Below are 64,108 nucleotides of genomic sequence, written 5' to 3'. Positions count from 1 at the left end.
TAGTTCAACATGTGAGACAGATGTCCTACCAAGGCAAGATCAGATCTCCAGATGTATTGTGCAGGTAACTGGAGACCTTTTTTCTACTTCACCAGTGCTCGTGTTGCCGTTCAGCTGTGGTGCAGGCTCTTGCTCTCTCTCCCAAGTGTACACACCCTTCCTGACCAGTGACACAGACCTCTTGAGACACGTGTATGACATTGCACTGTCCGTACAGACAAGGCTGTTTTGCAGACAGCCTGCAGTGAGTGCATGCATGTTTTCAATCAAATCTGTATTAAAGTTATATACCACCAATTCACTTTGCAGGCAGGAAAGCCCCCCACCACCCACTTAAGAGAGTTTAAGTCTAAACGCAAATCACAGTATTAACCAACACGTTCACAGCATCTCAAACTTGAGTGGTCATTTACAGAAACCTTCAATAATTGACAGTCCGACCTCATAAGTCATTCACACTGCAAACCTATTTGCAAACGGCTATCTGGTAACAACTATTACCAACAGAATTTATTGGCAAAATCTAGCATTAAATAATCTATGACAGACAACCAGTGCTCCTAACTAGCGTGGACTTCCTGGCAGGACAAGAAGACCAGCAGAATCCCTCCCTCCTACTGATGCTGGCAGAGCACATGCATTCCTATTAAATCTGGAGCACACTTATCTCTGGCCTGTTTTCATTTTTTCATTTTCTAAGAACAAATCTTTCCTCACTTCTCCCAATCAGCAAACAAGGAAAAAGAAGGTGCCTTCTGAAAAGTCCTACTTTTAAAAAAGCCATTTAATGACTCCCACAAAGACGCCAATACTACTGTGCTTTACTCGTAGCTGTGGTAGTGGCAAGAGCAGCAGCAATGTTTCATCATACTTAACATATGGTAGAAAGAATGTATTGAAAAAAAGACATATAATTCACCCAGCACTGAATCAAACAATATCTGAGTCTACAGATAAGACATAAGAGTGGCAGACACTGTGACGGCTGACAAATTTGCAATCAGCAACTCAAATTACTGATACTTGAAAGTCTACCAAAAGCCACAAACAGCAGGGCACAAACCAATGCTGCAATCGTAATCCAGTATTTTCCATTAATAAACTCATTTAGCTTAGAATAATTAAATGTATGAGTATTATTTCCCACTGCCTAAGGTCTACCTTCTGCTAAAATACCACAGGGAATCCCCTGAAATGTTTTTAAGTTCTAAGTTTTTAAGTTCTTAATTTCTAAAAAATTTATTTTTTACTTTACTGTTAGCTTTACAAGAAGGTATACATGCATTAATGAGATGAACAGTAGGTGCACTGACACACATCTCTACAAAATGAAGAAGAGAGGCCATTCCAGGCACTTTTGATATTTCTTGGTACTGCTACTGACACCACCACTTTTAAAAGCCCATCATCTTTATTTCCCAATCCAGCAGCAGTAGTTTCAACTTTCGGCAAAGTTTTACCAAACAAAACCATTCTCTTTCTTTCTGAAAGCTAGCCAAATAAACACCTTCTTTTTACAGATACTAGTCTATAAGATCTTCAGTACATGTATTTTCCTCAAGGGAAAGGCACAGGCCACACCTGGAACACGAGTGATTTTTGAGATCTGGGCTATGTAGAACTATTTTCAAGGGAGAATTCAAAATCCTGATTTCAAAGTTTATTGTATGTGATACATAATGCAGCAAAATTGGAAAAGTCACGAACTCTTTAGAGCACACATACCCCCCCTTTGCTCCCCCCTCAAAACAAAAAAGGAGAAAAAAAAAAGATAAACCAAGAAAAACTTAAGAGTATTTTCTCCAGCTCACCGTCGCAGCCAAACCCACAAACAAATCCCATGCTCGTATCACAAAAAAATCTAGAAAACGTAAAACAGCCCTCAGTACTCTGCCCACACCACGCTGCCACCTCCACGAACCGCCAAGCCAGGAAACGGCCATTGCGAAGCAACTGAGAGGTGCAGCCGCTGGTGCCACGGACACCCGGGTCCGGCACTTAAAAACCGCCCCAAAAGGACACATTTCCTCAAGTTTCGTGCCCAAGTTTGCTGGTGGGCCGGTCGGGCTCCCGTGCATGACTCCGGCAGAGAGGGGCCGAGCAGCGGCCTCCACTTCTCCTCCGGAGCGGGAATTTAAGCTTCAGGCTCCCCGCTCTGAGGCCGAGGACGCCCGCCTGATGGGTGACCGTCCCCGCCCGAGGAGGGCCCCTCAGTCCCCGTCACCCGCAGGGTCACCAGCAGGGCAGCGCCGAGCCGGCCCCAGCCGCCCTTCCTCCCGGGCGCCGAGGCGCCGTCCGCAGCGTTCTCGGTCCGCCGGGTTCAGGCGCAAGGCCCGGGGACCACTTCCAGCGGCGGAAGCGGGCCTCCTCGCCCCGCACTCCGGCCGCCTTCCCACCCGAGCAGGGCGCTGCCCAGCAGTACCACGGGTCCGGCCACCTGTAAAGGGCAGGGCCGTGCGCATGTGAGAGCCAAGACAGCGAGAGGAGGCGGCGGCGCCGCTCACAGCCTACTCCCCTCCCGCGGGGCACCCGGCACGGGGAGAAACGCGACAAGCGCCCCCCACCGCGGTTCCCCTCACAACACGCCCGTCCCAACATGGCACCACTGCCGCTTCACAACCGGCCTGGAAGCGGGCATCGTGGCGGTCTCCTACCTCGCCCTGCCTCGCTCCGTTGGCGTGCTGGTCGGCGGGTCTCCCGCTTCAGAGGCAGTCGGCGGCGGCGCCGCGGAGCTCCAGAGCCAGGGGTACACTAGTCGGACAACATGCTTTATTAGTCATTCATAATGGAGGGCGGGCCCCGCGCCGCTGGGCAGTTTGGGCCTTGTAGTCCTCCACTGCACCAGGCCCCGCGGTGGCGAGGGGCAGCTAACGGCAGCGGACTACAGTTCCCAAGGCACATGGCAAGGCGCATGAGCCGTGGGGCTCCGCAAGCCGCTCATCGCCTGCCTGTCTCCTTCGCCGTCTCGGCTGCTTTCCGCAGGTTGCTGCTCCGGGCCGGGAAATGGATAGCCCGGTGTCTGTGCCTGTTTGTAAAGGCTGCTTGGGACTGTGCCAGTAAAGGCGCCTCCCGGGGTATAGTGATGTCTCTGTAGGAGCCCCGGTGCGGGGAAAGGCGTGGCAAAGCGGGGAGCGTGTAGGGATGCCGGCAGCGAGTCCCTTCATGTGCCCTTGGGGCAGGGACCATTCTGGCAGGGAATTGAGCTTCGTCCTCTTTGAGGCTAGTTCTCCCAGGTCAACTGAAGCGGCAGTTTGGGACCGCTGTAACCTCTCCCTCCTGAACCAGGCCCGCCGAGGTCGGCGCAGGAGGTTCTAGTTTGGTACTGATCTTCCAGTCCTGGGCCTTAACTGTCAGTGCTTTCCAGATGTCTGTTGTGACCGCTAACGAAAAGGCTCCTGCCTTGGCGTGCTGGCAGTCGCATGGCTGCTGTTGCAAGGGGTTTGGAAGCGCGTAGAGGTGTAAGGAGTCCGTCACGGGTGGGACTGCACAGGACGTCCATGCGAAAACGCGCCTTCGTGGTTGGTCTCATGGAGACGGAAGACACGCAGAAACTACGTCATCTCCGAACCTGCCCCCGACTTCCTCGCCCTGCAGTCCTGCTGCTTACCGCTGGTTTTCTGTCTTGGGTTTTTCTCGCAGTGGACCTTTCCTCTGCTCTTGGAGAATGGTTAATGTTTCACCCACGAAACCTGAAAAATCCGTTTTACACCACCTGTCCAAGCACAACCGGCATGTGATGATGATGCTTCCAGTTATTAGGCTGACACAAGTATTGTATTGGTCAAGAACACTTAATTTTTTTTTCCCCAAGAAAGATCTTATCAAGAGTTGGTTATAGCTGCTGATTATTTTCTAAAATGGTCTCCAGCCCTTTTGCACCATCTCTGCTCTGCTTGAACTGTGATGGGTCACAGTTCAATGGCAGTGTGGCTAGTACACCTGTTTGAACACATGCTTATTATCTAAATGCACTTTAATTAGAACTGAGTTGAAGGTACAATTTATGATATAGTCTTAACTTTTATTTCTCAGATATAGTCTAGCTAGGGTTAATTTAGGATTGAGCTGAGCTTTGGAAATACGTGATATGTAGAAATCAAGTACAGGCATGTTGAGGTAGTTGGGAATTCTACTTCCTGGTTTGTGCAACAGTAAAAGCACAGAGCAGGCGTTTCATGTGTGAATGTTCAACAAGTAAAGGTGTGAGCTATGCAGACCTTCACTCCTGAGTTAAAAAAAAAAGCTATTCTGTGTCTGACAGATAAGGAAGAAAATTTTCCTCTGGGCATTTTAATCTGCAGTCCACAGATTTCAGATAACTTTTTTGCTTTCACAACTGGTGAGTGAAGGCTACTGAGAAAGTTGGGACACTCTACTGCACAAAACCAAGTAATTTGATGCTTTTGGGGACTGTGCTAGATGGCTTTCTTGGCTTTTGAGGACACCCCTGCCCCAAATACTGCTGTTTCCAGATGCAGCTGCTCCCTGCTGACCACTCTGCGCCCTTCTGATTTGCTTCAAATCCTACTTCATGTAGGCATTGGCCTTGTCCAACCAGAAGCTATTCATGACACTGGATCCACCTGGCACATAGCACTGTAGTTTTGGTTGAGCAGCATATGACAGGAGTCCTGCTGCTCAGCACCTGAATCTTAAGTCACGCTAGTGTCCCTTACACAGCCAATCATATCTTTTATCCTCTCAGATTTACTGAACTATCAGTGCATGCCAAGCACTCATGCCCCAGTTATTTGCAGTGTAATGTGCTTGGTTCAAGCTGTATATCCTGAGTAATAGTTCAGCAGTTTTTAAGCTGCAGTTCCTTCTTCTACACCACCACTAGTGCTTTGTGCAAACTTTGTGAGACCCTTGACAGACTACAGATGTGCTCCCAAGCTTCCCACAGATTCAGCTGCAAAGGTTAAAGGATTTCTGGTCAAAGCTGGACCACTGTCTTAGTCTGCAGGAAGGACCTCACCTGATGTGATCTGATCAGCAAGCCCTCTGGGAATTCTGGGAACCTGAATTTTTGCCTGTTTTTGCTTTAGCTCATGATGCTGCACCCTGATTATGTTGACAGGGCTGGTAGTTTTGTGTTCAATTGCTTCAAGCAGTGTTTCCTTTGCTGGCTCAGGGGAAGCAGTGGTGATTGAGCATGCCTTTACAAGGACCAAGGTAAAATACAGGTCTCTACTGACATGAAGCAGTATGGCTGGAGATTCTGCCTCTGCTTTTTCAGCCTGGTCTGTGGTGCACAATATTTCTAAGAGTGGAAAGGGAGCACTGAAAGAGGAGGAAAAGAAGTGTGACCAACAGGTCAAGGAAGGTGATTCTCTCCCTCTACTCTACCCTTGTGAGACCCCACCAGCCTGGAGCATCCAGCTCTGGAGCCCCCAACGTGAGTCTAGAGGAGGTCCCTGAAGATAATCAAGGGGCTGGAGCATCTCTCCTATGAAGACAGACTGAGAGAGTTAGGGTTGTTCAGCCTGGAGAAGAGAAGGCTGTAGGGAGATCATACAGTAGCTTTCCAGCTCCAAAGCACCCTGTAAGAAAGCTGGAGAGGGACTTTTTACAAAGGTATGTAGTGATAGGATGAGGGTGAGTGGCTTTAAACTGAAATAGGGTAGATTTCGATTAGAAGTAAGGAATGCAAGAATGATGAAGGACTGAAAAAGGTTGCCCAGAGAGGTTGTGGATGCACCATCACTAGAAGAGTTCAAGGTCAGGTTGGATGGAGCTCTGAGCAGCCTGGTCTCATGGAAGGTGTCCCTGCCCACAGCAGGAGCTTGGAACTACCAACCCAAACCATTCTATGATTTCATGCTTTCCGTTTGCATTTATCCCAGGGGTGCAGCACTCTGCACAGCAGCACAGACACTGGTATCACTGGATCACAGGATCACAGGGGTTGGAAGTGACCTCTTGGAGATCACCAGGTCCAACCCTCCTGCCAGAGCAGGACCATAGAATCTAGCACAAGTCACACAGGAACGCATGCAGACAGGTCTTGAAAGGCTCCAGAGAAAGAGATTCCACAACCTCTCTGGGGAGCCTGTTCCAATGCTGTGTGACCCTTACAGTAAAGAAGTTCTTTCTCATGTTGAGGTGGAACTTCCTGTGCTGTAGTTTACATCCATTGTCCCTTGTCCTATCACAGAGCACAAGTGAGAAGAGGCTGTCCCTTCCTTCTTGACACCCAGCCCTCATATATTTATATGTGTTTATTAGATCCCCTCTCTGTCTTCTCCTCTCCAGACTAGAAAGCCCCAGGTCTCTCAGCCTTTCCTCATAAGGCATGTGCTCCAGTCCCTTAATCATCCTTGTAGCCCTCTGTTGGACTCTCAAGTAGATCTCTGTCCTTCTTGAACTGGGGGGCTCAGAACTAGATAAAACATTCCAGGTGGGGCTTCACTAGGGCAGAGTAGAGGGGGAGGAGAACCTCCCTTGATCTGCTGGACACACTCCTCTTAATGCACCCCAGGATACCCACAAGGGCACATTGCTCTCCTATGGATAACTTCTTGTCCACCAGGACTCCCAGGTCCTTCTCCATGGGGCTGCTCTCTAGCAGATCACCTCCTAACCTGACACAGCTGGAGAATGGGCCAACTAGGGAAAGCTCCCTGTCAGACCTGTTGTTCACAGAGAAGGACCTCTGGGTGGCATGAAGGTTGGAGGCTGTCTTGGGCACAGCAGTCTTGAAATGGTAGTTTTCATTTCTTGGGGAAGAAAGGAGGGCAATCAGTAGAACTGCCACTTTGGACTTCTAGACAGCAGACTTTGACTTGTTTGGGAGACTGTTTGCAAAGTCCTTTGGGAGGCAGTCCTAACGACCAGAGGAGACCAGGAAGGTTGGACATTCTTCAAGAAGGAAATCTTTAAAGTGTGGGGGCAGGTGTGCCATGAGACAAGTTAGTGAGAAAGAAGACTGGCCTGGCTGAATAGAGAGCTGAGAGCTTTGGCTGAACTGAGGAAGAAAAAGAAAGTTTCTGCACTATGGAAGAAAGGGCAGACAACTCAGAAAGAATACAAAGGTATCATGAGGTTATGCAGGGAGAAAAGCCCAACTAGAACTTAATCTGGCTACTGCCATTTAAAAAAAAAAGTTTTTATAATGCATTAATAACAAAAGGAGGGCTGAGGAGAATCTCTGTCCTTTATTAGATACAAGGGAAACATAGTGACCAAGGATGAGGAGAAGTCTGAGATATGGAATGCCTTCTTTGCCTCAGCCTTTGATGGTAAGACCAGTTGTTCTCCAAGAGGCCAGCCCCCTGAGCTGAATGACAGGGGTGAGGAGTAGAATGAAGCCCCCATAGTCCAGGAGAACATGGTCAGTGACCCACTACACCACATAGATGCACACAAGTCTATGGGGCCAGATGGGATCCACTCAAAGGTACTGAGGCAGCTGGTGGAAGTGCTCACCAAGCCACTTTTCATAATTTTTCATCACTCCTGGCTAACTGTGGAGCACCCAGTTGGCTGGAGGTTAGTAAATGTGATGCCCATCTACAAGAAGGGCTGGAAGCAGGATCCAGGAAAGTGCAGGAAACAAACCTGATGGCCTTAGGTGCCAACAAATCCTGACTCCAGAGAAGGCGTGCTGTATTTGTGTTCCTGTTACCTGGCTCCTTTCAGAGATTCTCTGTGAGTTATAAAGACAGGATCTTTAAAATGTTTATTTGATGACGAAAGCGATTCTGTTCTTTCTTCCACCTCCTGTCACCTGTGGTGATTAAGGAGTTCGGCTGGCAGCCGTTTTGCTGGTCAGCGACTGACAGAGATTTCTGGAGAAAGCGGCCCACAGGCGAAGGCCAGGAGCCACCGGACAGGACGCCTCGTGTGTGAGGCAGGGAACCGCCGGCGGTCCTGCGTGGCCCGGCAAGTCGAGGGGCGGCCACGCAGGCAGGGAGCCCGCCGGTGTGAGGGGTGACAGGAACCGCCCTGGGGCGCCGTCCCGGGAGGGTGCGGTGGCGGCCCACGGCGAGCAGGGGTGCGGAGCTGGGGCGCCCTCTGGCGCCGTCCCGCCGTCAGCACACTTCAAGAGTTCGTGGCGCAGCAGCCGCATATCCCCTCTTCACTTTTCTAACTTAATTTTTCGAAGACACCATCCATTGCAGACAGCGAATGAGTACAAGAAAGGCAGCTAGACTGTCTAGTAGCTCCACAGAGTTTATCTGACCTGGGATAGAGGCAGATTTATGTCATAGAATACCACGTTGGAAGGGGCTTCAAGGATCATCTAGTCCAACCTTTTTTTTTTTTTTTTTTTCCCCCAAAAGCACGGTCTAGACAAGATGGCCCAGCACCTGTACCCATTACCCCTTTCTCTTTTCCAGGTGATTCCTTGTAAAAACAGAGCCTCCATCTTCTTAGCAACCACCCTTTAAATACTAGAACATGGTTATAAGGTCTTCCCATAGCCTTCTCAAGGCTGAACAGCCTTTGTATTATTCATGCAGAGATGGCTAGGGAAGATTCAGAAGATTGCCAGCCAGACCAAATGCCCTAGATGTTTATGAAGGCTGCAGCAGCTCTGGGAAAATATCAGTTATTCCTTCAGTACTGCTTCAATGACTGTGAGCTGCTGTATATGGCTAGAACTGGCTACAGCAAAGCTGATTTGGTAAATCAGAAGAACCAAACCACACAATGGACTGACACAGCTGCCTCTGAATTTCACAATTTACTCTTAAAACCTGCATGATGCAGTTGATCACAAATGATTGCTGCAAAGGGAAGCTCTCTGGAAAGCCAATTGCTTCAAGCAAGGTACCTACCACAGGTCCAGCCTCAGCTGCTGTCCTGGAGACAGTAGCACGGGCACAGGCAAATATGCGGCCGGCAGTGTGTATGTGGAAGCGGGTGGTGCTGATGGCAGAGGACTACAGCCCCCTTGCTCTTTCTGGGCGTTGTCTTCTTCATCTCCTTTCCATTCAATTCCCAACTGACCTGCACAGCACAACTCTATGCAATGTAGAGGTACTCCAAGTAGCTGTGAATAACACAGGCTGGGTAGCAGAAGCTGTGTCAACACAGGGCTGTTTTGGTATGATTTGTGTGAGAGGCATGCAGAGTGAGCAACATGGCATTGCTGTGACAGGGAGATGAATGCGAGAGACACACAATGGATCTTCCTTGTCCAGGGAGAAGGATTTCCCTGGAGGCAAATTAGAGCTTGTGCTTCTTTACAGGAAATGCTAGAAAAGAAGGCATGTCCCTGTGAGGGGCCTAGAATTGCTCAAGTTAATCTTTCTGTTCACCAGAGGAAACCAGAAGTCCTGCAGCAGAGCTAATGCTTGCAGGCTTTGGAAGACAAGGAGAGACAATGGAGCTATTATATATGGTCTTGTTCCTACACAGGAATAATTAAATCACACAGTGGTGTCTTCAACTAATAGCAGGCTGGATTAGAGCTATAGAGCAGAAAATTCTGGGCTAAAGCCAGTTTGCAGTCCTTAATGCACACTAGCCTGCCTCAGATTTGAGGTGTATGGCCTGACCTTTACAGCAGGTAAGAGTGACACACGCTTGAGGACAGCATACTCCATGTGAGCAATTCATGGAAGCTGTAAAACTACATGGATCTGGACCCCCAAGGCTTGGAAAATCCTCTGATGCATTTCTAAAAATGCCCATTCACCTCAGCAAGGACATGGTTTACAGTGACCCAAGATAACAGTCTGTGCCCCATGGCATTCTTTAATCAGTCCACAGAGAGTATGTGGTCACCTTGTCCTCTACCTGTGATGACATTTTGTACCAAAAACTGGAAACATGGCAGACATAAACAAGGTATATGTGTAGAGGTGAATCAGCAGGTGCATGTGGAATATCTACCCTTTTACTAGACTTCAGTTTTCTGCTAGATGCCTCAGCTGTGGCAGTTATCCACGGGATTTCCGTGTTCCCAACCCAGGGACCCAGAAAGAATGAAGCCATCTCGTAACCAGATATTCCTTCTCACCACTAACCTTGTACCAAACAACAGTAGGAAGCAAGGGACTACTGCTAGATATTTGTAGATATATATATATATGTTACAAGCAACATATTGATCACCTCTATATTTCAGGCTGTGTACCTAATAATTTTAATACAATCAGCAATGACAGATGTTCACTCTATAAATAGTCTATGAAGATTCATTCTATAAATATTCATTCTACACTTACAATATTACTAAAAAGTCTACTGTCTACTCATTAAGTAATATTACATGGTGTATTGTGGTCTATTGTATGCATCCACAGAGTAATAGTCTTCTCCCATGCACCAGTATCTTACATTTGTGAACTGGAAGCCTCCAGTGTTGTGATCAATTTAGACAGAGAGGTGTTTATGCTGTGTTACATGGCCTTCCAATTTACTCTAATTTATTTTGTTTTGGATTGACTAGTCCACAACTAGTATGATGGCATTTTAAGAAGATAGGGAGAGAAAAATGGATTTTAAAGAAGTAAGGTGTTTAGTCTTCAAAACTAACAAAGATACAAAATTATACCAACCATAGATTTTTGCTACTGCAGATCCTGGAAATCTCCCTCATGTGGAAATCTGTATTGATAACTGCAGGTAAGTGTTACATGAGTGACAACTTGTTAAGTGCACTTAACTGTTGTCACTATGCACATTACATAGATCCCAATACTTAATACCCTGAGCTCCTAATACAGCAAGTGAAATTGAGAATAAGTAGTAAGATTGAAGGTAAAACTTGTCAATGTTTAACCTTACCTTGTTTTCCCATTGCTCCCTGAAATGAAAAGCCTAAAGACCTACTTCTTTTTTAATTCCTCTGACATGGTGTTTTGGCAATCTTTCCTGATTATCTAGCCTGCATGTTATTTGGATATACTAGTGCTGAAACATATCTGGTGTTCAGCACATGGTAATTTTCTGTGGGGTAACGGGAAAGTGCATAGTCCTTGAGAGATTTGCTCAAGGCATGGATCATGTTACCCTCTGTACCTATGGGGAAGATACACCTAAAATTAAAATGTTGTGCTTTATTTTAAGGTTAAAAACCACATTAGAAGTAAATTATTAATCCAAACGAGCTCTCATCATTTCTATTAATAGTAAAGTAACTGATCTATAACAGAGATTGTATGCTGAGTTCCTAAAATAAACTCATTGTGAAAAAAATAGTATTCATGCTACTACTGTTGGGGAAGTACATTCCAAGAAACAGCAGGCTGAGTTTTGCCTTAGGGTCATACTTGCTGCAGAAGAGGATATCTCCTGCTCAACTATGCAAGCCGGTGGGATTTCCATCCAAATGCCACTCTAGTCTGCTCACTCAGGCTGCATCTCTCAGTCTCACTGATAAGGCAGAAGCAGTTTATCCAATATTCCTCCTGGACCATGAGTTTGTAAAGGGGCCAAGAGCAGATGGTATTTCCTAAACTATCAATTTTCCCTGAAGGAAACTGCAGATGGAAGTGAGTTGTGTTTTGAAATGTTAACACATTCTCTTCCCAGAGTTAATGGGAAGATTACAACACCAAAAGTACACTGGTATAACATCAGCAGGACTCTCTAGTGGCATCACAGGTCTTCAAGTTTTCACCAAGGTAATTAAATGAAGATACTTGGGTAGCTCTAGTACCTCTCTGTGAGTCATGACATGAAAATCTCTTTCAGGTGTCTAAGGAAAGCATACTTGTGAACGCTACTGACACTGCTTTTTTGAAGATACTCTTGCTACCCATATTTTATGGTAAAGCCCTTACCTGATTTTGCTCTCTGTGCCAGTGCTGCCACTTGTTCTTACAGCTGGGGCTACCTTAAATAGCCAAGAACTGGGTACAACAGAAGGACTCTGGTTCCTTGAGAAACCATGAAGAATCCCTGCACCTTTTTTTCTCTCTTTAGGGACGGGGTTAGGAATTGGCTGGAGGGCCGAGCCCAGAGAATGGTGGTGAATGGTGCCACATCCAGCTGGCAGCCTGTCACTAGTGGTGTCCCCCAGGGATCAGTGCTGGGCCCCATCCTGTTCAATATCTTTAGCGATGATCTGGATGAGGGGATTGAGTCCATCATCAGTAAATTTGCAGATGACACCAAGCTGGGAGCAGGTGTGGATCTGTTAGAAGGTAGAAGGGCTCTGCAGAGGGACCTTGACAGGCTGGACAGATGGGCAGAGTCCAACAGGATGGCATTCAACAAATCCAAGTGCCGGCTGCTCCACTTTGGCCACAACAACCCCATGCAGAGCTACAGGCTGGGGTCAGAGTGGCTGGAGAGCAGCCAGGTGGAAAGGGACCTGGGGGTACTGGTTGACAGGCGCCTGAACATGAGCCAGCAGTGTGCCCAGGTGGCCAAGAGAGCCAATGGCATCCTGGCCTGCATCAGGCATAGTGTGGCCAGCAGGAGCAGGGAGATCATTGTACCCCTGTACACAGCACTGGTTAGGCCACACCTTGAGTACTGTGTCCAGTTCTGGGCCCCTCAGTTTAGGAAAGATGTTGAATTGCTGGAGCATGTCCAGAGAAGGGCAACGAGGCTGGTGAGAGGCCTTGAGCACAAGCCCTATGAGGAGAGGCTGAGGGAGCTGGGACTGTTTAGCCTGGAGAAGAGGAGGCTCAGGGGAGACCTCATTGCTGTCTACAACTACCTGAAGGGAGGTTGTAGCCAGGAGGGGTTTGGTCTCTTCTCTCAGGTAACCATCACCAGAACAAGAGGACACAGTCTCAAGCTGTGCCAGGGGAGGTTTAGGCTGGAGGTGAGGAGAAAGTTCTTCACAGAGAGAGTGGTTGGCCATTGGAATGTGCTGCCCAGGGAGGTGGTGGAGTCACCATCCCTGGAGGTGTTCAAGGGGGATTGGACGTGGCATTTGGTGCCATGGTTTAGATAGTCATGAGGTGTAGGGTGACAGGTTGGACTCGATGATCTTTGAGGTCTCTTCCAACCTTCTTGATTCTATGATTCTATGATTAGCAACAGTCATTTCAGAACTGCAAGTGCAAACTCAGGCAAAAGCATGACAGAAAGTGGAGATGGAAAACTATATTAAAAATCATTGTGCCTCTGCCAGTGAAGAGAAGCAACACTTAAGGCACAGCCAAACCAAAACCAAAACAGTACGAGAATAGGAAAATTTATGGTTCAAGCAGACTGCTTTTCCTTGGCAAATAGTGCTGCAAAGTGCTGCCTAATTAACTATCTGCTATCACCTACATATCCTTCAGATGCACTGTTTGGCAGGCTCCTTTCTGCCACAAAGCATCAGTTTTCTTTAAGATATATTAGTTTGCATTTTCCACTCAAGGTCAGTCTCACTGTGTTTGTAATCACTCTTTGATATTGCTGCTCTCACTAGCAGGGTAGGCACTTCTGAATCTTCACTTCTTACAGTATTTCTGTGACACTTTGCTTTCCAGAATGACATGTAAAGGAACATCACTTCTCTTTCATCAAATTATCAGTCCAATACATACAGTATCATGAATCATGGCTTTGATTTAATAAGATTCTGTAACAGTTTCCTTACTAAGGTGTAAACATATTTTATGATTCGCATTATTTATGGCTTTGCATACACTCGAGCCCAATTCTGCCTCCTTTACTTACCCAAAAGTGTTCCAACTTACAAGAATGGACAGAATTTAGCCTTGTATACTAACCCTAGTTTAAAAAATCCACAAATATTGATATCATCTGGCATCTTCCAGCAACTGAATGCTTAACATGAGATTTGGAGGAAGTTCAGCACTTAACTGTCAGTGAAACCAACAGTTATTGGGTATCAAATATGTTACAACAGCACTGATGGATAAAGATGTTTTATGAAGGTACTTTTAGGTTTCTGTACCGTTAGCATCATCATTCATCTCTGACACATGCTAGGGGAACCTTGGTGACAACAGATCTGCCCACATGCCCTATATTTTGACTGCTCCTATCTGGCATAATGCATCCCAAGATAACTTTACAAGCTTGTTCTAAAGCTGTTTTGCCTAGCTTCTTTTACTATAAGGAAGGGCCAGGGTAACAAAACCCATCACTTACTGGCATTGTTTTTGTTGTTCTTTATGTGTGTTGAAGCCAAATGTGGCTTCAAATCTGAGCCAGTACCCAGAGAGAGCATTCACAGGTTTGTCCTGTGAAAAGGGACTGTAGCATTTCATTAACACTGCCCAGTGTAACTACAGGTTCCATCTGTTAGCAATCCAAGACCTAGTTCTGATAGCACCAGCTCTGGGAAATTTCTGAAAAAAAGCCCCAACGTGAGAAAGTACAGGGAGTCATGTGAAACAGGAAAGGCAAAAAGGCAGGGGAGTGGTTTTGAGATAAGGATAGTTAGTAGTTCAAGGATTCAAAAGGGGAAAACACTGCTGTGACACGGTGTAAAATCCTAAAGAGAAAAAACAGCTGGTTGGGCAATATGGCAATGATCACCCAATCCAAGGACAGAAAGGATTTTTCCCTGCATGGCTGACAGGTGCCTGGTCAGCAGAGACTTACTGCTGTAGAAGAAACAGCTTCATTAATGTCACCTTCAGAGCCTCTCAACACTGTATTTTCACTTTGGTGTGAAACTGTGAAAACCATCCCCTTTTAGCCATTGTTTATGAAATTTCATCTCTGCAGACCTCTAGGTTGTCTTTGCCATAAGCTTTTACACTTCACTGTGGACATTAGCCTGTGGATTTAGTGCTAAAATGTGTAATAGAATGCAATGTATTGGGGAGTACTTCTAGAGCATGGAAATCATCATTCCTAAATGATCTTCACATGAAGATCTGGGAATCTTCGGAGAAGATCTGAAAATCAAAGGGACTAGCTCAGATGATGTCAAGAAACTGACTAAGTACTTAATTTTGCAAAAAAAGCAAAAGAAGAGAATCTGTAGAATGCAGGAATGGTAACAGTCTCCTGTTAACTAAATTATTAATGGCCTTAATAAAGAATAGATGATGTTGCACTGATGGTTATGCTACATTAATGCTTTGACAACCATGACTATATTAAATGGATATGTTAAAATGTGATACATAAAGCACCTTCTTCCCTTTCATGATTCTGTAACAGGAAGAAACCAACAAAATGTTTATCCCACAATTCTACGCAAACATTGCATTGGAACACAAACCTCAGAATTCAGTCCCAAAGGAGTTTTATAAAAGTGTGAACAGGGTACTCTGACTGATTTTTTGGTGTGATTATTGCATGTAAAAGCTAAAACCTCCAATTTCACTTAAAGTTGTATCTGGAAATTCAAACGAGCAATTATTGTCCCAGGATAAGAAATTACAGAAGAAAGAAAGAAACAAAAAAAACCCTGACAGTTTGAACTCTGCAGTGATCCAGTAAACTGCATAGATCAAAGATCTTTCACCAACTAATGAAACTGTAATAACAACATTTAATTAAAAGTTTTTTAAAACAATATAACCATTTTATAGCTTTGTTAGTATGTTAGCATGTAATAGTATACATTTCTTGAGTACCTGAAGCTGTGTGAAACTCTATGTTACAATGCCTTTGAGTAGTTTCTGTATTCAGTACAAAGATCCACAGTAATGAAGATAGTTACAAGATTTTGAATTGATTTTGAACTGAACAGTTCTACACACCTCTTGTTGTCAAGAAATGCCAAAGGGAAATTGGTCACTTAGTATGGTTGAACCTCACTAAGCAATGAATTACCACCAAGGATGCTAGTTCTACCTCTGCCTGGGATCCTGCCTTATTTATGGTTTCCTTGTCATCTTCTTCTTCTCTGGTTTGTAGGAGTAGCTTATGTTTTGCAATGAGACTGTATGGATGGTGGAATCTTGTGTTGGACCTTCCTGGACCACTTGTTATATAACAATATCAAGTCCAGGACATGTCTGCAATGCCACTTAATGCCTTCTTTGTGGCTCAGTGTTATCATGGGCTAAATCAAGTGAATATTTAACAGAGTCAGGCCACCCAGAAAACAGTTTTCAGCTGGAAAAATCCAGACTGGCTAATTGATTGCATGACTGTGTAGTTAGTTAATATTCAGGTACAGATTTATGCTTGTTTCTACAAAGTGTCCTAATGTCACAGCTTGATGCAGTGTCAAAAAGAAACTCTGTTGTTTAATAGATTTCTTATGGTTCCTGTGGATTATTTGTGGGATTTTAAAGTGCTACTTCTAATGCTTATAAATTTAGTCCGTTGCCTAGTGTGAACCTGGGCTGCAGTAAAAGCTAATCTCGAGCTTTCAGCTTGTAGAACCTCTTCATCTGAGGGTCCGCAGGGCAGCGGCCAGCGGGAACTGCCACAGTCCACATACATCCAGCCTCTGATGACAGTTCCCGACCTCGGACAGGAGCCCTAGAGGGGACGTGTATGTGCTTCTTCCCTAGGGTGTCGCAGTCGGCTGGATAGGTACTAACGTGAGGCGGCAGCTTGTTTAAAAGCAGACGGCACGGGGGAAAGAGGATGGAGCGACCGCCCCGTCCGGCCGCCCGCAGGAGCCGTTTCGCGCCGTTTCGCCCCGTCCCGCCCCTCACAAGCGCCGCCGGTAGCCGCGCCCTCGCGCCGGGCCCTGATAAAGGGGACGTGGCGGAACAACGGCGGGACTCGCACTGACTGCCGCGGGTGGGGGAGTTGCTGCTGGACCTCGCACCGAGGGCTGACCAGAAGAATTCCCGACACGCCGAACACGGCCAGGGCTCCCTCTCCTTCCCGCCGAACGACGCGGCGGCGGACCGGCACCTTCGGGAAGCAGCCGCACCGACAGCTGCGGGATCCTTTCGGCGCCCGGCGGCCGAGAGACCCCTTCATTGTAACCGCCACAGCCCGCCCATCAGCGCCAGGGACTGGGGGCACCATGACCGTGCTCAAGTTGTCCCTCATGGCCTTCAGCTTCATATTCTGGGCAGCGGGGCTGACTATGCTCATCATCGGCCTCTGGGCCAAGGTGGCTTTGGGAAACTACTTGGAGCTGTCGGCAAATGACTACCCCAGCGCCCCTGCCATCCTCTTGACTACCGGTGCCGCTGTCATCATCTGGGGCTTCCTGGGCTGCTTCGGCGCTGCCACGGAGCACCGGGGCCTCCTGCGCGCCTATAGCGCTTTCCTGACAGCTGTGATGGTAGCCGGGCTGACAGCAGGGCTCTCGGCGCTCCTCTACCGCCAGCACGTTGCACAGGGTTTCCAGGGAGGACTGCGCCAGGCCCTGCTCGCCTACGGGGAGGACGAAGGGTTGGCGGACGCCCTGGACGCTTTGCAGCGTGGTTTGTCCTGCTGCGGCATTGAAAGCTACCGCGACTGGCTCACCTCGCCCTGGGGGCTGGAGCAAAACGGCTCGGTGCCCCTCAGCTGCTGCCGGGCCCGCCGGGGTTGCCAGCACAGCCCGCCCAACACACAAGGGCTGCACCGCGACGGTTGCTTCAGCAAGGTGTCGGCCTTCATCAGCAGCAACATGTTTTATGTTGGCACGGCTGCGCTGGGGTTGGCACTGCTGCAGCTCATTGGCATTGTGCTGGCGTGCCTGCTGGCTAACCGCATCCCTGCCCACCTACTGGCCATCGCCACCCCTTGCTGAGATCTCCCTTTATCCCCTTTAGCTACTTTCTTTCTCCCAGACCTGTATGCACCACATTGGGAAAATCCTTTCTTCATATTCTCCACTTCCACCTGAGCTTTCACCCCTAGGCTCCATTCCTCCTCTAAAGCCTGTGTCAGGTGTGTCAAAGCCACAGGCAACTCCACAGTCCCTCAGAGCTAGGAAGGTGCCACCTGGACTGGCTGTGCCATCTGCAGGACAGCAGGTCCCCACTGCCCCCTTTAAACCTCTGGACTGCATCTAGAGAGAGTGATGGCAGCATGGATAGACATTTCCCTCTGGGGCAGTGAAGATCAAAGCTGGCCCATTTCTTGGGTGATGTAAACATTGCAAGGTGCTTAAATGGGGACCAGGAAAAAGGAGAAGTTCAGAAAGAGCAAGAGATTTGTCTCTTAGCATTATACTGAGTGAGTGTTCTTCTGAGACTGGAAGTCATGTTGCTGGAAAACTGCTGGAGTGCATAAGGGGCAGATCTGGTCTGAAGACACCCAGATAGCCATGCCAGCAGCTGCAATCAGAATCTGCTTGAAGAACTGCCCAGCAGCATGCACTCCACTGCACAAAGAGTATGCAAACTCCAGCTGCAGGAGTACTTTTCCCGCTGTGGTGTTTCCATTGCTGATCTCCAACTAAAGGTGGAGCTGCAGCTCTAAGTGCTACTCCCTCCTTCGGGGTGTTGCTATCCTCTTAGCCAGTGCTGCACTGGTTATGTCTTTGAAGGGCTTAGAAGACTGTAAACATGAGTCCCTGTCATACAAGAGGATGGGCAAAAACTGTATGATTGGACCGTACTAGGGGTGGCAAGAGGAAGAAAGGATACATTGCCCTCCAGAAGTTTCTTTTGGACATTTGATATTAACTTCAGGGTGAGCAGAATGGACTCGGTGTAATACACAGTTTTCTGAAAACCAGCCCTTAGACTCTTTGACATCTTTCCTCTTTCAAAGCATCTTTCTCTGAAGTGTGCTCCCACTTGCCAGATTTATACAATCTGAGAGTAAACAGAGGACCCCAGGACTTGCAGCATAGCCTTCGGTGTGTGCAGGATTTAATTTTTCCTGTCAGTTCTGGGCTTGCATTTGGAACTTTAGGAAAAGCAAGCCTTGCACTTTAGAGGGTCCTTTCAGAGCTTCATCCTTGCTAATTCCCACTTCTTTAAAACCTGGGAAGTAGACTTTTAGATGTTTTTCTGCCTCATACCAGAAAGACATACTGAATGCCTCCCTTATCCACCAGACTGGGAAAGGAGGATTCCAAGAAAGAACCAAGATCCACAAAGGAACTCTGGGATGTGACATCTTTTAGGAACATGACTAACAAAGCTGTGAAAAGTGGTCCAATGCCAACAAAGATGAACAGGACAAGAAATTGTGAATTAAGAAGACTAAAAGCTTCTTGGGAGAAGTGGAGTACCCTTGGGGGAAAGGAGATATAGCAGTGAAACTCTGGTGCCTGGGCAATGAATGCATGGAGTGAGGGGTCAGGAAGGCTGGGCTCATTTTCTTCCTTGCTTGTCTTTACTTTTAACTACTTTTCTGGCTTTCTCTTTTCCTCCTATCAAAGAATGACTGCTTGGCTGCAAGGATGAGCCAGGCAGAGTCTCTGTCCCATTGGTGCAGGAGGCAAGAGCCTCTCCTTGGTTGCTTTGGGAGATGGAGCTGGTCCTGCCCTCTGGGCAGCTGTGCCTATTCACCCCGATAAGGCAGGCAAAGGGAGAGCAAACCCATCACTACTTTTCCATGGGGAAAAACAGATCAAATGCAGAGCTAACTCTCTTCCCGCTGTTTAAATCCTCACAGTTTCTGTACTTAAAAGAACCCTGCCTTGATATTTCTGTGTTTTCTCCCTGTGGAAAATTAAACTTCTAGGATTTTGTTTTACTCCTGGAAGTGAAACCAGGCCAAAATGTGTATTCACTTGGAAAGACTCTGATTCCAGGTTTTTAATGTTTTATGCCATTAATGTTTTTAATGGTTTATACCATTTATAAATGGCATAAATGGTTTATATAATTTAAAAATACCTGGATATGCTACCACTTCCCTGTCTTTTCTGATGGTGAAATCCCCCTCCCCTTTTTTTTCCCTACCAGTTTTCATTTTTTGGGAGAAGGATTATCTCAATTCTGTGGTGAATTTGTTCCACCTGCAAGACTGTAACTATTTCTTGCCTGAGCATAGCGCTGCAATTTGGCCTGTTCACAACATCCTGACTTCTTGTACTGCCTTCATAAAGGTGCAGTATACCTGCAGAGCAAAGCAGTCTTGTCCAGAGAACTTAAAGAGAGTTCCCCCAACTTATGTTAACAGTTGCACAAACTTGTGGTTGTTGAGAGTGTAAAACAAACAAACAAACATCCAAAAGACTCTAAGTAGGTGTTTCTGTGGAAAAATGACATTTCACTCTCCAGATATGCAAAACAATCTAAAATTCACATGAACTTTCAGCTGGCAACTGTTGAATCCAGAGTGCTATTGACAAGCAAAACATTTACAAGAACTAGCAGGGAGTATTCAGCACTCGCTGGAGTCCAGGCACATAAACCGATCTTACAAAATTTATAAAAATTATCTTTGTTCATAGAAATAATTCCCTGGGGTCAGTTCTTGCAACCAAACTCACAAGACTGAGAGCCGAGAACTGAGTTTTCCTTTTTAGAGAGTGAGTCTAGTCTACATGAATGAAGGTTAGTATTCTGGAATGAGAGATGTTTGCTGTGGTTTTATCTTAACTGTTCTCCTTTTTTTTTTTTTTTTCCCCCAGCTATCAGGTAGCTGTGTAACTCTGATAGTCATGTTCCAGGTGAAGAGTGCAATGTGAACGGGCTTGCCTCACTGTTTATCTGCATTGGTGAACTCTGGAAATGTGTTGGGAATCTCTCTTTATAGAGAAAACATGGTTTGTTTTTTAGTGCTGATGTTCATTGTTTTACATTCTATCTGTATTTTTACATTTTTTATTTGTAAATGTCACTATATTAGCACTGCTTTTTTTTTGAGTTTGTACTAGTGGAACTCTTGTTATTTTCTGGAGATCAATGTCATGTTGTACAGTTTGAACAGTAGGTGAAAAGTGTCATTTGTATGGAAAATGGTACTTCAGAAATAAAGTTTAGGAAGTTCTGTGAGTAAAAACAGGTCACTGTTTTGAATACAGTATTTGTATTTCTGTATGTCTCCACATTGTTCAACTAAATGCAAGTGAAATGAAGTGTACAGTGAAATGTAAAGACAGAAGCATACTGTGTTTAATTTTTATTCAGAAGGTTCATTAAAGAAGCAATAAAGCAGGTGGTGTGGAATGTGTGGAAAGTTAAATGGAGGTGCACTGGATTAATTATAATGATGTTCTTTACTGACTCAATAAGCTCTGAAACTGACAAGAATATGGCATTGCCTTTTTTTTTTTTTAACTCCCACTGACTACTAAAATTATTTCTGATCTTGACCCTGGTTACTTTATAACAGTCATGATGAAGAATGCTGTTAAAACTCATTCAACCTAAAACTTTGTGTAGATTCACCTCAGTGGATTTATTGTTGCTAGGAATATCCAAATAAGAATGAGAAGATCCAAGTTTTAAGTATACCAGTGCTTTTTTATTATGGTGGTCAGGACTTAATCAGAACATCAACTTAATGTAATGAAGGACACTTAGTTGCTGGAGCAGGTCCAGAGAAGGACAACAAAGCTGGTGAAGGGCCTGGAGAACAAGTCATGTGAGGAATGTTTGAAGGAACTGGGATTATTTAGTCTTGAAGAGAAGTCTGAGCGGAGACCTTATTGCTTTCTACCGCTACCTAAGAGGAGGTTGTAGTGAGGTGAGTGTTGGTCCCTACTCCTCAGTATCAAGTGATAGGATAAGAGGAAATGGCCTTAGGTTGTGCCAGGGAAGGTTTAGATTTGATATTAGGAAAAATTTCTTTCAGTAATACTAAAAGAGTGCTCAGGCATTGGAATAGGCTGCCCAGCTTGGTGGTGGAGTCACTGTCCCTAGAGGTGTTCAAGAACTGCGTAGACATGGCAGTTTGGTTTAATTTCAGCACGAGGGCAGCCGCGGAAAAGCCTCGGTAACCGCCCGCTGAGCTTGCTTTAATTCGAATTGCTTTAGGGCTTTCCTGGGCTTGCTTTGGGCTTTCTGAGGACGGAAGGACCCCACAGGGACAAGCAGGAGCGGTGGGGGCTGTCCTCCCGTGCGCCTGCTCGGGTGGTGACGTTGCCGGGGGGTGTTGCCCGGCAACCGCGCGGAATTTAAACGCCAACTAGCGCGAGCCCACCATGTCAGCGCGAGGGCAGCCGCGGGAACGCCCGTCTGCTCTCGGGAACGCGCGTCTGCTCCCGGGAACGCGGCGAGCGGCGAGGGAGGCGGGGAGGGAAAAAAAATTAATTATGTATTAAAAAAAAAAAAAAAGGCCCGGTTTCCCGAAGGAATTGAGCCATGGTTATGACTCGGTCTCAGGCTGTCTGTAAAACTGTGGGTACCCAAACAGAGCCCACACATAAGCATGCAGGTGTTCAGGCAAGCAGCTGCAATGAGCGTTGGAGCCTGGCACGAGAAGTCGAGGGTGGCAGAGCCAATGCCTACATTAGGTGTGAGCAGATCAGTGATCTGCTTAACCTAGTGGCTGAGCTGAAGGAAGAAGTAGAAAGACTAAGGACCATAAGGGAATGTGAAAGGGAGTTAGATCTGTGGCACCAGGCTCTGCAGACCCCATCAGCAGAGGAAAGCGACACAAGAAGCACTGGGGAATGGATACAGGTGCCTGTCAGAAGAGGTAAGGTAAACCCCTTCCAGCCCCCCTCACCTCCCCAGGTGCCCTTGCACAACAGATATGGGGCACTAGAGGTTGAGGGTGAGGTGATCCTGGAAACAAAAGCAACACCATCTGGGGGGTCGACTGAAGCAAATCAGTCCCCCCTCGCATCAGAACTTGTACAGAAAAGAAAAAGAGGAGGGTAACTGTGACTGGTGATTCCCTTCTGAAAGGAACAGAGGGCCCCATATGTCGGCTGGACCCTTCCCACAGAGTAGTCTGCTGCCTCCCTGGGGCCCGGGTCAGGGATGTTACCAGAAGGCTGCCCAAAGTAGTACAGACGTCTGATTACTATCCCCTGCTAGTTATGCAGGTGGGAAGTGAAGAAGTCAATACCAGAAGTCTTAAATCAATGAAAAGAGACTTCAAGGCACTGGGAAAAGTAGTAGAGGGATTCGGGGGCACAGGTAGTTTTTTCATCTATACCCTTAGTTGCAGGCATGAATGCTGAAAGGAACAGGAAAACATTCCTGATTAATAAGTGGCTAAGAGGCTGGTGTCACCAACAAATTTTTGGATTCTTTGATCTTGGGGAACTCTATATGGTCCCAGGTCTGCTAGCAACAGAGGGGGAGAAAGATCTTGGCACACAAGCTGGCAGGGCTTGTACAAAGGGCTTTAAACTAGGCTTGAAGGGGAAGGGGAGTGAGCACAACAGTACTAGAGATGAATCAAAGGAGGCTGAGGGTGATAAGCCAACAGACGGGCAAAACCAGCAGCCCAGCTGAAGTGTATGTACATTAATGCACGCAGCATGGGTAACAAACAAGAGGAGCTGGAAGTCTTGGTACAGGAGGAAAACTATGATGTTGTTGCCATCACAGAAACGCGGTGGGATGACTCTCACAACTGGAGTGATGTAATCAAGGGCTACAGACTCTTCAGGAGAGACAGGAGAGGGAGAAGGGGTGGAGGAGTAGCCCTGTATATTAGGGAGACTCTGGACATCATGGAGGTTGAGACTAAGGATGATCAGGTTGAGTCCCTATGGGTAAGAATTAGGGGGAAGGCCAACAAGCCTGACATCCTGGTTGGACTCTGTTATAGACCACCTAATCAGGAAGAAGAGGTTGATTTAATTTTCTTCAAGCACCTGGAGGCTGCCTCAAGATCACTTCCCCTTGTTCTTGTGGGTGACTTTAACCTGCTAGACATCTGCTGGGAATTGAACACTGCAGAGAAGAGGTTCCTGGAGTGTATGGAGGAGAGCTTCTTATCCCAGCTGTTACACGAGCCTACCAGGGGTTCAGCCCTGCTTGATTTGCTGTTTACAAATAGAGAAGGGCTGGTGGGGGATGTAGTGGTGGGAGGCTGCCTGGGGTCTAGTGACCACGAAATAATTGAGTTTTCAATATATGGTGAAACCAGGAGGGGCAGCACCAAAATTTCCACCCTGGACTTCCGAAGGGCAGACTTTGGCTTAATCAAGGAACTAACTCGGAAAGTTTCTTGGGAAACAGCCCTTAAAAACAAAGGGGTCCAGGAAGGCTGGACTTATTTCAAGAAGGCACTCCTGAAGGCACAGGAACAGGCTGTGCCCATGTGCCAGAAGAGGAGCCGATGAGGGAGACAACTGGACTGGATGAGCAAGGAGCTTCTAAAGGAATTAAGGGGAAAAAAGAGGGTGTATCACCTTTGGAAAAAAGGGGAGGTATCCCAGGATGAGTTTAAGGACATTACTAAGTCTTGTAGGAAAAAAATTAGAGAGGCAAAAGCCCATTTAGAACTTAGACTGGCCATGGCCGTAAAAGAGAATAAAAAATATTTCTATAAATATATTTATGGCAAAAGAAGAGGCAAGGACAACCTCCACTCCTTATTGGATGTGGAGGGGAATATAGTAACAAAAGATGAGGAAAAGGCAGAGGTAATTAACACCTTCTTTGCCTCAGTCTTCAATAGTGGGAGAGGCTGTCTGCAGGACAACTGGCCTCCTGGACTGGCAGATGGAATCGGGGACCAGTATAGTCCCCCTGTAATCCAGCACGAAGCAGAGAGGGACCTGCTGACCCACTTGGATCCTCACAAGTCCATGGGACCAGATGGGATCCATCCTAGGGTGCTGAGAAAGCTGGCAGATGAGCTGGCCAAGCCACTCTCCATCATCTATCAGCAGTCCTGGCTCACAGGTGAGGTCCCTGATGACTGGAGGCTGGCCAATGTGATGCCTATCCACAAAAAGGGCCTGAAGGAGGAACCAGGAAATTACAGACCTGTCAGCCTGACCTCGGTGCCAGGCAAGGTCATGGAACAGGTCATCCTGAGTACAATCACACAGAAACTGCAAGATGGTCAAGGGATCAGGCCAGACAGCATGGATTCAGGAGGGGCAGGTCCTGCCTGACCAACCTGATCTGCTTTTATGATCAGGTTACCTGCCTAGTGAATGTGGGGAGGGCTGTGGATGTAGTCTGCCTGGACTTCAGCAAAGCCTTTGACACTGTCTGCCACAAGAAGCTCCTGGCAAAGCTGGCAGCTCGTGGTTTGGACAGATTCACTCTGAAATGGGTCAAGAACTGGCAGGAGGGCTGGGCCCAGAGAGTGGTGGTGAACAGTGCCACATCCAGTTGGGGTCAGTCAATAGTGGTGTCCCTCAGGGATCAGTGCTGGGCCCCATCCTATTCAATATCTTTATTGATGATGTAGGTGAAGGAATTGAGTCCATCATCAGTAAGTTTGCAGAGGACACCAAGTTAGGAGCAGGTGTTGATCTGTTGGAGGGTAGGAGGGCCGTGCAGAGGGACCTGGACAGGCTGGAAGGGTGGGTGGAGGCCAGTGGGATGAAATTTAACAAGGCTAAGTGCAGGGTTCTACACTTTGGCCACAACAACCCCAAGCAGCACTACAGGCTGGGGACAGAGTGGCTGGAGAGCAGCCAGACAGAGAGGGACCTGGGGGTGCTGGTTGATAGTAGGCTGAACATGAGCCAGCAGTGTGCCCAGGCAGCCAGGAGAGCCAATGGCATCCTGGCCTGTATCAGGAATAGTGTAGCCAGCAGGACAAGGGAGGTTATTCTTCCCCTGTACTCAGCCCTGGTCAGGCCACAACTTGAGTATTGTGTCCAGGTCTGGGCTCCTCAATTTAAGAGAGATGTTGAGGTACTAGAACGTGTCCAGAGAAGGGCAACGAAGCTCATGAGGGGCCTGGAACACAAACCCTATGAGGAGAGGCTGAGGGAGCTGGGGTGCTTTAGCCTGGAGAAGAGGAGGCTCAGGGGTGACCTCATTGCTGTCTACAACTACCTGAGGGGAGGTTGTAGTCAGGTGGGGGTTGGTCTCCTCTCCCAGGCAACCAGCAGCAGAACAAGAGGACACAGCCTCAAGTTGTGCCAGGGGAAGTATAGGCTGGATGTTAGGAGGAAGTTGTTCACAGAGAGAGTGATTGCCCATTGGAATGTGCTGCCAAGGGAGGTGGTGGAGTCTCCATCACTGGAGACGTTCAAGAGGAGACTGGATGAGGCACTTAGTGCCATGGTCTAGTTGATTGCTTAGGGCTGGATAATAGGTTGGACTGGATGATCTTGGAGGTCTCTTCCAACCTGATTGATTCTATGATTCTAATGGCCATGGTGGTGTTAGGTTGATGGTTGGACTCAACGATCATAGAGGTCTTTTCCCACAAAATAATTCTATGATTCTGTGGTTCTATGAATAATTCAAAATGTAAACTATCACTGCACTCCAGGCCTGCAATCACTGAAATAGGATAAACCTTGGCAGTGACCTCCTAAAGATTTCATGGACTGGCTGTGAGTTTTAGTTGAATGTTTATTTAAAATTTCTAGAATAATAATTAACAACATTAACTTTTGTAGCTATCTGGAAGAAATGGCATTCTTTTCTGATTCATTCCTAAATCAGCAGATTCCTGGTAGCTGTTTCATTTGTTTTGAATTCATTGTGCTCAGTGACCAAATTTAATTTAGTATTATTGAGATTCAACATTCCTTTTGCTCTAGTTCGTCAGAATGTCTGTAACTGGAAAATATTAACACTGGACAGAACCCTCTACCCCTTGCTGGAATATGTCACAGAATCACAGAATTGCCTAGTTTGGAAAAGACCCTTATTGAGATCATCAAGTCCAATCTGTCATCCTCTTCACCATAAAGTTACTCATCAAAATAATACACTTATTAAAATGATATGCTTTAATAAAACCACTACTGATTAATTAAAAAGCATACCAAATTAAGAACAGGAACAAGTTATGTAGCAGTTTCAGAATCAATAGCTCTGTATTTTCGGCTAACTGAGATTTAGGATTAACAGGGTGGTAAAATAAGACACTTCTTATGAAACAAGGACTATTTTGTTACATTGGTATAGAATGATAAGAGTATAAATCTTTCAAACTTAAACATCAATTATCTACTGCACTTGCATGTAGCTGAACTTCACAATACAGATCTGGAACTAAATCCAGCCTTTATTACAGACTGAATTTTTAGAGACTTCCCTGGGGTCAGAAAACTTAAACAATAGCAGTAAGATGGGGTAAATCAGAGAAGAAAAGAGTACAGCTAAAAGAATTTAGATTTCACTAGAGACCTGAAGGAGGAGGTTAAAAAAAAATAATGACCATATAATGTGGTGACAGTGAGACTGCAAGGGAGAAAACAGTGGTAAGTTCTGCACTGCCATATAGAAGCTGTTCTCTGAGTAAGATTTAAGCATGAGCTGCAGAACAGATTTAACAGTGGCTGAATCCCTCTTGCCATTACCCTTCTGATATGTGTACCATTTGCTTTTTAGTGCCACTGTATACTTTGTGCCACATGAAAGGTTACGGGACTCACATTATATCCTGGAATTTGAAGCTTTTCAGGATGAAGTTATGGGGTAACAGGCAAAGCAAACTATAGTGGAAAACAACCTAGTGGTAGGATCTCCTGTTCATCTCTATTTCCTTCTGTTTCAGAGGCTGACCATCTCTGTAAGTTAAGATTTTTGACACTGGTATGTCAACTGACTGTACATGTCTGTGTAATTTTACTTCAGTTTATACTTCATTGGTCATGCTTCAAAGTACTAAAAATACATGCTTCTACTGAAATTGATTTGATTGAAAACCATATATTTCAAACTATTCAATATGCCGTTGTAGTTTGCTTAAAAACTGGTTAAAGTATCACAATTTAACCTGGTTTTCTTGTGCCCTCTACTGTCCTGTGCCCTCTACTGTCCTGATCTACTTTTTGGGACAGTAAAATTCAGGTATCAAAGGATATAGTGTTTCTGTGGTATCAAAGAGAACACACACACACATTTTTAGAAACTTTGTATTTATTGGTCAGATATATGGATTTGCTTGTGGATGAGACAGTGACAGTGAAAAAAAAAGGGAGCTATCTGAGAAATACGCTGCCCTGTCCTTGACGTTAGCTTTCATTTGTGATGAGCACTCCACATTGTCTTTTGTAGAGAGGAAATCTTTTGTTAAGGATTTTAATCCATGTAATAGAATTTAGTAGAGAATCTTATCTGGGCTACAGGGTTAAAATTGTCAAATTAAACATTGTTTTAAATGTTATCATTTTATAAAGATTTGCCTAATCTGATTGAAGCAATTTCTGTGAAGCTCTGCTTCTCTTGTTCTCTTATTCTGCTGTTGTCTAGCCATTCTTGGGCTGTCTTCACAGCAGTAAAGCACTACTTAAGTAGTGTTTGAAGCTTGAATCTTTGACTATTCCCATTTTCTAAATATTACTCTTTTTTATAATTTTGAAATTTGTTGTTACTTATTGAAAGGGTAATAAAACACATCTTTAAAAGAGTAACAAATACATCTTTTTATGTGAAAGCTTTTCCACATGATAAAGTTTCCTTGGAGAACTGCAGTGATGGTGTCCCATCTGCTCACTGTCAGCCTCTGCTGTACTGAAGTTTGCAGCAGGGATCTCTTCTTGCATAGCAGCTTACTGCTGAGAAGGGGGTGCCTTGAGCAGACTTTGGAGTTCATCAGCAGTTCAATTTCCTTTGGTTTCCTGAAACCACCTTTTTGACAAGATGCTTTTCTCAGTAATTGTGGTGACTATTGTCATGTTCCTTGATATAGTGTACTTGTATCCCAGTAATTCCAGGTACTGTCATTCTTGCCTAGGAGCTCCCAGAAGACACAGAAGTGGACACTTGCCATCTGCAGAAGCGCCTTGAGTTTGGATGCAGAGTTCAAAACAAAATAATCAAGAAAGAAAAGCACAAATCCAACAGCTAAATATATACATCATGATTTGAAATAGATCTCTTCACCGAAACTGGCAAAGAAAACACCAAAATGGCTACATAATAAGCACAACTGAAAACTCATTAATATTGTGAAATTTCCCACCAGTATAGCATCTTCACAGTTTCTTGTCCATTTTGTTCTTCCAAGACCTGTCTCTGTAACTCCGCTTCTTATTCACAGTGTTATGTGTACTGCTCAACTTGGTTGTTAGTTTCCTGCCTGGGTTTTGGGTCACTTGAACAAACTCCTCTTTCTTTTCTAGCTTCCCATCCCAGGAGTCAGGTAGGCCTTACAGGTCTGAGCTCCTGGATGGACAGGTTTTTGAAAAGAAGCCTCTTGATCTGCCTGGCTTTACTATCAGCAGCTTTCTAGCACTAGTAGCCACCTTTATATTTCTTAATTATATGAAAAAATTTGGCAGACAGCCATAATTAAACAAAAATGTCAGATAACTATTTTTCTATTAAATAATATTTGTTTCTCAGCAGCGCAAACACCAACACCACCCACCTCACTTATATTGTCTTTGTTGGCTTGATGGTATTGTTTGTTGTTGCTGTTGCTTTGTTATGATGATAATACTGTGGAAAACTTAGTTAGAAGTTAAACTAATTATTTTATAAGGAAAATATGTGAGTTTGGACCACCAGATTTTAGGATCTGCCCAATATGCAATTCTCTGGATATCAGAGCTGTCTACATTTACAAATCCTGAACTCCCATTTTTTATCACACAATAGTCACTTGTTGGAACTGAGACACACAATAGTCACACTTCAGGTTTGTGGCAAAATTGAGACAGAAAGAGCAACTATTTCACCAACTAAGAGTATGTAGGGCATTGCCACTGGGCAGTCACTGCATTGCACTTTGAGATAGATCCTGGCAATCTGTCTTTACTTGCAAAGAAGATGAATGCTTAATTTCAGACCGACTATGTTAGAGACAAGCATTGATCTTTTTTCACTACCTTATCCAGCCATTTCAGGATAACTCAGTATTTATATCCAGAGGTCTCATACATCATTCATCATCTCCTATTCTTCTAAAACTGGCCTGACTGATTCAAAGCTGTGCTGAGTGGGAGCATTTGGGAGGAAGCAGTATGAGTTCCTATTGTGCAGTTGTCCTTCTCTCACCCATTCTTGAGGAAGTTTTCCATTTAGAAGGGACTGAAGAACCATGGCATAGCCAGAAGCAGAAACACAGAGGAACCCAGAGCAGGCATCCCAGCTGGTGAGTCCCTGTGGCTCAATGGAGCACCATGTAAATCTGTCAGCCTGTTGTTCTGAAGCTTCCTGGCAGGCCTGTCCAGCTAGGGCAAAGTGCCTGCTGGCACAGCTAATCCTGCTTCTGGTTGCAGTGATGGCTCCCACAGAGCTAACTGAAGCATCTCTGCATGCCACTTCTGAGGTTTACTCACTGTGGTTACTAGCTTGGATGAGTCTGTACTCATTGTGTACAGCAGTCAAACCACTGGTTCATAGGAGGATTGAATGAAACTTTTTGAAAAATAGAAGCAAATGTTAAACAATAGTCACTGACTACTAACAGATGTGACTAGATCAGTCAAGTGTTCTTGAGGCCTTGCCTTGGCATGCAGCAGCTTTTGGAGTAAAATATGGGTAAATGCAGTCCTGAATTTTTATTTTCTGTATCACAGGAATGTGTTACACTCTGAAGAGATCAGGACAAATGCTAATTACAAATGTGTTACAAATTCTAACCTGCTTAAGAGAAACTTGATCTTTAAAATACGCTACAATGCTTTTGGGTGCATTTCAGCTACATTTATTTACAGTAACTTCAGTAGAATGATTGGATGCTCACACCATAGCACTGTACTTACTAAGCAGTATGCCTTGAGGTTATACGTTGGTACCAAAGGTATCACTTTAGGACGTACCCTGAGGCATTCTCCTGAAGTATGCTGCCTGCTGGGACAATGGTTTTTTAGGAAATAGGACTTTTACAGGCACATTGGGAAGGTTTCATTTCACTTAAGTCCTTTGTGCCATAGTAGGCTGCAAACAAATTCAGGGAGTAATATTATTGTTGACCACTGACATTAAGCTTGGCCCTGTGAGAGCAAACACCGCTCTGAAGAGATTCATACCTTCCATATATCCATTTGTGTGCATGTGCAAAATACGAGGCAGTGATAACAGTCACCTTTTCTCACATGTTCAGGGCTTAAGCACTTCAGGTGACTCTCAAATGATGAGTGAAGATTACTGACTTTATAGGGGCAGTTAATAAAAAAAAAACCCAAAGTAAAAAGTCACTGGTGTCCAGAGCTGATCAGTTATTTCTAAACCAATTTTCATCCTGTAAAAGGTTGAATGGCAGCCTGAACACACTACCAGCACATTGTCAGCTATTAACGTCTCGAGTCTCTCTTAGGAAAAGGGATTTGCAATACGGACATTTTCCACCTCACTCGTAGGTCCATGCCAGCGGCATAAAGGTCACAGGAAGAGCAGTAAGAGACATATTCTATGTTGGAAACTCAGAACACCAGGCACACGCCTGTGACTACCTAAGACTTCAGCTGTAGTGGATCATAAAGATGCTGAGAATGTAAGAGAGAGTGGTTTTGCTGTTCTGGGCCATAGGTCTCCCTGAGATCAATAAAGAGATCACTACAAATCAGACTTGTCCTCATAAGCTTGTTCTCATTGTGACACATTCTGACACAGTGCTTGAAAATCTGGGCTGCTCAAACATTGAACCATCTCAAAGCACAAAGCACCATATTCCTAATTTCTTGTCCGACAGTGTCCTGTTGCATTCATCGGGTGTGGGTTAAGCTAAATAAGAAGTCGGAGAAGATAAATATTTCAGCTCACTCTTTAAAATTTGGAACAAATAGCGTAATTCAATAGGCTCTGAAAACATGATTATAGATCACTAGAGAAAACTTCAATATTGTGTAAATTACACCAGAAACCTTTTCATAATGCCCTTATGTAAGAATTTTCTGGTTTATTGCTTGCATTTTGAACAAACTTTTGCCTTTAAACCATGCAATCAACAGCTTCAAAATCCTATTTTTTTTTATAAGTAGGATACCTAAAGCTCCTAAACAACAGACAAGGAATCAGTTGTTCATCTTACTCCCAGGCACCTCATTTCTGGGCAGATTATCTTACATGTTTTACAGTTGACTGTAAGAAAATGTTTGCACTTTGACAGCACCAGTGTGTAACTACTATTAATGCCATTTTTGGCAACAAGAATTGCACTGTACAGTTTCATGCTGAGCTATTTTTTCCTTTTCCACTTGGTACCCTGTTACCATGTGGTGATGTCACAAATATTCCTGAAGGCTCCAAGTCCCAAGCAGGTATCTTAGACTGGAGGAACCACTGCAATGCCTGGCAATGCTGCTTATCATTCAGATTGACATGGTGCATGGGCATGTTCTTGTAGGGGGCCCTTTTCACATGATTAAAAAAAAAAAAGTCAGTGTTTGACATAATTGTATTAGTTATTAAAAAGTTGGCACAAATTTGTTGCTTGATGCTAACATCGGTAGTCTGCAGATTTTGTGTTTGAAAAGTAATTATTGTCTTCCTTTTTAGGTATCATCAAGCTGAGCAATTTTTAGTCACCTAGTGATTGTACAACTTTTAGTGTTTATCTAATAGAAAAGAGTTGCAGATTGATGCTGTTATACTGAATTTCTGAAAACGTACTTGCTAGTGTTATTAAAAGGACAGAAATGCCTATATGGCTGCACGTTCTCCAGCATGTTTTAACAATGCAGTGGACATAGTGAAATACAAAGGACAGTAGATATCAAGCTAGGAAGTTGCTTTTCAAGGGGCAGGTCAAGTGGCTGGATACCATGTTGTATGCTTTGGGAGTTGTGGGAAGCCCCTTCAAAGCCCTGTGGAACAGGGGTGACCCTAGCTGTCTTAGGTAGATCACTGCTCAGTGCATTACCAAATCTAGATGGTTTCAGATTCAGAGTGCAGCAGATTTGTATGTCTCTAAGACATCAGAGTAAACAGTCTTGGCCCCTGTAATGAGGAGAATTATCAGGGGAGCTCCTCTGTGACTACAGATGTGGGAAAAGGTAATTCCTCACAGGCTGGTTCCTTCTCATGGGGACTTGTATGGCTGAAGTTGCTCTAATTACTAACGTCATATTGTATCAGTTCCTTAAGGATTTTAATATTTTTTCCTGTTTTTTTTCTTTCTCCCCACCTCTGATATGAAAAAACCAAACCCAAACCACACTCACCTTTCCATTCAGACTTAAGTTTCTGTATTTTTACTTCAGGTATTTTTTCCACTTAGAGATGAATATCTTTTATTTGTTGCTAGGACTTTACAGGCTGATTTACCTTTGGGAAATGAGCTGTCCTGAGCGAATGCCAGAAAATGTCCTTTAATTTCATGGGTCAGTTACGCTTGTGTTGAGGCGTGACATGATCGAATACCCATCATTTCGGAGATTGACCTTGCCCATCAGAAAATGTACAAGTAAAAAATGTTTAATCATTCTTGCAGCCAGAGACACAGAGACCTGAGGGAAGGACTGGATCTGGCAGGGATGTGTTTGCTGTATACTACAGGTGCATTCTGTGCATGGGCTGAGCTGCCAGCCTGGGCTCAGTTGCCTTACTTGGAGCCACGTGTGGCAGTTGTGAAACTGCTGTCCTAGCACACTGGTATACACTTGGTTTGAACAAAATCAGTATTTTCCAAAGGGGAGTTTAACTTTAGACTGATTCAAAAAAGCCTGCTTTAGAAGAAGCTGTTTAATTTCCTTGGGAACTGTTGGAGTCCCTGGAGATCTATAAATGGACTTGTTTGGATTCCTTAGAGCACATGAATGTGACAGAGATGCTGCAGCTCCCAGGTTTGTGCTGGATTGGGCTGATGTGGGCAAGCAAGGACCTGCAGGGTAACAAAGAAAAGCTCTCAGGCCCCAAAGCAGCCCAAACCACAGCTGCAGTATCATGCCTCAGACAGCAGCTATCTCAGCTTGATGGGGGTAGGTCACACAGAGCCAGCCTCAGCATCTGTGCTGTGACTGCAGAAATCCTTTACATCGTCTCTGGCCCTTCAGCAGACCCGCTCGCTTGTTTTTGCGCCTCATCTGCTCTTGTCCCACAGTGGGAATTCTCTGCTGCCTTCAGCCCCATAACTATTCCTGTGGGACCTGAAAAGAGATCCTCTATTAGCCTTTGGTCCCAGGCAGTTTTTCACCAGGTGTAATTACAGCCTGTCTGCAACCCCCCTTAAATTTTGCTTTGAAATTGCCTGTCTCTGCTTCCTATTAGAAAAGTTGTTTCACTTCATGTGGGGACGATTGCACTTTGGAAATTAGCAAAGTGATTTCTAAATGCTTCTCAAAAAGGCTTTCAGCTGAGGGTTACTCTGGCTATTTTTTTTTTCTTTCCCCAGAGAGAATGCAGTAAAATTGTTATTCAAAAAAAGGAGATGGAAATTGAAGCTTTACATGGGCACACTGGAGAGGAGTCTGGCTTATGAAGGGAAAGGTAAAATAATTCCTTCTTCTTTGAAAGCTGACCTTTCCTCTGGCAAGGTGAACTCAATTATAATAACTGCACTGATTTCATTGCAGTACCACTGGGAGCACTCTAAATCCATAAAATGAATTAGCATAAACACAAAGCACACATGATGGGTATATGGAAAACTATTCCAAGTTCTTTCTGTGCAATATTAATATGCAGTTTATCAAAGCTGTGAGTGAAGGCTCACAAGTGAGGGATGAATGTTTTCAGCTACATATGACTTGTGAATAAACATTGCTGCTTGCTGTTAGGATGGTGTCTCTTTGCAGAGGGCTTAGTAAAAGAAGAATTTCTACTCCCTGACCATCGTTGAGATTAATTCATGTCCTATTACACAAGCTTTGTGAAGATATATTTTCTCTATTTCTGTCATCTGCAGTTACAATTATTTTGGATTTAATGTTACAATTAATTTTTAAAAATTTGTTCCTGACAATCTGATTATAAACCTCTTGATAGACAAGATTCTAGGCAAAGATGTGTAAGTACATTAGATAATAACAAATGGGTAAAAACAAAAAAATGGGTATTGATGAAAAAAATTCAGATAAATGGCCGTGTCTGCAAGTCACTCACAAGCTCAACATTATGATTGTCTCTTACTAAGATACTACATAAAAGGAATTTTAGCTTTAAGCTGTTAAAAAATTATTTGTTGATTCTTAAATCTATTGTCAGGAAAGGCTTGAATTTCTGTCACTGGGTGAATGTATAATTAAGGTAATATGAAATTAAGGTACCATCTGATTAATTGTCCTTATAGTTCATTTATCAAGTTACCAGGATAATGGCTGTGATTCTTACAAACACTTGTACTAAACATTAAAATAATTTATAAATAAGTTAACAAATTAGAATATTTCCACTAATTATATTGGGTATAAGTAATGGGTTCTGTGGGAATGTTAACCAACAAAGCTGGGAACTGTGTGAGTCCATTTAGGACTGCTTAAATGACATACGAAATGTTGGGTTATGGACTAATTTATCAGAGGGAACAGAAAGTGGCTCCTTTCTGGGCCTTTCATTTCCACCTCAGTCCATGATTGTGATCTACACCAATTTTGAGGTAATGAAGACATTTCCATGCATGTACTGAAGGTAGCTCCTGTGAACGCTATTAAAGTGGCTTGGGGAGAGGGGAGAAGTGGGAGAAGTGGGTGTCAGATAATTAGAAACACTTGTTATGTACTGCTTCCAGAAATGCTGTGTTGCCTATACTTACCACAGAGCATTGGCCAGTCAGCCCCTGGCTGAGCAAACCTGGCAGGCTCCTGCGAGGCAGCAAGTCAATATTGAACACCACCTTTTAGCTCACTACAATTCATACTGCAGATCTTTATCTTGCTCTCTGGATTAGTGAGGTATCAAACTTACTATCTCTAAGCAAGATGCAAGCCTGCATGTGCCATTGGCTGAAGATGCTTCCAGGACTGGGTTGTAGGTATGCCTCATCTTGTGTTGTTACCTTTGAATTACAAAGTGCTAACCTCCTCAGAGAAGGAGCAGTTACGCTTGCCCAGTTGAATCTGTTTATGTCTGACCTGTTCATAATATAAACCTAACAGGCTACAATCTTAATATCCCAACAAAACCTGTTGAGGCATCCACCCCCTAAAACCCTTTCCTATAACCAGCAACTGTTATCCATACTGTTCTGCATTGTGTTGAAATGGAAAATAAAAGAAGAGAGAAGTGATGCAGGAAGGTCAATACAAACTTACTTCATAGAGGAGTGTTGGAGCCTCGCATTTGATTTTGACATTTAGTTTAGGTATAGCATGCAGCATTTCTTCATCTCACCTGTACAATCTAACAGAACTATTACGACAGGAAAATGCAACCTGGTTTTGTTATGTTATCCCTGAGATTCCATTTTGTAATTTCATGCATGTACCTGTTGTCCTTTGTCTTTCATTGTTGTGCATCCCTTTTTCTGTATATGTGTTAGGCATTTTCATCCCAGAATTTTTGCAAGAGTCAGAGAAAGAGCACTACTTGAGAAAATATTTCACAACTGTATTTCAGTTTATTTTCTTTTTCTCCTGATGTACTTAAGTAGTGAGCTTGCAGATCTTTCTGACTAACCTTAATAAATAAGTTATGAAAATAATTTTGACTATTAAAAAAATCCTGTACTGGTTGCAGTTTTTATTAAATTCCATCTCAATTTCTATGGCATAGGATTAGCAGTTCAGTTATGCCACTGAAGTATAGGCTTCAGCTGATCAAGTTTGCTGTAGTGCAGGGCAGTCAACAGGTAGATGGCCTTTCAATTGCTGCCTTTCTGAGGACAAGGGCTAAGACATTGTCTTGCTGAAGATGAGTGAGCCTGGCCTGACTACCCAGCAGGATTTTGCTTGGCAAGAGAGCAGGAACAGCTCCTGGTCCAACCCAAGTGACTGCAAAATAAATGATGCAGTCTAATGTAAAGTTGAGTTGACTCTAATTAATTTGTAAAGTTTTTGTCTTTCAACTCTAATTAAAAGAAATGCATTTAATACATCAACACAAGGGCAGACAGACATTGACATTTTAGAAGGCATTTAAGGGAGCTATCAAGAGTAAGATATTTTAATAGAAACACTTGGAAGCAATGTATCATTGGAATAACGGTTCTGCTAAATATTAGGAATTATTTCTCCACTAGTAAAAGCTAATTGGGCCAGTACATACACATTACCTAGTGCACAGAGGAAGTCAATTACCTGACTGCCAGTCTTCCAACAGAATCAGTATTATCTTATTCATACATTTGCTGCTTCATTAACATTCAGGGGGAAGAAAATGGAAACGATACTATAAAATCTTCAGTTTGCAATCAGGTGTAGCAGCTTCAATGCCATAAAATCTGTTTGAGTCATCCATGCTAAACAAATCTCACTAGTGCCTCCTCAGGTACTGAATGCTTTGGGGCTTTATTTCTGCTATAAACCTGCAGAAGAAACATCACTAAAACTAGCTATTTGTGTAGTCATTTATTACTTTGAACCCGATAGATTGCTTAGCACAATCAGCTCACTATCAGCTTACTCAGACACATTTGGTATCACCACACTGTCTTTGGCTTCCTAAGCAAAGCCAACAAGCAAACATTTAAAATTTCAACATTACTGTGGAGACATTAGTGTCTCGAAGGATTTTCCTAATGGAGTGAACTGCACAGAATACAAAAAGCTGTGGGAAGGTTAGGACATGGATTTAGGAGTTGTTAGGCACTCTGGGGTAACAGGTCTTGTATATGTATCCATCCATTGGCACCTGCTGGTCCTCCTTGTTCTTCTTCCTTGATGGTAGAGGAAACAGTTCTACAGCCTCTTCTGTGCCAGCTGTAGTGATGTGGTGCATCTGGGCAGGTGCTCAGGTGAGGCAGAGGCAGAGCAAGGTGCTGCACAGCCATCATATAATCTGCAGGTCTACAAGGAAGGTGTTGTGAGGATGGCTGGAGGAGGGACAATACAGGAGATGAGTATAACAACTGCATCAGTGTTGGCATTTTGGCTTGGAGTAGTGTGCTTTTGGAGATAATTTTCTGATGGACCTGCCAGCTGCACACTGGTTAATTTTTGCAGAGTGGCTCTGTTGTGCTGCACACCAGCTGCACAGCCTTTGGCTGCATCTGACTTGCCAGAGGATGACTGTTGCCCTTGATAGTTTTGGGCCCTGACTCACCTGTTTCTGCCCATTGCCTGCACTCTTGCAAAGGCCAGCAGGCAAAGTGATCTCTCCTGTGCCCTTGTGGATTGTATAGCCAAGGCAGCTTACCTTTCTCAGTGGAAAATGTTTTGGCTTGCAGAAACAAAGTGCACAACCTTCTACAACAGAGGGAGGGTTGAGGCTGCTCAGTGCTTGCCCAGGAGCTCTCCAAGTAAGGGCAGCTCTAAGCCCATGCAAGCAGGCAGAGCTGCCTGAACAGGAGCAGTACAATGGCTGTAGGCCTGCTAGATTCTTGGCCAGAGTTGCCACTGTATTACTGGTCTATGAAAGCAGCTCCCAAGTATGACTGCTGCCCAAACATTGGTTAGTAACATATAATAAATTAGCAAGTTATCAGAAGTGTCCTGCCTTGACTTTACAAATGAGACCTGTCATCAAGTGTTTTGCAATTTACTGTTAGCCCAAACAAGAAACATCTAAAGAAACGCCTATTGATTTACACATCTTAATTCACCTCACAACTTACAAACATAATTCTACAACTCAAAACTTGCAGAAACTAGATAATCTTTTGGTTTGATTTTGGTTTCAATGCTTAGGGTAAAAATCAAAAGCCAAATTCCCATTTACAGTGAAAATGTGATTCCTATTTTAATGTGTATTTGCTGAGAAAGTCACTGCAATATAAAAACACAGTTAAAGTTAAAACTGTGTAAAGCCCAGGGCTAGAACCACTAGAGGTCTGCTGGGGTAAAGAGTGTGCCTGTAGAGGATGTTGTATTTGCCAGCCACATTTCCTCTGGTGTTTCCCAGAGATTCATTGTAACATAAACCTGCATTTATATGGTAAAAAGGAAAATAAGGAAAATAAATAGCTCTTGCTTTAAGTCCAAGTACCTCTTTCCAAGACACTGCTGTTGGATCTGCTTGTGGTTCCCATTCTGTAGTTACTTTAATATAAGACTTTGTTTAAACAAAAGGACTTATGGCAGGAGACCAGGCCTCCCAGCACTTGAGTAGAAACCAATGATTTAGAGCAAATTAGGTAGTGGCAGGCTGAGCCAGCAACTCTTATAAGTAAATACAGGCTTGTAAAGAAATACTTTGACTGATGGTGTGGGACATTATGACAAATCTGTGGGTAAAAGAGTTAAACAGACTTTTGCAAAAATCATGGAATATAGAGGGGAAAAGACATACCTGCATATATATTATATTGCTGGCTTTTCCCAGGATGCTGCTCTCTTTTCACAATATAGAGTTCTTGATTTTGTGTGGTCTGAGAGGAGTTTCCAGGAGAGCAGCCAGGCTGCTAGGGAGCCTGGAGTTCTGCAAGAGGCAAGATACCTTAGGTGTATTGAATGCTGTTCCGTTTACAGCTGCCACCTGCCTACCTGACAGGTTAAATATATTGTCCCTGCTCTCTCAATACCTCCATCATCTCTGTGGCACTTCTCTTAATGTCTTCTTCCCAGGCATTACAATATTCTCTGCCACTGTCTTGGAGACATTCTCATGATATTTAAAGGTTCTCCCACAAGCTCCTTTGACTCTTCTGCCACTCTTGTCATGTGAAGCATCCCTTTGCTCTACTGAGATACCTCATTCCTCAAGCTCTCAGCTATGTTGTTTTGGATGAGTTCTTCCTTATGTCTATCTTTTGGTCTAAAATCATTATCCCTTGCCCTGTCACTCTCTTATAAGCTCCCTTTAAATATTGAAAGGCTGCAATCGGGTCTCCTTGGAGCCTTCTCTTCTCCAAGATATTATTTTTTTTCTGTACATCCTGTCACCCCTTTACATTGTTTTGGCCTTTCTAGTAAGAGGATAAATCTCTCAACGTGGAGCCTGCAGGACTGTTTACCGAGGACAAATAGCATGGTTTTCTTTCCAAGCTTGTGTGGATAAACACATCCATCACTTTGCAAAACAAGTTCCCAAAGCGCTCTCAGAAGCTCTTTCCCTCAGCAACAAAATGTACCCATCTGTCTCCTCTGCTGTGTGCCCCAGGGTCTGGGCACAGGTTTGTTATTCCAGAGCAATAACTGCTGTAAACTACCATGGCTTTATTGACAGAGTGTAAAAGCTCTAAGAGCAAAAACCAGTATAATCTTTTAGGCACGTAATTTTTCTTTACTTGCAGTCATCTGCAGTGGAGGATATGGGTTTTCTGTCTCATTTCATGCAAGACATTATATTTCACTTGTGAATCATGCATTCCTCTTCCAAGCATTTATTGTACTCTGTGCACTCTGTGGATATGAATTTGGAAAGCCTGAGATTGTAAAGCAACACTATTTCTAGTTAACCAAAAGACTCAGTAAACTTCTTTGCTTTAGAGCTCAGCAGGAGGCCCACCAATTTCTTTCAGCTTAAGCTGGCTCTGACTCTTGACAAATCCATTCTGTGAACAAATAGCAAGTCAGTAAAACAGCAAGTCAGAAGCATCAATTATCACTGAGAACAAGAGAATTGGCAGGCCAACACTTCCTTGAATCTGACCTGCAGAATAATTATGAAATTTTTCTGTTGGTACAATGTTGCAGAACAGCTAAAAACACTTTTAAACTATTCAGAGAATAGCAAAAGCTGGAAATTTGTTGATAGTTGATAGTACATAAAATGTTTTCTCATTAGTTACAGTCCGTTTAGAGGTGGAGTGGAATATTCCTTATTAAAAGCCAGAAAACATTGAAAGGTGTCTGAAAATTAATTGTCCTATTTAAAACCCACAGGGTTCTCTGTGTCTTGTATTTAAGCAAAATGATTTTAATGACAAAACTCATTGCTTCTTTAAAGAAAAACATTTTTTGATCAATATTTCACAATGTTTCTGGTAGAATTTAAGAAAAGCATTTTCTGATAGGGTATTCAGAGAGCTTTCCTCCAGCACCGAAAACTATCCTCACTTGCTTGTACTGGCAGGTAGGGCAGTGCACTACCTATAGCATGTTCTCAGTTTCAGATTAGGTAGTATGGACACAGCTTAAGTAGCTTCAGGACAATGTTTTCACTTTCCTGTGCTTCAGAGTGTGCATTGATAAGCTGGGAATGATGATGAGCTCTTCTAGAGCTTCTTGAAAGCTCCTACTGAAAGGTTAAGGTTTTCACTATTCCTATTACTGCTCTTTTATGACTGTGATATGAAGTGAAGAATTTTCTCCTACACAGCAATAGGTCAGCTGTGTTTAAGGCTGTCTTTAGTTTTCAGTGAGTCAGTGTTTTTAGAAGCCTGAGATCACGCTCTCAGACTTAGCTTTTCATTTGTGTTCCTTTTGACGCCAACCTGAAATGGCACTGACAACCTTTCCTAAAGCTGGAGATGACATACCCTTAGTGCAGCATCTCTTTCTCACACAGAGACTGTGAGGGCTATCCCTTCTGTACTTTTAACTGGCAGATAATCTGGTTACTGTTAACCAGGGACAAGCAAAAGGAGCTTCAGCTCTGCTTCATTGCCTCTGGGTCCAATGGTGGCTTTGGGAGCCAGCTCTGGAGATAAAAGGGTGTGCAAAATAGCTGTCAGTTGCATTACCAGCACAGAGATTAATTCACATAACATGTTGCTGGGTTGGGCCTGATGCATGATAATGAGAAATGAAGGGAAGAGAAAAGAAATTACTAAGTATAGTTTATTTGCAAAGCAGAGAGGATGAACATTTCTATGCAACAGATACATATTTACATCTGTATAGAGAATTTGTAGGTATATAGCTATATATATAAATCTGTGTGTGTGTCTGTGTATATTTACTCAGTACAGCTAAATGTGAGTTAACATCAATATTAAAGAGTACTAAAAAAATCCCAGCAGAAGTACTTCTCTAGCTGGCTGTAGGACAGAAATGGCAGATCTCCTGCTGGGTTTGGACAGCCTAAACAAAGCTCAAAAGATGCTTCCGACACACTTGTCTCTCCTGTTTGGTTGTCAAACATACTCTGAATAAGAGTACCCCGAAGAAGAGGGTTTCCGTGCTCTCAACATGCGGTCATTTCCAAATGAAGTACGTGGGAAAGCAGCCTTGGAGAATGTGAGTCATCTGATCTGCCAAGCTGAAACAATTAGGCCACACCAGGCAGATAGAAATGCTAATGTGATTAATGCTAAAGAGACATTTAAAGATGAGGAAGACTAAGGCACAGACAGTGCTAAACCTGGCAAAGGATGCAAAGAACGACAAGAAGGTTTTCTACAGGTACATCAACCATCAAAAAAGGTTAAAGAAAGCATTCCCTCTCTAAGGAGTGAGAATGGAGAGCTGGTGTTGTTACAGATGAGGAGAAGGCTGAGGTACTTAATAACATTTTTTTGCCTTAGTATTCACTGGCAATCTTGCTCTGTTGCCCTCCCAAGTCCATGGGCCAGTAGGTGCAAATTGGTAGGGTAAAGTCCCTCCCACCGTAAGGGAAGATCAAGTTCAGGACTACCTGAGGAACCTCTACATACATAACTCTAAGGGACCTGATGAGATGCGTCCCAGAGATCTGAAGGAACCTGCTGATGTTGCAAAGCCACTCTCCATAATATTTGAAAAATTCTGGCAGTCAGGTGAAGTCCCTGCAGACTGGAAGGGAAGCATTACACTCATCTATAAAAAGGGTAAAAAACAGGACCCTGGAAACTGCCAACCTGTCAGCCTCACCTCTGTGCCTGGGAAGATCATGGAACTACACTGGAATACATGGAGGACAGGGAGGTGATTTGAGATAGCCAGCACGGCTTCACCAAGGGCAAGTCTTGCCTGACCAACCTAGTGGCTTTCTACCACAGTGTAACTACATCAGTGGACAAGGGAAGACCAAGAGATGTCATCTATCTGGACTTCTGTAAAGCCTTTGACACAGTCCCCCCAACATCCTTCTCTCTAAGCTGGAGAGAGATGGCTTTGATGGGTGGATTGTCCAGTGGACAAGGAATTGGTTGGATGATTGCATACAAAGGGTAGTGGTCAATGACTCTATGTCCAGATGGAAACAGGTCACGAGTGTCACTTAAGGGTGTGTATTGGGACCAGTGCTGTTCAATATCCTCATCAGTAATATTCACAGCAAGATTGAGTGTGCCTTCAGCAAGTTTGCAGATGATACCAAGCTAAGTGGTGTGGCTGTTAAGTCTGAAGGATGGGATGCCATCCAGAGGGACCTGGACAGGCTAGAGAGGTGGGCTGAGGAGAATCTCATGAGGTTCAATAAGACAAAGTACAAGGTCCTGAACTTAAGTTGGAGCAAACTTTGGTATCAATACAGGCTGGGGGATGATGAAATAGAGAGCAGTCCTGTAAAAAAAACTTAGGGGTACTGGTGGATGAGAAGCTGGACATGAGTAGACAGTGTGCGCTTGCAGCCCAGAAGGCAAATCACATCCTGAGTCGCATCAAAAGAAGCATGTCTGGCAGATTGAGAGAGGTGATTCTGTCACTTTACTCTGCTCTGGTAAGGCTTCACCTGGAGTATGGTGTCCAGCTCTGAGGCCCCCAATACAAGAGATACATAGAAAGGAGGGCCTCCAAGATGATCACAGGGTTGTAGGACATCTCCTATGAAGATGGGCTGAAAGAATTTGGGCTATTCAGCCTGGAGAAGAGAAGGCTCCAGGGAGACCTTATAACTACATTTCAGTATCAGAAGGGGACCTGCAGGAAAGCTGAGGAAGGACTGATTAGAAGGGCTTGTAGTGGTAGGATGAGGGGTGATGGTTTTAGAGCAGGGTAGACTTAGGTTCGACATAAGGAGGAAGTTCTTTACAATGAGAGTGGTAAAACACTTGAACAGATTGCTCAGGGGTGTGGTTGAGGCCCCATCCCTGGAGATATTCAAGATTAGACTCAATGTGGCTCTGGGCAGCCTGATCTAGTTGGTGTCCCTGCTCACAGCAGGGCGGTTGGACAAGATGATCTTTGAGGGTCCCTTCCAACCCAATATAATCTATGAATCTTTGAACCTTGGTCATTCAGTTTAGGTAAGTTCCTCTCAGTGGGTTGGACACTAACATTTTCCTTTCAGTTCAGCAAGGCAGTGTTTGCTATGTGCCTACAAGTTATCTGCTCCACATCAGCCACACCTAAGCTGCACTCACTCTCTGCTTGCTTGCTTGGTCAGTGAAATACTGTGTCTGGGTCACCATCCTGCCCTTAGTAAGCAGTTAGCATGTTAACACCCAGAACTGGGTGCCCAGTATCTGCAGCCTCCAGCTTGTGAACGAGGATAGTGCAACACTCCTGTAAGACGAGTAGTGAGTACTCTCTGAGTTTAGCTTGTCCCAGGGATGAGGAAAGCTATATGTTTTCCTTTCTTTAAGCTGGGTCAGTCAAGCCTGTTGATTTCTAAAAGGGCCCCAACAGACCCTAAGTCGAGAGAAATGAACATTATCACAGAGTGTGCACACAGACTTCAGTCCTGCTCTTGAACAGAGACGTGCACGTTAGTAGGCTACGCTTCCTAGGAACCACCATCCTCATTAGATTGGTACAGATACCTGCCTGAAAACCCAGCCCTGCATTTTCTGCATAATGAAAATCCCTCTAGTTCCTGAATGTCGCTATTTGCAATGCACTACACAAAGTTCAGATCCTTAGTTTTTCACACAGTCTGCTTTGCCTGATACAGGCGTACAGGTACAGCATTTTCACTACAGACCTATTGCTCATCTTTGACCAGTCTTTGCTCATGATACTTTGCTCATGTGTGATACCAAGTGGAGAGTCAACAGGCACCCCCAAAGATTTCTCCATGCATTTGTAACATTGACAGTTGAGCTGCTGCAACCGGGAGCAAATTCACCATGCTACCTTCCAGCAATTGAAAGTACAGAGGCATAAGGGCATTACATCTCTTTAAATCTGGCCTCAGGGTCCTATTCTTTCACTAGGCTTTTGTTATGATGTTCCTGATTTTCTGAAGGCAATTGTGCATATTTTTTTCTAATTGTTTATTGTTTTTTATAAAGTACTGAACTACAATTGTTTTAATGAGCTGGAAAAAAATTTCTAACTGGAATATTCATATAAGGAAATACAATGTAGTGGGGCATTTAGCTTACCTCCAAAGTCTCCATGTGCCATTGCTTTCAGGTGACTCTGAACGGATGGCAGTTACCCATCGGGCTGGATGGAGACCTCGCTTGCAGTCCCATCACAGGTGATGCTCCACTCCTAGGCTCTCTTTTTCTTCAAAGCTTCCTCCTGTACCTGGGGCAGAATGAGGCCCTGGCTACACAGGTGAAGATTTGTTACTAAAAGGTCTCACCAGTTTATCAGTCATGCAGGGTAGTGATGCTCAACACCCTGCAGATTGCATTAGGGTGGATTAAAAGACAGGTGACCAGCCTGTGACCCTAAAGCCACAAGTAGCACATAAACTGCTCAAATCCCTGCTTGTCCCACAACTGCCTCACACAAACAGCTCTGCTGCAGGCTACAGTTGGAATTTCAATGTCCCCAAGGATGGAAGGAGACAAGCCAGCAGGAGCCATTGCAGCTATCATCTCCCAGCTTCCCTGGATCAAGCTCCATGTCCCTCATAAGCTCCATGGTGTCCTGCATTACGACAAGACCTTGGGTGTTACAGGTCAGCTGTCCCCAGTGCCCCCTCCCCTGCTGTGGTATGTGTCCTGCAATTTGCTGCCTTTTTAGTATTTGGCTGTTCAGGTCAAAAAGCTTGGGCAAATCTGAAGTTATGTAGGGGGAAATGGTGGCTTTACATGTCCCTCCTACTGCTTTTAATACAGTCCCAGTTGTATGCAACTAAGCTAGGAAGTAGTACACATTAAACTATTCAGAATAATAGGTATTTATTTTCAGTGCTATTTTCATTAAATATTGGTATAATATATCCATGTCTGAGGTAATAAATTAAAAATAAATTCAAGATCTCAGTCCCATATTTGTGCTGCATATTTTATCTACCGTTATACATAATTTTGAAGCAAACACACATAGTCCATAATTCTGGATGCAGCTAGGAATATTATTTTAACACAGTCACTTTTTGTTTCACTATAATTTTGCTGAGAATGGTTATTGCATGACATACTTTTAATAGATGTTTTAGTTATACTAGAGTTCTCTATTAAATCACACATACCGTAGTTATAGGAAGATGGGCATGAAGATGTGCTTTGAGCCAAGGAAGGCAAATACTGATTCAGAGTGGTAGCACATACTGCAGGATTATTGTCTGCCTGCCCTACAGTCCAGATCCAGCAAAGCCATTTCAGTGTGTGCTTAGCTTTAGACATATGAGTTACTTCAGTGCAATCCATGGCATTAAGTGTTTGCTGAATCAAGGACTAGTCAAGTCTGCAGACATAATTAATAGACTTTTAAAACTGTGTTATTTGAAAACATATTTGCTGGTTTCATATTTTTTAAGATATTTTGTAACAACCTCCGTAAAATTTTTCGTATCAGTGAAGCACCCATGAAAAGTTTCTAACCTGGTTCATAAATACACTATGAAAAAATAAGCAGCTACAATGACTCTCCTCTATGTGCTTTGTTAAAAGCAGGAAGTCTGAAAAGTTATTAAAGCAATTTTTCCCATGGTAAAATATATCTAAAAAAATAAACTCTTCATTTCATCATCTTCCATCAAACATATAAGCATGTTAAAGGGCAGGGCATACCTCAGATATTTTCATTTATAAATGCAAGAGATTGAGTCTATCAACCTTTTTGCACTTAAATGCTGGTGGTAGTAAGGCCCTTTCAGGTAAGTCTCCATCAAGCCCAGCATTAGTGAGCTAAAGAAACAAACAAACAAAAATTTTGCTTGCATATAACTTTTTCATAATCCTGAATTGAAAAAAAAATCCTCTTAGAAGAAAGCTCTCATTTAACTGCAGCTGTTAAAAAAGTATACCTCACCTCCATCTCGTTTTAACTTTAATCAGTGATTCTGATTCCATTTGCAAAGGATTGAAACACTCACTAAAATTAATGTGGTGTGCCATCAGACTCTTAATGCTCATAAATTGTGCTAATTCCCATTTTAATCAGGAAGCTATAGTTGAGCTAGAGCTAATGGTTGTCTTGGTGTTAAAGGTTTATTTCCACCAGATTTGCTTTATTCTATTTTGCAAATGACTGACAGTGCTCATGATGTGATCCTGACAAACCACTTGGTATTATTACTGAAAGTTATCGTCTGTGTGAAAACTCTCCATGCTCATGCAGTGAATTGAATCATTGAGGGGACCACGGTCCGCACTGCAGTGGTTTTGGGCCTGGCCATGAGAGCGCAGCTGTGGAGCCTGGGCTCTTCAGTACTCCACTGAGCTCACAATTGCCATTGGTTCATCAAATGTTGCCAACCTTATCTGCTTTGGGGTAGGGATAGAGAGGATTTCCCCAGTGTCAGTTGGTGAGTGAATACCATTGTCTGCTATGTTTGACACTTCCTCCTCGTGATCCTCATACAGCGTGTTGATGTGCAGCAAAGGGTGGGCTGGGTTGCAGTTCAGTGCAGGTGTTTGCTCTGGCTTGACTTGGTTCAAAGTCATACTTGTTGCAGCAGCGGTTGTGGCTATATGATTGTGGTTACATGTCACAAAAGCCCCAGCAGCAGGCACAGTTCTGCATGTCTCAGAAGAGTATAGGATCTCTTTCACAGGATGAGGGGTGTCTGAAAGAAAACAAAACAGCCAGTTACAAAATAAGTTGTCTTTTACCCTTCCAGTTCACCAGAGAGGCATGTCCTGAACCCATAAAAGTCATTGGCACTTTTGGCACTGATTACAGTGGGAGCTTGAGTGGACCCAAAAACTCATTTTCTTGGGACCCTTTAAGAATTTCAACAGGACTGTTTCAAAACAACAGGGTTGTAAGCTCAGGGAAAAAGGACAAACGGGTTTTGTAAATCTCACTCTTATTTATGCATGCTCATGCTTCCTTACATGAATGTTTTTTTGGTAAAGTGAACAAAAAACAACTGAAAAGTATCTTTTATTCTCCTCTACAGTCTGGAAGGGGTTTTCGAGTAAATGTTATGATTTAATGTTTTGACAAACATTATGACTGTTGAAATCCACAGGATGGAATACAAAAAGCACTGATATTTTAAATGGGAAAAACTAGTGCTTACATGTTGTAAGCCATTTGTCTTCAGAAAGAACTCAGAAATTTGACATTAAGTGATGTCTCTTTCCAGAAATTATACACCTACCTTACCTGATAGACTGCAATGTAGGTCTAACTCAAAAGCAAAGCTGAAATTTTTTAATAGGAATGGGCAGTAACAGAGTCCCAAAACTACAGTAATTATTTTTGCCCTTAAAATATTCAAGCACTAATTTAGGTGAAGGTAATTAAGACCAGAAAACCCCAGTAGTTTCGAGGACTTAAAATCAGAGCAGGTGACTAGATAATGCTCTAGAATAGCTCACATGCACATAGGGGAGTTGGAGAGCTCTAAGGAGTGTAGGGATTTGGAAGTGACAGAAACGTTTATACCTCAAATCACTTCTTTGCTGGGCAGTGGGGTGACGGTAGCTGTCAGTCTGTCGAAGCCCAGAGGGAGGTCTTAGCTTGTAATGAGATGAGAGCCATTGCTTTAAGTACGTACAAATCTTTCTGTAACTTCAACTGCATAGTGCTTCTTTCTTATGTCAGTAGCTTACAAAAATAAACAAAATACCTGTCTATCAGTTTATCTACTGATCACTTTTCTTAACGCTCACATGGCTTTCCCTATCACTCTAGTACCTAACACTTATTGATATATTTGAAACACTCCTTTGAGGTAAGAAAAGGACAGGATTTTCAAGATCCACACAGGAAACAGGCTCACAAAGAGCATCTCCCGTGGGGCCACACAGGAAGGGAATGGCAGAATTCCTCAATCTCTGACTAGCACCCACATTTCAGACCATCCACCCTTTGGTCCACCTGATACAAAGGGCAATTTAAAACATCCCATGCATGGTTAATATCAAAGATATGAATTGTGATTTCCTAGTGACAAATGCGTGCCAGCCCCTAAGGACTGGCAATTTAAGAGAATTCTTTTCTATGGGCAGCTTTAACTGCCATTAGCACAGTTTCTCACACACTTCTAAGTGGCTATTTCTGGTCAGAATACTAGACATCTACCGTGGCAGCTTCCATATGACTTTAAAATAAGGCAGGCTTGAAATGTGCCAGGTGCTGGTGGAGCAGAGAGGATATCATGGAGGCCAAATTCTCATTTCCTTGGCAAAGCATGACAACATTCATAATTGTGAAAATCTGCTTACATTTGAAAAATTACCTGCACCGTTTCATACAGCTCTGCCTGTAATAATCCTTTTCCTCCATATAGCTGTTAAAGAGAAAGAACTTCTATTTCTGAGGCCTGCAAGCCCTAAGATTATTAGCTATCTCAGAATCTAACAAGGCAGGTCAAACAGTTGAGATAAGCTTTTGAGTTCCTGAAGATTGCTATGAAAATCAGGGTCTGTGGAGGTGGTATGGGCATTACAGCATACTGTACCTTTGAGAGAGGAGGTAACGTGTACTACGACATTCTCTTCCTGGCTTAAAAATCCACCCTCTTGGCTTTTTGATGTAGGCATTGAGGGGATGGCTTGAACCTCTGGCTTGGGTTTTTTGCTACTTAGTATATATGGATGAACATCCAAGGAAAAGTGTCGTGTGTGTTTTTTCTCAGTGCTTGTGCTTGGGATGGCATTTGACTCAGTTTTATGAGTGGAGGATTGCTGTGAGGTCTTTCCAGCAGACTCTAACAAAGGAGCTATAAGGCTGTCCGTTGCTGTTTTTCTCCGCACAGGCTTCGGTTTTTCAGGTTTATGATTTTCAACCTTCATAATGGCTAATTGTTCCTTGAACGGCTGGGGAAGAGGATTGGTAGTTGGGATCCATTTCATCTTCTTCCTTGGTCTCTTAATGATGAGCTGCTCATTAGCATCAATGTCTGCTGGATCAACGCTTGGGTCTATCGTTTGGATCCCAGAATCACGCATGGTTGGAGTGGCATCATGATTGGACTGGGCCAATGCTGCAAGCAGCTGTCTCACCACATTGTCATACATCAGATCGCTCTCATTTGTAATAAAATCCAGACGGTTCAACGATTTTATGTGGTCCCGATTTTCATTACAAAACATGGCCAAAATATTGATATCACAAAACTGGGACTTCTGCCACTGTTTCTTGGTCTTTATTCCAACTTTATTCAGTTTATCAAATATGAAGTTGGACTTGCGAAATATGAAGAGGTGAATTAGGTTGATGAGGATTATCAAGTTCATGAAACAGAGGAGAACAATATCTACACCAGCAATAATCCGCTGGAGCTGGACAGATGGCAGTTTACAGTTCACTCTGATGTGCAGTTTGGAGCTGCTCGTTTTGTCTGGAGGCTCTCCCAGTGCACATGTAAATTCATTTTGCTTCTGTGTAGCATAGTAGGTGGATAAGTATGTAATTGGTATGATGCTTAAAAAGATGATGAACAAATGTCTCGCAAGATACAGCTTAGCTAAAAAGTTACTTCGTCCTCTTCTTTCCAAGTATTTCTCAAACAAGTTCTGTTCAGGGCTTTTTTCCTTCTCTGCATTCTCAATGATTTCTCTCTTTTCTCTCTCTGTGATCCCAGGGCCTTTGGACTGAATCTGTTTCTCTATTTTTGGTGCCCGCCCTTCAGCTGCACGGTGATAGCAGTTATCGATCTCCTGAAGCAAAAAATTAAGCTCTGAAGTCAGTCGGGTGGAAGCCAGAAATTCCCAGCCCAGAGCCGGAATGTACATTATCCCAGCAAAGGCCAGCAGCGCATAAGGTAAGAACTTATGCTCAAACAAAGAGGGCCAGTGGCTGGCATCAACTCCTGGCAAGGCATCTTTTAATTCTGTCCAACAATATCCTCTGGCATACAAGGCTTGATCGCGGGTGAAGTTGTGTGGTGTATAACAGTATATTGGCTCCTCTGCATAACAGAGAGAAAAGTCACTGCTGTGCATTTAACCTACAAAAGGAGCTCTGGAAAATAAACATTTTAATTATATGAATTTTATTTTACTGTATCTTTACATGACCATTAAGCCCTTCATGTCTATTAGAGAGCTCAGCTTGCACACATCTTCACAAACCCCCAGGCAAAACTATTCACTTACAAATTTTAAAATGAATCAGAGCTAAAAATGTCAGTAAGAAATATGTATTTTGGCTTAATTACCTCTCTCAGAACAGTATCCTAAGCAACTGTGACCTAAACTCTGTAAAACTAAAACATGAGATATCCACTCTACAGTAGCTGAGGATGTTCTGTGCAAATGCTAAAAGGCTCATTTAGGTGAAATTTAAGGTTCATCCTAGCTAAATATTCATCTGAGAAAAGTTACATGTAGCTGAAGGCAATGTTTTTAATACTTATTAACAAAGTCTACTCATTGAATACGGTAGAAAATTTTGAAACTTAAAGACATACAAGCATTTAGTCAACTGTATCCCCATCACAGAAGATGTAGTTTTAAATGTAATTAGATTTAATGTAATTTAATGTAATTTAATTTAGTTTTATTTCACAGTGTTCTCCTGATGGGTAAGTAGCATTGAAGAAAAGCTGAAGAGCATTAAAATCATAACTCTGACACTAGGTCATGCAATATAAAAAATGTATTAGTTTTTAACTTAATACAGGAAGTTTCTACTGATACTTTCACCCTGAAAATCCTCAAGCAGTTTAGAAATTTTCTTTTTCATATAACCATTCCAGCTACCATGAAACACAGCTTTTCCACAAGACTGCAGTTTAATTTTATATGGCATAGCTGTTCAATTGTGTAGAGAAGATGCTGTATTTTATATAAATTGCTTTTAAAAGCCTTTGAGATATTATTGCGGCCATGCAGAATGGTCATCTTCTCAATGTTGTGTAGGCTTAAGCCCATAAATATAATCTCTCTCCATTTTCATTGATAGCTACATTCTTGTGAGTTCAGGAGACACAAACTCCTACCAATACACCCAGAGAGCAAAATCTTCATCTCCAAAATAATCTTTTGCCAGTTCGAAACAATGAAAAGGTGGCTCAGGGTGGATATCTATCTGTGGTTTCCACACATGCATCCATGTGAAAGGCAAATAAAACCCCAGTAGGAGAACTAACATGCCATCCTTATTGGTGGCTGGAATACTAAACCCAGCTTCTCTGCATTAAGTATCATGGGCATACCACAAGATTTTTGGTTCTGATGCTCACAGTAAAATCTCAGTAAGTTCACAGTCTGAAGGTCTGCCCTTAGGTCCACTTACACAAATGTGTTAGCTGCATGCCAGAATATGAAATTCAACAGTTTTAGAAAAAATCACTAAGAATATTTAAGGACAAATCCTGTCTTCAGGACTACTTACCTACATTCCCATGAAATATTCCTTTTGAATAATTTTAAAGAGACTAAGTAATGCCATGCTAATGCTGCACAGAAATAATTACTACATTGGAAAAAGAGTCCTTGATGTTAGTATTACAAGGTATACTATATTTTATCTTATACCAACTTGAGTATAAATATGCATACTAGGAAGCATAGCTTTTTTTTTCTTCAATACTATTAGGTCGTCACAGGACCACTACACCAGAAGTTTTCAACAGCTATACAGAAAATACATTTTATCCTGCTCACTGTACACCTAAGTAGCTTCTGGAAGCCCACAAAATTAGTCTCATGGGTAAGATGTAAGAGAAATCTCACAATTTTTTGAGACATGCAAAGATGGAATAATCAACACAGGATTACTTAGTTGTGTAATAGAACTGATTGGGTTATATGACTTGAAAAATTAAAATTCCTTGACAGCTAAGTTTTCTTTCACACTTTGTTCTGTACCATCTTATCCCGACAGTTTAAATACTACTTGGAGGAAAATTACTTCAGTAAGTATTGTGGTACCAAAGGCATGCATTAGGAAAACAAAAAGAGAGTACATGGTTGTGATAGCCAAGGTAGGAAGAGGGATGAAGGAAGGGGCTGTGCTCAAAACAAACTTGGAAAAAAAACCCTAAACAGTATGGAAAGGAGTGGAGGCAAAGTATGAAATACAGGAGCGACTGAGTCTGCTGCCCACTAGTAAGGCTTGTAGGCTTCCTACAGACACAGGCTCCCACTCCTATACCAAATCCAGTGTCAGCCAGTTCCTTTTAGTGGTATCTGTTTTTCACAAGTCTTCCTGTGAAAATCAGTGAATTGCATCCAACACAAACATTCACTTGCCCCTTCAAAATAAAGATAACGTCAATGTCTTAGTATTGAACACTGTAAAAAACTAGACCAGCTCCTAAGTGACTTCATGAGTTGGGCAGTTCCTTTGAAGCCAATGGGATTACTCACAGTGCATAAAATTTGGCATGTGCATAAAATTTAGCATGTACATCTCTCTGAAGAAGGGGTCACTTTCAAGCTTCTAAAATATTATTATTATGAACAAAAGTTATTGAAATAAATATGGACAACACATGTACCATGATTTTTGGTAGACATTAAAAAGTAAGAAAGGAAAATACTAGTAATAGTCTATACCCCTATATAGAAGAGCAAGTAACTTTTTGCACCTGTTGTATTCCCAGTGACATAAAAAGTATTCACCTAAAGCAAAATATAAATAATTATAAATTCTGTATATCTCCTGTGACTTCCAGCTTTTAGAATTTACTCTGGAAAAACTCATTAATCTTCCAACTGAATTGCAGAATTTCGGCGTTCCAGTGCAATAGTTCAGCAATGCAGAAGGAATAGCAAAATTCTGTAATGGCAGACATGAAAAAAAAAAGGAAGCTAGTTTTCAGAAAATATCATTCAAAAATGAAACAAACAAACAAAACAACCAGAAAATTCTTGTGCTTGCTACACCAAGACAAAGGTAAGTATGAGTCTTGTGCAAAAAATTCTTCAAAGATGTGGAAGAAAACAATCAGCCTGACTGCTATGGCCCTACCATTGGGTATAGGCAGCAGAAGCGGTGATGAGGTGCTGCTGAACAGGCTGGCTCTCCCAGCTCTTGGACAAGTGCTTAAACCCTTGTGCTGGAGACCTAAGTATCAGGTAAGTATACTCACTGAATTAAATGTACTACAGACTCACCCTGGGCCTAGCGCTTCCTAGCAACTGCCTTTCTGCTCTCTTGAAAACAGCCTCTAAACCATCCTCATGCTGGTGCCCACCCTGTCTCTGCAGAAAAGATGGCATGCCAGTCAAGTTCTCTGAAGTACTCCTTTTAACAGTCCTCTCCACTTGACTCTAAGGAGAAATTCAGTGTTTAGGTGGGATCTCTACATCTCCTTGCTCATCAAATGCCAGAACACAAGTTTCTAACAGCCAAGATAAACGAGAAACTCCCTGAATTCAGCAATAACTGCCAATATTTGACAAGGACAGTCCTCTCCTTACATTGTGTCACATATGTGTAAGCAATCAGACACACATGCCTCACTCATCTTGGGTAGTAAAAGGACTGCACAAGAAAGCAGGTAGGAAACTGTTTATTTTGAGAAACAGAAATAATTTATTTAGTAGTTTTTCAGTTATTTTTAAACTGAAAAGAAGATATGTCCTGGATCCTCTTCTCCCTGGAGAAAAAGCACAAAAACCATTCATGTTACTAGGGCTGACAATGTAGTCTAAGGAAGTATGATATTATCTAATCAGTATATAGGTTTTCCACCTCAGCCACACAGTCTACAGGGAATATGTAACCCTCTATGAATGCAATTTTAACAAATGCTGACTAATACCAAAATTAATTCACAGCCAAAGGGAAAAAAAAACACTTAATTGAACTGTTTTATTTCAACTAGTCTACTTAAAGGGTACTTAAAGGCTAGAAATTAGTACAGCATGAGGATGGATTTCTGAAATTACTTTTGTCTATCAACTGCAGTCATACAGGCCTATTTACCTTTCTCAGTTTATTCATAAGAATAGGAAAACATTCATCAAACTAAGCCTTAACTTAGCAAGCTAGTTATTAAGATTTATTACTTTTATCAAAACAAAAAGACAATACCTTTACCTTTCTTAAGGAATATTCTTTCCATATCTGAATATAGGTTCCATGCCCATGAAGTCTTCCTAAGGTACAATTTCTCCATGACCAACAAGGTAAGGTATAGCCTTTTTTGCTCTCTGAAACCACCTTGTCCTGTTTAAGAAAAAAATCTTGAAAAGAAAGCCCCTAAAGAAATGAAACAGGAAACCACTGCTGCTAGTAAGTTTTACTGGCCCATACTCTACAAAAATTAATTGTAATACGTGAGACGTAGATAAGCATTTTCCAAGACTGATAGGTAATAGGTTCTCCACAGGCATAACTGCAATTTAAGGGCAGCAGCAGGTGTCCCCATATTTACAAACCGGGTCCTTTTCCTTGCAGGACTGCTGCTTGAACTGCATATATTCTGGATCTGCAGAATCACTAAATTAGTAATGCACTTTGCTGGTGTATATATAAATTTACAGAACTATATTTCCTGCATGTAATAAACACTGGCTCTTCTAAAACTAGCTTGTATGCTGAAGTTCACTTACCAGCAATGGGGCTTAAAGACTTGTATTGCCTGCCCAGGTTATTCAGGGGATGAAAATACCTACTCCTACTTGGTTGATATGTTGAAGTCTGCTGAAGGAGGTTATTCAGAAATAGCAGCTGTTACAGAGAAGGTGAAGAAACACTTAAATGAAATCCCTTAGGCTGCCCATACAGAGGAATGTTCCTTCAATCGTGAGTTACCATCCACCATATGATGGTCATGCAGTATGGTGGTAACATGACTGGAAAGAGAGCTTCTTTACAGTGACTGTACTGTTAAACATCACTAGAAGCATTTCTCCTTGTGGTCAAGAGAACTCTGACAAAACAGAAAACACCTGGAAGGTATTGCAATGCTTGTATTTATACATAGAGGTATGTTTATGTATTAGAATGTTGCTTTGTATTACGTTAAGATTCCAGAGAAGGTTAAGTATGGATTCAAAAACATGTATCCATCAAAATATAATAAATTAATTTCAACCATGCAGACAGTTCCACATAAGAGATCTGAATATTAATTTCAAATACAGTCTTTACATGAGGAGGTGAGTGGAATTTTGGTGATATAGAGATCATCTGCATAGAAGTAGTAATGTGCGTGAAAATAAGTGTTTTAATGTTTTCTAAAGATCAAAAAAACATATTTGAGCAACTCAAAAATTCCCCTCTAGAGGTGGAACCCTAAAGCAAGTACACAAGCACTCAGACACTATGATAATGTGAACCAGAGCAACAACTAAAGCAAACTGCAAGAAAATGTAAATGCCAAAGTAAAATGAATTACGACAATCCAGTGGAACTCATGATGTGTAGACAAGGTTGGCTTCCTAATTCAAGGGTCAAGAGCAAAATACAAACACAGGAAACATCAGGCAACAGCAATTTTTTTCTACCTCATTACTGTTATTTAATGATTAGAAATGACAAAACCCCAAAAAAACTCACCACCAAAAAAAGCCAAAAGAAGTCTTGTATTAAGCACCTTTTGGCATTAACACAGTGCACAGAAAACTTTGTATTAAAAAACCCAAAGCCACCAATAGTTAGCTTATTAGGTAATTATGTTATTTTAATAACACTATTTTGGAGGCAGAGATGACTGTTGTACTGCTTTTTTGGAAAACTGGTTCCTCCATATATAGAGTAATTGTTTTGGTTTTTTTTTTTAAGTATCAAGACTATTCTGTTCCATCATGACAGAGCTGGGAGAATTAGTCTCCAAAGGCTCCTGGGGCTCTGACACTTCAGTGTGGAGGCCTCCTGCTCTACTCAACAGGTCATGGATCCCAGAAAATACAGCACCTCAGTCTCAAAATGCTCAGATAATTACCTCAACATATAACTAAAATGTTCCCAAAATAGTCACAGAGTTCCTAAGCTGCAAAAAATGTACCACGTGTCTCATCACCTGGGTGCATTGCTGCTTTGGTACTTAAAATGTGCATGACAGGCATGGTGTCAGTGAAGAAAAGCAAACCAGTTCCCAAACCTTGCTATTATAACAAACTGCTATTTCCCAGTTCAAATGCAAGAATGTAATACACGCCTGGAACAAAATCCCTGATGATGGAAATATCTGCACTGATTTCAGTATCATGGAAAACAAAGGGAATCTCTACAAGAATCATGCCAGTCTGCTGCAAAATTATCCAGGTTTGCAATCCAATGTGTATGCTTAAGGAGGCACCCACTGCATTCATTTGTAATGCTGACAGAACCCAAGAACTCGGTGATGAAGCAAATTCTTCCTGAAGAGTTTTACAGTTCTAAGAAACAGGACAAGCTTAGGTTTATTCTGCAACATGGATGCTTATTTTCTATCCAGTTTAGGGAGAAAAAAACCCTACAGCATAGCTTTCAAAAACAGTCTTGACCTTACTCTTATTCATTCACAAAGCTTCTTGACTAAGATGAGTGAAGGAGCCTTAAAGGAAAATATTTTTGACCACCTGTTCAGTTGTTGAAGTTAACTAAAAGCATATACTAAGCTAAATCTCATCCATGTTTTGGATCTCCTCACATATGTGATACTTGGAAGGATGAAGGGTTTAACAGTGAAAACAGGGTAATTAAATTTAACATGAAAAAAAGTGTATGTATCTATGAAGTTTGAGAAATGGAATTCACGACAAAAATATATCTGTATCTGCTAGGAACTGCAGTGGAATGGTTACATGTGAGGCTCAAGCATTTCCTCAAGATTACATTTCTATTCAACATTCAACTGTGTAACTGCAAACCTTTAAATGACCAAAACTCATGGAAAGCCAGCTCACGTATCTTGTGCATACCTTGTGTTTGTGTGTATGAATTAATCTTAGCCTTTGGGAAAAATTTCATCAGCAGTGTCAACAGTCAGCAGATGAACTGCAGCCAGCCTGTGGTTGCTTGTACTATATTGGTTCTTTTCAATAATACATAATTAGAAAGCACTTAAGCACAAGTGGTACAATCTTTAAATTCTTATCAAAGCTAATATCACCTCGGAACCAATTTCACTGGCACCACTGGGTACAGAAAAAAACTAGCCCTCTACTCTTATCACTAACAATAATCACTTGGAAAAAAGTCACCTTCATTTTCTTACTTCATGTAGTTTTAAGTACAGTTGAGGAGGAAAAAAATGGAAAAAGATGCCCAGAAGCCATCTAATAGGTAAGTCATGTAAGTGAGCATATATAAATATGCTGCCCACAACTTGAAGCAGCAAATTAAGTTAGAAGAGTTTCACCAGAAAGTAAAACTCCGTCTTATCATAGGGAACCTTTCAAAACAGATTATTTCAAAGATACTCTAGGATAAAACTCATATAAAGACATTGAACTCACACATAGACTGTACTACACTGTGAAGTAAGCACTGCTTGTGCCAAATGATTACAAATCAGAAAACATAAAAACTTGAACTGACTCTTCAGTCATTTAATTTACTGTCTCTTTCCCTTACTTCCTCATGAGAATTTTCTAGCAGAAGGGTGGTAGAGGGCTGAGCTACATAACTGCTAAAAGACATAGAAATAACAGTATTTATGAGCAACTTTCTGGTTATTTTGTAGGGACCATTTTATAAAACCAGCAAGAAAAACCAATGCCAAGGCTTTGCTTTTGAATAAAATCTAAAATCATCTGGATGACTGTTTTATCTTGTTTTAATAAGGTCTTGTTATTTAACATCTTCTGTGGGAAAAGCAAACATGACTGCAATACACAAATAACTCACTGTGAATAAAAAGCAAGAAGCACTATGCAAGAGGGATATGACTTAGCAATCCCTGCAGCTGACCACATCAGTCCTAAAGCTTTTGAAAGTTTGGAAACCAAAATATTTCAGTATCACAAAGATAACACTTAACAGAAACAGCAAGATATTATCTTTTGGGGTCCCTGCTCTCCAGTTGCTCAACACATAGAAACTCCCAAAGTTACCATTACTTGTGAATGGTATATACTTGTGAACCACAACATTGAACTGGAACATTTAAATAACTCAGTAAAAAACATTAGACAATAAAAAATCAACACATCGTGAAAGCCCAGTATCTCATCATCTACTGGATGGTAGAACAGTTTCTTGGAAGTTCAGCAAATGCCATGAGACATTTCATTACAACCAGCTACCACTCGCTGCCAGCTGCATCGTTGCCTTTCAGGAAGGACAGAATATAGCGTCTGCTGGTGGAAACCAGGATTAAGTACCCATCAGTATCATGCTCATGGCTATGGTCTATGTGTACTATCTCTATGGTAAAAACAGGGAGGGTTAAGGAAAGGATGAAAACCACATGAAACACCAAACAGAATCACTTTGAAGTGGTAACAAACATTGCAGTCCAACAATACTCAGTATTCTGTGCATTTTGGAAAGGCAGTGAAAATGGTGTATTAAATAACAAATCCCTTTTATCTAGATTTCAAACAAAAACAGAGTGTATCTAAGTCCCCTTGGGACTATGAACTGCTCACGTTGTTATTCTCAACAAGAACACTTCTATGGGAAAGGTTTCCTTTAGCCTATGCTGCCTTCTGTAGGCACCTTCACCAAGGCTGAGTCCTATGACTCTAGAAAACCAATTACTGAACCATCCACTGAGTAAGAGAAACATACCTCCAAAAATTTCCTTATTATCTGAAAGGTACACTTACAGTGGCCCCTAAATATACGACATTCTTGTTTTATATGAAGAGCAGGTACCCCTGTAGGCTTTCTTTTTGTGGGGTACCTGACTATTGCTCCTAAATGGCTTTATGATGATCTTATGCCCAGTACAAATACGGCACATGGATTTATTTTTCTTAACTTTCTAGCGGTGTCCTTGCTGAAATCACACTGGTTTGCTTCAAGAATACTAAAGGAAAACTGGAAGGTGTCGAAACTGTAACGTTAAATATTAGCTAAAGTAACTATCTTTTCTCTTAGGAAAGAAAGTTTAGGAAATGCAAAGAAAGGCTGTATGCACTTCTTCAGAGAGGGGCCAGTGCAAGAACTGCATCTTACTTCAGCCATCAGAGTGAAATTCTGTCTCCACTGAAATCAATAGTCAAGATCTGGTAAAATAAAGATCTGCTACAGTGTGTCCAGAGGAGGGCCATGAAAGGGTGAGAGAGATGGGGTTGATCAGCCTGGCGAAGAGAAAGCTCTTGGGAGACCTTACTATGGCCTTTCAATATATAAAGGGGGCCTATAAGAAAGGCAGAGAGAGACTTTTTACCAGGACCTGTAGCGACAGGACAAAAGGCAATGGTTTTAAAGGGCACATGGTTGAGGTTTAAAAGGGCATATTTGGATCAGATGTAAGGAAGAACTCCTTTACAAGGGTGGTGAGACACTGGAGCAGGTTGCCCAGAAAGGCTGTGCATGCCCCTTCACTGGTAGTGTTCAAGGCCAGGCTGGACAGGGCCTGGAATAACCTGAACTAGTCAAAGTTGTCCCTTCGTATGGCAGGGGTGTTAGAACTGGCTGATCTTCAAAAGTCCCTTTCCTCCCACACCATTCTATGATTCTAAGATACATATATTAGAAGTTCAATACCTAATTTAAATTTAGTTTAAAGCCTTTTGTAACACATTAAGTTCAACTGGATTGTGATTTCTTCAGAAAATCAGCAGAGTATCTGCTAAAAAATTAGGCTTTTATGCTACTAAGACAAAAATCTGCAATTTAATTTCTCAAAAGCAATGTAAATATCAGAACCCTGCAATATGAGAACAAACAAATCATTTACATGAAACTGCAAATGCACTTACCTAAAGAACAACTTTGCCCATGGCACTAGAACAATATAATTAATTTAATAACTTTATTTTCACCCATAGGCAAACTACAATATACAATCTGCTATACTACGGACACAATGATTTTTGAGGTTGTTAATCTTTTAAATAAACAACACTGTCTTTCTTTGTCCTCTGTTGTGGGGCTGAACTCCGCTTTCATACATGCTTCACCACAGCCTTCAGCCCCAGGGAATCCTGTGACACCCAGGTGCTTTCTGCAGACTCCCAGAGCAGGATGCCCATGCTGCTGGGCCATGAAGCAGCTCTTGCTACACTTGTTGCACAGACTGTACAGTTGCTCTTGACTACGCTTTAAGCTATGCTTGATCAAACACAAACTCAAAGGTAGATCAGAGAAGTACACAGGCTTTTATCCCCTCAATCATGCAGCTTCTTCCAATCCAGAGCAAAAATTTTTGTGCGAAATCACTGCTTTTTGATCACTACACTTTTATATCTCAAGCGCACACAACCGTTTTGAAAGTGTGAACACTGATTAAGTGAGATAGTATACACCCCAAAAAAGGGGGTTGTTGTCAGTTTAGTGACATGATGGTAGCTTTACATGGCTTGCACAGGATGCCATTAACAGATGTAGATGTAATGATAAACATCAGTTTTTATTTCCTATTCTGAAGCAATAACTGATGCACACAAGGGGCCAAAGCAAAGTTTGGGAAGGTACTATGATATTCACAGCTGAAGGAGCAGCAGGAACCTTATTCAATTTTGTCATCAAAATCTGCACTTTTCATACCTATTAATTAATTTGCATGCAGGGAGCAGTATCCAAATCAAGCAAACAAAGACAAGAGTTTTTTAAAAAATCAGTGGAAGTGCAAGAATGAAACACAACACAAACTGCAGGATCACGAATAAGAATGTATCTAGATGAACTGCTGGTACACCCATCCTCAGTGTTTCTGGACAAGCTTCACTTAGGTACACATTGTTTTGGTACCAGAATAATACCTGATTCCCTTCAGATTAAAGGTAATAGAAGAGTTTTACTCTTGAACTGAATCCACTAATCCTGAGTTCTTCAATACAACTTAAAAAGGGAATCTATTTGGCTTCCTCATACCCTTACAGCATATTATGGTCCCTTTTATCTTTATTTTTTTCCTTTTATAATTTGTTTTCAGCTGCAGACTGTCTGAAAAAACACACATCACATGACGGATGTTTGTTTTCTCATATTTTCCCACAGACACAGGGATGTTTTCTGTGTTGCCTTGTAAGCTTTGCCCCGGCAGGACAGAACAGGTTATTGCCTTCTATCTCACTACGTCAAATGAGCACACACAAATGATACTGCTTTTGGTAATTCTGAAAAATAAATCCGGAACACAACCATCATCCTGGAGAATAGCCTTCCACGGCATAAAATAAACTTATGGAGAAGTTCAGTACACTCCCCTCTGTTTCACATTCTTGTGTGGACCACAGTTTAGACTTATAAAGGGAAATCCATTGTAGTTATCCAAGTCTCTCAGAATTGAGGCTTCCTCTGCAATATGCAGTCTTGAAGGATTTGTTCACATAGAACAAGTTACTGCTGTCTGCACGAGCAGTCATCAAAGGGCTTTTGCTGGGAAATTTACAAAATAAAAAGGAACACATATGAAGGGACATGACCTTTCCTGCACCAAATGTTACGTTTAGGCATGGTGAGGTTCAAACACATACACCTCAAACAGTATGAAGAAATAGAGGCATGCAGTCTCATGAGCATGTATGTAGGTGTGCACTCTTTTGAGTTTCTAGAGGATTGCCTTTTTGTTAGATTACTTCCGTATACACCAGAGGAAGGGATCCTCAAAATTTTGTGTTCTAGAGGACCACCAAAGGTGACCTTGAATCCTGCTTTTCAGTCTCTATGAAAAAAAGAGTTTTCAAAGGTTCAGCAACCTCAGCATGGCCTGAAAGTATGGTCTTTTTAAGACTCCTCCAGATGACTATCCAAAAAATGAGGCTCTTAACATTAATGGTGGCTGAACTATATAACTGTATACTTAAAAAGTGAGGTATATTGAAAAGGTTTCAACTACGATTAAGAAAAAATCTCAAGACTCCACTTGCAAGCAGTTATTCTTCTAGGCAATTTAACTTTATCTCATAATGAAAACAAGTATTAAGGATACATAAGTGTTGGAAATCAATCCCAAAGCAGTGTGCAAAAGCAAGAGTCTAATTCTTGTATGTTTAGATTGATTGAATTTCCATGAACCTCACAAGCATGACCACTTGGTCAGCCCTGTATATTAAAGCACTAATAATTTCAATGGGGCTTCAGGGGACCTTAAAAGCAGTCACACACTGGCAGCTGCCATCATCAATCCTATCCTTCAGAAAGCAAACCAATATTTACATATGCACTAATATCCAAAATGTATCCAAAGTTTACTGGGTTGGTAATATTCAAGGCTCATCAAAACTTGACCTTCCTAGATTGGAAGGATTCAGCATGGGTGGCGATGGGCAATCAGACCAGGCCTTTAAAACTGTTAATGACTGCATGCAAGATGCAGGCTCTCAATGGAAACAGACAACAGTGATTTCTACTATCACAATATGGTGAAGAACAGTGTGCATGTGCCTCCATATATCGTATCAGTTTCCATGAGAGCATCTGCCTCTTCTTAGCAGGCCAGTTAAACACTCATGTTGTGTACACCTATATTAACATCAGAACAAATGCTTTAAGTCACCAGGGTCCAGCTTAGCACCTGTCCAGGATCCACCTCAGGAAGCACAAAACCGCAGCCCGTGTTGCCCACACTAGCTCTCGACAAATGCAGGGCAGTGGACACTTCTCCATGCCGTTGATGCCTCCAGGCCAGCGACTCAGGGCCCCTCGACGAGCAGCCGCAGCTGGGGTCCCCTCCCGCGTCAAGGGACTAGCAGCTGGTGCCCTGAGCGATGGCGGCTGTCAGGGAGAGGCTGCTGCCGCGACGTCCCTGCCCATGCTCGCTGAGACGCTAAGTGGCAATTGCCCGCTCAGCTTAAGGGCCCCGCCCGCCCACTGCGGACACCCCACCGCCCTTACCGGCGAAGTTCTTGGTGAAGACGAGGGTGACGAGGAGGATAGGGATGAGGACGGTGCCGATGGTGACCACCCGGTCGAAGGGCAGCTCCAGCTTCAGCTGGAGCAGCAGAGCCGCCAGCGCGCCCGCCTTGTCATCCTGCTGCCCCGGCAGAATGAGCTCCTTCAGCTTCTCGCCCGCCAGCAGCGCGGTGGCCATGTCGGGGTGGTTATCGATGATGTGTTGCATAAGCGGCGGCGGCGGGCGGCCTCACGCCGCCGGGCCTCCCCGGGGGCGGGCGGCGCGCTGCGGCGGGCTGGCTGCGGGCAGCGCCCGTCCGGCCTGCGGGGACAAGACCGACAGTGGTAACGATGGAGCCGCGGCCGGGCACTTCTGCCGCAGGGGCTCCATGTTTGGGCTGGCGGGACACTGCCCCTGCGAGGCCTGCCGCTACCCCCGGCCTCCCGCCGGGCCCTACAGGCAGCTCC

The 64,108-nt window shown here is 43.0% G+C and overlaps 2 protein-coding genes across 2 annotated transcripts; one reads left to right on the top strand and one right to left on the bottom strand.

Annotated features, from left to right (window-relative positions):
- The first annotated feature begins 16,813 nt into the window (after positions 1-16,813).
- On the top strand, positions 16,814-17,530 carry LOC128981262 (tetraspanin-7-like). Its single transcript, XM_054399975.1, has one exon. The coding sequence runs from the start codon at positions 16,814-16,816 to the stop codon at positions 17,528-17,530; it is 717 nt and encodes a 238-aa protein (XP_054255950.1).
- A 29,531-nt stretch (positions 17,531-47,061) lies between these two features.
- On the bottom strand, positions 47,062-63,869 carry PANX2 (pannexin 2). The gene is made up of 3 exons (XM_054399843.1): positions 63,644-63,869; positions 49,269-50,720; positions 47,062-47,423 (listed from the first exon to the last, which is right to left on the bottom strand). The coding sequence occupies exons 1-3, from the start codon at positions 63,867-63,869 to the stop codon at positions 47,062-47,064; spliced, it is 2,040 nt and encodes a 679-aa protein (XP_054255818.1).
- Between the last annotated feature and the right edge of the window lie 239 nt (positions 63,870-64,108).

The sequence above is a fragment of the Indicator indicator genome, chromosome 3 (assembly GCF_027791375.1).
Source record: "Indicator indicator isolate 239-I01 chromosome 3, UM_Iind_1.1, whole genome shotgun sequence".
Lineage (NCBI taxonomy): Eukaryota > Metazoa > Chordata > Aves > Piciformes > Indicatoridae > Indicator > Indicator indicator.
This window is presented reverse-complemented; position numbering and strand designations above follow the sequence as displayed.

Coding starts and splice junctions, on each gene's coding strand:
- LOC128981262 (XM_054399975.1), top strand. CDS start 16,814: ATGACCGTGCTCAAGTTGTCCCTCATGGCCTTCAGCTTCATATTCTGG.
- PANX2 (XM_054399843.1), bottom strand. CDS start 63,869: ATGCAACACATCATCGATAACCACCCCGACATGGCCACCGCGCTGCTG. Junction 50,721..63,643: donor CTTCACCAAGAACTTCGCCG/GTAAGGGCGGTG, acceptor TCTGTTATGCAG/AGGAGCCAATATACTGTTAT. Junction 47,424..49,268: donor CGTTACCTCCTCTCTCAAAG/GTACAGTATGCT, acceptor GTTTTCTTTCAG/ACACCCCTCATCCTGTGAAA.